The sequence below is a fragment of the Mus caroli genome, unplaced genomic scaffold (assembly GCF_978045245.1).
Source record: "Mus caroli unplaced genomic scaffold, Mus_caroli_1 scaffold_12, whole genome shotgun sequence".
In the NCBI taxonomy this organism is placed as follows: domain Eukaryota; kingdom Metazoa; phylum Chordata; class Mammalia; order Rodentia; family Muridae; genus Mus; species Mus caroli.
In genome coordinates, this window is record NW_028227267.1 from 37,979,979 (window position 1) to 38,052,067 (window position 72,089).

The window sequence follows — 72,089 nt, forward strand, 5'->3', positions numbered from 1 at the left end:
CGCTTTACAATGGCCCAGATGATCTAGTTCAATCTTGCAAGACACAATAATCTAGTCTAGTATGGTGGCACTTGCCTTTAATGCCAGGAGAGGCACAGGCAGACAGAATGCTATGAAATCAATGCAGTCTAAACAGTTGGTGGAAATTATGTTTTTTTTGTTTTTTATTTTTTATACAGGATCAAGTCAAATAAGTTCCCGAGGCTTGGAGGTTTTAGGTTTACCTTTTAAGGGGACTTTGTACTTGTAGGAAGGGATAATGCAAATATTCACAGATAAATTGTGGAACCCGGGCCTTCATTCAGCTCCAAGGCAAGTGCATCCAGGGGACTAATGGATAATCTGCTTTGGGGATCCTGACTAGGCTAACAGAAGATTATTAAATGTAGTTATTATAAGGGAATTGTCCCACCAGTTCATATACAGTAAGATGCAGAGCCCACATTTGGACAGGTTGTTTGGCACCATGTATTGCCATGCATGATGTGGGTACATGGTGTCAGGAGACACAGAAGAAGGCCTCATTTCCCTTGAAACTGGAGTTACTACCATCTCACACCATTGCTTGAAATCCCAGCACTTGGGAGAGGAGGTCAGAATCAGGAGTTCAGGAGCATCCTTGACTATATAAGAAATTTTAAGTTACCTTCATTCCTCTAAGAACTTCATTGAGTTTCCATCTGTTGCTATGAATTGTAATGCTAAATCCTGTTCCTAGGAAGGTCTGGAACTAGGAGAGTATTCTCCTATCAAAAGCTTTTGTTGTGCAAATATTTTTGCTTAATTTAAAGCCATTGGTTAAATAAAATTTGGCTACTGGTATTTACTGGACGGATTAGACATATTTGAGTTTCTAGTTATGTGGTTGTGGGTGTAGAAGTGAAAGATAAGAGGAGAAACTAGAAAAAAGAGAGAAGGCACCATGGGGGACCTGTACCACGAGCACATATGGAGGAAAAACCGCAAGTATTTGGGGTGCACCACTAGAAAGGTAGCCAGGTGAGATGTTAGAAAAGCAGATTAGGGGTCACCCGACCCACAGTAATTGTCTCTATTTTTGTTTTTTTTAAGACAGTGTTCCCTGTATATCCCTGGCTGTCCTGGAACTCACTTTGTAGATCAGGCTGGCCTCAAACTCAGAAATCCTCCTGCCTCTGTCTCGCAAGTGCTGGGAGTAAAAGTGTACACCACCACCTCATAGTAATTATCAAAGCCAAATGATATAACAATAGTCTGAGTCATTTCTTTAGAAGCAAGTCAGATTGAGCTTCCATTGGTTCTACTAAAACTTTGTCTCAAAACAGAAGGTGATGGGGAAAGAGAAGAGCATTGGCTGGAGGGGAGAGGAGAGAAGACCATGGAGAAAATGGTGAAAGACATACTTGAATAGAAAGTCTTCAAGAGTCAAAGGATGTGCATTTTTTCATTGAATTATTTATTTCCATCTGATCACAGCCCCTCCCTCTCTTCCCAGTCAGACTCAATGTCCCACTCCTCCCCCCCCCCAATTCCCTATTCCCTTCTCCCCAGAGAAAACGACCCGCTTTTTTTCCCATCCTGGCACATCAAGATGCATCAGAAATAAGTGCATCCTCTCTCACTGAGCACAGACAGGGCAGCCCAGCTAGGGGAAAGAGATCTAAAGGCAGGTAACAGAGTCTAAATCCGTGTCAGCACCCACTCCAGTTGTTAGTCGCCCACATGAAGACCAAGCTACATATCTGTTTCATTAAGTAAGGGTCCTAGTTCAAACTCCTACATGGTGTTGGCTCATGGTTCAGTCTCTGTGAACCCCCAAGGGTTCATATTAGTTGACTCTGTAGGTCCTCTTGTGGCTTCCTAACCCTTCTGGCTACTACAACACTTCCACCAACACTTCCACAAGACTCTCTGACCACAGCCTAATGTTCGGCAGTGGGCCTCTGCATTTTTACATTTAAAGGGTGATGGAGAGAGCATGCAATTAGAGGGACTGCCCACAACAGGTCAAAATGGAAACCTCTCAGCAGCCTGCAGCAGCTACTTGTAAAAAAGATGGTGTCTGTGGTCTTGAGAAGTAGGAGACACATTCTTCCTGGGTACCTGCCATTTGAAATAAGGGACTGCTTGATGTAGGCTGTGATAGAAACATCTCAATAGCCTGTGGAAGCTCTTCATACTAAAACATAATTCCCCTTTATCTTAACCTTACCCTGTACAATCATTGTATAGAATTCATTGTGCATGACTGCTTTTCAGCTGGCCTTGATATGTATACTTATTTTATTATATCTGAATTTCCTATTTCTTTCTTCTTCTGCTCAGTTGTAGTCTGTGAAACTCGATGTTTCTTGATGTAATGATTTTAAACTATGAAAACCTGAGATATAAGGGCTCAGTACAGCACAGTTGAAAATTTCCCAGGTGTATGCTGTGTGTACTCATTTTGGAAACAATGTAATAATAACTGTGTAATGGTAGTACCAGATTAATGCATAACTTTCAAAGACAGTTTGAAGAAATTATTAGAAAATGAAATAGAGACAACATTGGGACCCGAGAAATGTAAAAGTCATTGACGTTATGAAATTAGTTTCACACAACATTTGAGAGTAGTCCTGAATAGTAAAGTATAGAATATGTCATAAAGTATGTCAGTCAAAATAAGTTAAAACATTGGGACTCTTACAAGGGTTATTGTGTGCAATGTACAGAATCAGAAAGCTAGCAGAAGTACTGAGTTAAGGGTTAAGGACCTCTGACCCATTCAGTGCTTTAGTAGAGGTTTTCCCTTCAGAGCCATACCCTGCAAAGCAGGGGTTGGATCTCCAGTACACACCAGCTACTCAAATGGATACCATGTTTCCTTTTGTAAAGAAATGGAAGAGTCCGTTCAGCCACCATCTGGGAAGGCTCTATCTCATTTTCAGAGCCATTGCAATTGCAAGATTTTAACTTAGCCCCAGCTCCATTGTCTTATGCCAGTATTCTCTGCATTGTCCACTTTCCTGTGGTAGTGTCAGTGATGAGCTCTGCACTATGATTTGTCCCTGTTACCTGGTGTTGCTGCTCACAAAACCTGCTTCTCTGATCCAAAGAGAAACTTCAAATCACATCCTAAACTGCTTTGGCCTTGAAAGGAAATCGGTGCTTCTACTTTTTTACAACAAAGAAAACATATCTCAAGAAAAACTTTCTATAGATATGATCCATCCCACTAATATAGCACACAAAGAAGGACAAAAGTCCATATTAGGGGATGGAGAGATAGCTCTTCATTTGAGAATATGTTTCTCAAAAGACCCACATGTCATCTAACATTCCTCTGTCATTTTAGTTCCAGGTGAAACCCAATAACTTCTTCTGGCCTTTGGGGAGTGGCATGCAAGTGTTGCACAGACCTACAGAAGGCAAATCATGCGTGAATATAAAAGAAAACCAAATAACAAACAGAATCGCCACTGGGGGGAACAAAAACCAAGGGAGAAAACTCACAAAGCACATGGGCCTGGATTTGGTCTCAGCTTTTAAAAAACATCTGGGTACTGAATACTGAACTACACACTGTGCTTGTGTTAAAACCATAAAATGGAACCAAATGTATTGTCAAGCACAAAATTCACTCTCATAATAATGAAAAATAACAAAATCACCAAAAAATAATAAATCCCTATCTCAAAAGTTCCTAAAATTGAATCTCTCTAGTAGTAGTTACCACTGATAGAACATTTGAAGGAAAGCAGAAGCATACATGTCTGTGTTTTCTGACAGCTTTTATATTACCTTAGAATATGTTTTTATTTCCTGAAAGACATTTCAGAAATACTGATATATTTCCCATTAATTTGTTCAACACAATCATACACAGTATTTTAGCAGCAGCTAAATGTTTGACATGAAAGGATACAATATGGGTAATTTTTCCACCTTCAAGTTGGAATCCACAGAGTTGGACACACTAGACACACTGAATGTACAAACTATTACTTTTGTAGCTCAGTCTGGCTGGGAAGTCATTATGGAACCCAAGCCCCTTACTTAGATCCACCTGTGTCTGATAGGTGTGAGATTTCAGTAGGATGATACCACATCTGAATAAAGAAGTTTCTTAAGAGTGAAGAGTTAGAGATCACTGTTTTATTCATAAGAAAACATCCAATTTACTCAATAGTAACTAAAAGTGGGCAGTCAATATGTACAGTGTATAGCCTTATCAAAAAAGTAAATCAATTACAAAATAAAACAACAGCAAAGAAACAAACAAAAAATAAACTTTAAATGAAACAAAAGAGAAACAAAATAACAAAAGTAATCAAAGCTCAAACCAAAATCTAAAAACAACAATTGTGCTAAAGAGCCTTCTTTGGCTGTTATTTTGCAGCACAGACTTATAGCCCATGGCTGTCCTTGGAAACACAGTAGAAAATACGTTACTTCTGGTAACAATCTTTACAAGAGAAATTTAAGTAGGTCTCCTTTTTTGGAGTATGGGTTTGAAAAACAAGGACACCCAAGACTAAGTAGAAAACATGTTGTAGACTTTGGCTCAAAGTCTTTGCGATCTTGTAGATAGATTTTGTAAATTTCCTTGACGACCTATCAGGACAAGAAAAATTTACACTCTCAGAATCTTCCTGTTTTCCCAGCAGCTCTTGATGTGTCTCAGCACGTGTCTGAATCCCTCTACATGCTCACTCTTGCTGAGCCAGAGCACAGATGAAATTAAGGTTTATTCATTGCAAGAAAACAAAAGTAAAGGAAGAAAATGCTGCAGATGATAGCCATGATTACTGGGGATGAGATGAAATATTTGCTTTGCACATGCAGATATCCCCCTATAGAAGTTATCTTCAAAGGAGACCTTGTCCTGGTCTGTTCCATGTTCCAGTTTCTGCTGGAGTATTTCACACCTAGGGAAGGAAGGAAGAACAACCTGATTAGGATTTGTCAATTCAGCTCTCCATCCCACACTAGATCTATTCATCTGGATAATCTACTATGACCTATCATTGTCTAAGGTCATTCCCTGCATCCCCAAGTGTCATAGAGCACCTGGGCTTGGAATTATTTCTCATCTTTTAAAAACTGCTAGAAACTGAGCTGAGAAATACACATTGTACTGGAGTTTAAAAGAAAAACACTATATTTCTCCAATAGTCCATGTATAATATATTGAATAATAACAATGTAGCAATGTCTGATACTGAGTTCAAGTGAGATGTGAACAACCTAGAAAACCATGTGGATGCCTTATGGGGAACCTGCCTAGAATTGAAGTGAAGGTTACGATTATTTCTCTAGTGCAGGACCCTGACAGTGTACCACTCATCAACCCTTGTATCTGGAAATAACCAGAGAAAACCTATAACATTAAAATCACAGGCACTGCATGTGTCCTAAAATCAGAAAGAATGTGCTAACTGAAAATATTCCCCAGGCTAGGAACTGAATTTTAAAAGTGATGTCCATGAAGGAACATAACAACACACCTGTACATCTGAGACTGTTGTAGAGCACTCTGTCAAATATGCAAATTATTTGTGTTCACACAACCCAAGCACAGTATACCTCAGTAACCTGTTTATTTTCCTAGCTAATGCTATTATAAAAATCTCCCAGGATATTTTGGAGTCATAAAAACAAATCTTGAATGGGATAGGTACATAATGAGCAAAGCATATAGACAGCTCAGTCAGTGAGAAGCTTTCCCCTCATAAACACAGACTCAGAATCAGGGTTCTTGGCATAGTATCCAATCTGTCTTAGCAAGTTCCAAAAGCTGTGTAGAGTAGGCTTCTCTGCCAGCAAAGGATCATGTGTTGGTGGTGGACTAGCCTCTCCTTCGCTGTTTCAGTTTTGTTCCAAAGTAAACAGTTCCCTCCATTAGAGGCTCCCTTTGCCATTGCTTGACTGACTTGGTGTCCAAAGGTATGATCCCAGAAAAATAGGAAGTCATTATAAATAGGAACCAATGGAACAATTTTCTCCCAATAATGTGACTGTGTCAAGGATATTTTGAGTAAAATGAGGCTAACTAGTTGAAGGTCAAATACTTGCATGGATTATCTAACACTGAGCAGTAGTTCATGAAAGGGCTGCATCACATAGTACAGTTTCACTCTTTAGCTGATGGACATCAGGATATCATCTTCTTCTGGACTACTCTGAGGACAATTACAGACCTCATGTGTCCTACAGACTCTGTGGATATCGACTCCTTGTTCTGGAATCAGTGGGTGAAAGGGGACTTCTTTTCTACTTTCTGAACCTCGCTTCTCAAACACCTGTTTTTATACTACCAGACCTGTCTGAACGTCCTCATTTCTCCCAACACCCATTGAGGCTGATTTTAACACTGAGAAAATGATTTTGTATAACAGCAATTGCAGAATCCCACACAGATAACATATTGTGAGTTTTTAGATTATCATGACCCTCAAGGGGCTCCTGAAACAGCTCTGTTTTGCACCACAGCTGTGGGAATTCTGCTGGATGCATGTACAGCTACGTGCAACTCAATCTCTCAATGATTAGAATCCAAGCCATATCATAAGGCAACGTTTTACTGAGTAGAGGTAGCAGGATAGGCAATGGTAGCAGGCAATGACGAAAAGAATGTGGAATGCTGAGAATACACAGTGAGCCACCTGATATTCCAGTCGGTCTTTTTAATTCTTCCAGAGCAGAAAAGGGACATAACACATGGATTTTATACACCAACTTCCTCCTCAACACTATGTACCATATTCCATTGATTTTCTCCAAAGGATTTCAATGAGGATCAGTAGTATTGCCCCTAGCCAGTTGAGAGTCTGACTTTAGATTTTGTGTCCTTTTTTTTTTTGTCTTGGAATCTAGGTAGAGATGCACACTAATTGGACTGCTGTATTTGATTTTTCATGGGTGCAGTCTGTAATGACAGGGGCTTTACTCATCATGCTTGGCCTCTAGAGACAGACATGGTTACATGTCTACACGAACACACACACAAACATACACACACACACACAGTTGTATATTCAAGCATCCATACCACAAACACTTGCAAAGGCATTTTGCCTTACGCAAACACACAACATAGAATAAACACACTGAGTCACAGCTGGTACACAAACACACACACACACATGCACACCAACACACACACCACATACCACACAAAGACTGACACAAACACACAAACATCAATGAAATTCTTGCTCTTATCTAGCATATTTTCTGTTGCATGAGCACGTAGTGGGACCTATGATGTGTATAAGGCTCTTAGACTCAAGGGGGCTTTGCAGCCCTGACCAGTACTTGTCTCCTCTTCAGGAACTTTTTCTATGCAAATACTTGCTGGTCCTAAAGGGAAATTACAAGCTCTACACAGATATCCTGGACAACACAGCACTAAATTGCCAAGTAAGAGATTTCTATGTATAGCCTCCAGTAAGCCCCATTTTGACTCATCAAGGCCCTCTAACTACACCTACACTGAGTCCTTTTGAGCATCCGAGGAAGACTGTGACTTTTGATCATTACTCAGGAACTTATGAACACATTACTTATTATATGATATTAAACCATCCTCAAAATCAGTCAGGAGAAATATAGTTAAATGACCTGCTGTGACATTTCTGAAATGCAGCACTCTGCACAACTCTGATTGAGAATGTATCCTGAAACAAAGCCATGCCCAAAATATAGTTAGCAAAACAATGTCAGCAGAGTGAGCACTGTAGGCTTCTATGTATGCCCATGGTTAAGTCAATAAGACAAGCCAGAATCTCCCAGGCAATAACTCTAAGCAGGAAAAATTAAGAAATGTAATACTAATTTTAAAAATAGTAGTATTGTTTAATGATTTGTTGATATAAATAAGAGACAGATCTCCACCTGGTAGTGGACAGATGAAAATTCTACTGGACATCGAACAACAGGAAGTATCAGGTTTATTGAGAGACATAGGCCCAAAGAACTAAGTTAAAGAATGACTACACAAAATCAGATGTCCTTAACTGGCCTTACAAAATACCCAAAAAGGTACAGATTTGCATAAGCATCCATAAACACACATACACATACACATACACACACACACACACACACACACACACACACACACACACACACCTAAAATCATAAGGGAGCAAAAACAATGAAGAATCTGTCGTGCTAGTGGAAAAAAAATTTAGACTATGCAGAGCAGATGCTTCAACTGAGAAACACAACTCTCGTATTCTTACTAGGGAAATAGAAAGATCAAGACAACATTCTTCTTGGACAGAATGAGGAGCATACAGAAAGAATTTTTTTCATGAAGCCTCAAAACTCTCACACCAACTGAGATTGTGAGAAGCCTTTCCTACATCCCTGCTCATCCAGCCAGCTCCAGACCACAAGGCCCAGGAAAGAAAACTCCAACAGCACTCAAAGAAAATAGGACTGACATGCTGCTACTCAGGCTCACTGAGTGTGAATCAAGATCTACAGGGGAAAGGGTTGGGGTGGGGGGCAAAAACTGCCAAACGGCAACAATGAAATCCACTTATTTCTCAATCCCACTAAGCTCTCATCCCTGCAAACTACTTCCTACCTGAAATCTCACATGCTCCCTACAAAATTTTGAAGGCCTTTACATCTTCCTGCAAAGCACTCTACTATTCTAAAGAAGAGCTCCAACACAGCACCCTTCAAACTCAATGTCATATAGAGTCGTGATGTGTAATCAACTTATCTCCCCTAGTGAACTGCAGATTCTGGCAGAAGAGAAAAATTTGCTTGTCAAACATGCAGTTTCTTGATAAAGGCTACCTCCACAAAAAGCCTGGTAGATGATCCCATAAATAAACAGTTGGAGGAGGCATAGGCAAGTGTCTGGTAAGTTGCTGGACTGTTCCATTGTACTTTCTATGTTTATGGTGAGCCATGACAGCAATCTGCCTCTGATACACATCACCCTACCTGCTGCTGCTTGGGACTGGTGACAAAAATGTTCTTGCTGGCCTCATCACAGATCCTTTTTCTTCACCAAAGGATGCTTCCTGTTCAGCCGGCCCCACCAGCAGCTTCCTGTTCTCATTCAGCACCATCCTTACTTTTTCCTTCAATTAATTGCAGTCACTCAGGAGGTAACTGTGCCTGAAGCTGATCCACAAAAAAAGAAACAAAAAATGGTCATTTCCAGCAAGCTTACATTTCTCTGCCACTCTTTTAGAACTAGGATTCCTACAAGAGTCCTGATCCCCGGACAGCCTCAGACTAGAATCCACACTATACCTATCAGTACCAAATCGAGGTAGGTCAAATCCAGAGATCAGCCGCATGCCACAAGTCTCAAAGGACTTAGGAAAACCATAACACCAATAGTGTTCCATGTACATTACTGAAGAGGAAATGTTCCTCATGGTTTCTTATATGTCTTGTTACCAGAAAACAATCAGCAGGGAAAGGGCAAAAACACTCTGAGGGAGAAGAGAAGACCAACAGGTATAAACTCTTTCCATTTTTGTCATGGATCCCAGAACTTTGAATCTGCTGTCAGAATCCTAAAGTTTCAGGGTTGCTTGATATTCCCAGCATGGTGGAAATGGTTTCTATGCAGAGGATCCTGAATTTGGAAGAATAAAGTTTGGAGTGTCTTGGACACTCTTCACACTTAAGAAAACTGAGTCCAAGAGGTACAAATTCAAGAACCTTGCCTCAAGGGAGGGCTCCTATTAAGGAACAGATAGTGGAGCTGGAGAGATGGCTCAGAGGTCCTGAGTTCAATTCCAAGGAACCACATGGTGGCTCATAGCCATCCGTAATGTGATCTGACCTCCTCTTCTGGAGTGTCTGAAGACAGCTACAATGTACTTACACATATAATAAATAATTTAAAAAAAAAAGAAACAGGTAGTATAGAACTAGAGCCCTTATTTTTGTTCAAAGTCCTAGAAGGCCACAAGCATTCCCTGCCTAGTGCTGCTCCTTACCTGTGTCAGGGACTCACATGTAGGAATAGTTATCTTCTATGAGTTCCTTGAACTTCTCTATCATATCACTTATTGACTGGGTCATTTTTTCCATATCCAACATTGTCTTCTCATGTTGTGATTTAATGATGGTGAATTCAATGTTCATCCTGCGGTAGAGCATGGCCCAAAGAGCAAATATCCTCTGAACTAAGCAATCAAGTTATCATGTGCAAAAAGGTTGTATCTGGACTACCCAAGCCAATTGTATGCCACATCCTTGTTCCTTCAAAGAAGGTCCTATTAGTACTGAGTAAACTTATTATCTTGCCCAGAGGACAGCACAGCTTGGGAACCAAATGAAGAATAATGACCCTCAAGAGCTCCTTGGGTGAGCCTGAAGTAATATACTAATTCTGTGAGGAGTTTCTAATAGACCTGTCAAGATATTGAATCCTTTATCCTCAGGCTGGTCCTCTTGTCTTAGAGCTTGGTGGGTCCCACTATCTAGTGAAAGAAACAGAGAAGTAATCTCTGGGTCAGCATCTTATATTTACATCACCCCACGCAGTTGAGGTTCTTCTCAAAGCAACCCCACAATTCTGGCTGTTGAAAGCAAGGGTCAAAGTCCGACTGTTTGACTATCCAGGAGTCTAGTTTGAAAAACCCACTGTCATCACGTCTGCTAACATCTTGACAGATGAAGACCCACAGAAGCTCATCAATAATTGTATGAGGAAACAAACATGAAGAAACAGATCAGTCTAGACATATTGGACACCCCCACATCCCAGGAAAGATTCTGAGGGAATGTTCTACATGGATGGGAACACCTCAATTAAACATGGAACCAGTTACACAGGGGCTTCGGGAGATATTGTAGCTGAAATTATTTGGCCTCAAGATATATAGACCAAGTCTATGGTGAAAGAAAACACCAGTCATCACTTACCAGGAATGTCAATATGCTTTACTTAATAAATATGTGGGAAGGAGGGCTCATCATTGCTGGCAGAAAGAACATTAAAAACACAGAGGAATTCTTGGCTCTCCTGGAAACTCTTTGAATTCCTCCATGATACTCTTGGTTTCAAGGCAAAGCACATCAACTTAATGACCCCCTTGAGGTCACAAGTAATCAGGTCACTGAGTTGGCATGCCAAAAATTGTTTGAGATCAGTGTATGCTGTGCATGGTGGCACATGCCTTTGATCCCAGCAATTGGGGGCAGATGCAGGCAGATTTCTAAGTTCTAGGCCAGACTGGTCTACAGAGTGAGTTCCAGGACAGCCAGGCAATACAGAGAAATCCTGTCTAGAAACAAACCAATCAAAAAACAAACAAACAAAAAACAGTGGAATCTACTGACATTCAGGTGACATACTGTGACCCACTGTAGCCTGAGAATCCATAGTGTAAACAAGGGGAAATAAGGGATGTAAAAATATCTAAAGCATAGCTGAAACCAAAGTTTGGTGGTGGACACCAGAGGGAAGGAACACTCTGCCAGGAAATACTGGCAAGTTTCTGGAAACAAACCTTCACCAGACTACCTGACTGGCATACACACTACTTTCTAAGTTGCTCATAACAAGGTAAGGTATAACTGGACTTAACAGCATGGCTCAATTCCTCCAAGCAATATGTCAGCTTAATAGTAAAATACATGTAAAGACAGATACTTCTGCTAGAAGTGGGAACATATGAGGGGCCAAACAGTAGTCAATTGTGGGAAACTGACTTCACTGATGTGTGTCCTGATGGGGGAGAGTAAGAGTCCATGCTTTTTTTTTTTTTTTTTTTTTTTTACTAAAACCTTCTATGCGTTTATCCACTAGTCTGAAACTTCTAAAAGAGTAGCTGAAAAGCTCCTCAAGGCACTTGACCAACAATTATAACACACCGTTTGAACTGTGGCAAACTATAGCAGAGCATTCATAGCCAAAAGCTGTCAATAAACAGTGAATGATTTAGGAATAGATGGGAATCTTCATGGTACGTGCAGACCTCAGAGTTCTGGTCTCATGAAAGTAAAGAAGAGTTCCTTAACGGAAACACTACGAATCTCTCTGAAGAGTTCAGGGAAAGGTGGCTGAGCCTCCTTCTTACTTTGGGCCTATTGTACCCAATACAGGGAGGAACTCATCCCTATACTATTTTATTGGAATGCCTGCCCCATAGCTTTCTAGGCTCAGATATCATCAGCTAGCCAAAATATAACTATTTCTTTTTCATTAGCCATGTTCTCCGGTTCTCCATAAAGGGTCTTCATACGACTGCCAGAGAAACAGAGTAGACTTTTGACTGCCCAACCATCTCCCCAGACACCTTTGGGCCTTGTTGTAGTGATATTCCATAACCAAAGGTGGTAGCCAAAGACAACACAATCAATGTGGAAAGCTTTTGCATGATTTCTACACTCTTACACCTCTGAGGATAGGTGGCATTTTACCATGCACTCAGCACACACAGGTCAAGAAGGCAGAAGGCACTGATGTCAATGCCAAAAGGAGCCCCTTCTGAAATTATGAATCCATTAAAATAGAGGTTTCACTGGACCCGAGGCCTTTCATCCCCTATCCATCCAATTGAGTGTTAGGTATCTTATGAATACAGGATCATATTCCAATCCCCAACAGACTCAGGCCTGGAACTGAGAACTTAAAAATGTAGATACTGGAGAAGTAAGAGCTAATGGGACCAGGAAGCAGCAATTCAATGTCCCTCTTGGCCTTTGTTCACAGATGCCTATTTTGTCTGGTTGTTTTGGAGATAGAGAGAATGTAAGATTTTAGCTTTTGAAGAAGGGACATAAATTTTACAGTATGATGTTGCCCCTGTAGTGACTTCTTCTATTGCCAAGTACAAGGGAATTTTCATTGCAAAGAAATGGGGTTGTGAATTAGAAAGTGTAATCTGCAAATTCATCTGGAATAACAAAAAACCTAGGATAGCAAAAACTCTTCTCAAGGATAAAAGAACCTCTGGTGGAATCACCATGCCGGACCTAAAGCTTTACTACAGAGCAATTGTGATAAAAACTGCATGGTACTGGTATATTGACAGACAAATAGACCAATGCAATAGAATTGAAGACCCAGAAATGAACCCACACACCTCTGGTCACTTGATCTTCGACAAGGGAGCTAAAAACATCCAGTGGAAGAAAGACAGCATTTTCAACAAATGGTGCTGGCACAACTGGTTGTTAACATGTAGAAGAATGCGAATCGATCCATTCCTATCTCCTTGTACTAAGGTCAAGTCTAAGTGGATCAAGGAACTTCACATAAAACCAGAGACACTGAAACTTATAGAGGAGAAAGTGGGGAAAAGTCTTGAAGATATGGGCACAGGGGAAAAATTCTTGAATAGAACAGCAATGGCTTGTGCTGTAAGATCGAGAATTGACAAGTGGGACCTCATGAAACTGCAAAGCTTCTGCAAGGCAAAAGACACCATCAATAAGACAAAAAAACCACCAACAGATTGGGAAAGGATCTTTACCTATCCTAAATCAGATAAGGGACTAATATCCAATATATATAAAGAACTCAAGAAGGTGGACTCCAGAAAGTCAAATAACCCCATTAAAAAATGGGGCTCAGAACTGAACAAAGAATTCTCATCTGAGGAACACCGAATGGCAGAGAAGCACCTGAAAAAAATGTTCAACATCCTTAATCATCAGGGAAATGCAAATCAAAACAACCCTGAGATTCCACCTCACACCAGTCAGAATGGGTAAGATGAAAAATTCAGGTGACAGCAGATGCTGGCGAGGATGTGGAGAAAGAGGAACACTCCTCCATTGTTGGTGGGATTGCAAGCTTGTACAACCACTCTGGAAATCAGTCTGGCGGTTCCTCAGAAAATTGGACATAGTACTACCGGAGGATCCAGCAATACCTCTCCTGGGCATATATCCAGAAGATGTCCCAACCGGTAAGAAGGACACATGCCCCACTATGTTCATAGCAGCCCTATTTATAATAGCCAGAAGCTGGAAAGAACCCAGATGTCCCTCAACAGAGGAATGGATACAGAAATTATGGTACATTTACACAATGGAGTACTACTCAGCTATTAAAAAGAAGGAATTTATGAAATTCCTAGCCAAATGGATGGACCTGGAGGGCATCATCTTGAGTGAGGTAACACAATCACAAAGGAACTCACACAATATGTATTCACTGATAAGTGGATATTAGTCCAAAACTTAGGATACCCAAGATATAAGATACAATTTGCTAAACGCATGAACCTCAAGAAGAATGAAGACCAAAGTGAGGACACTGTGCCCCTTCTTAGAATTAGGAACAAAACACCCATGGAAGGAGTTACAGAGACAAAGTTTGGAGCTGTGATGAAAGGATGGACCATCTAGAGACTGCCGTATCCAGGGATCCATCCCATAATCAGCTTCTAAACGCTGACACCATTGCATACACTAGCAAGATTTTGCTGAAAGGACCCAAATATAGCTGTCTCTTGTGAGACGATGCCAGGGCCTAGCAAACACAGAAGTGGATGCTCACAGTCAGCTATTGGATGTATCACAGGGCTCCCAATGGAGAAGCTAGAGAAAGTACCCAAGGAGCTAAAGGGATCTGCAACCCTATAGTTGGAACAACATGATGAACTAACCAGTACCCCGGAGCTCTTGTCTCTAGCTGCATATGTATCGAAAGATGGCCTAGTCGGCCATCACTGGAAAGAGAGGCCCATTGGATTTGCAAACTTTATATGCCCCAATATAGGGAATGCCAGGGCCAAAATAATGGGAATGGGTGGGTAAGGAAGTGGGGGGCGCTATGGGGGACTTTTGGGATAGCATTGGAAATGTAATTGAGGAAAATATGTAATAAAAAATATTAAAAATTTAAAAAAAGAGGACAATAAAATGGAATTTTCAATAGGAAAAAAAAGAAAAGAAATGGGGTTGTAAATCAGAGATTGTGTGAAATCACATGGCTCAATATATTCAAACAGTGTCTCCTCTCAAGGCAGTTGCACTCTAAAACATAGAATCCAACTTGTGTAAAAGTAAAGGTGCAGAAGTAGGTTTTTGGCCTCTGGGAAACAGAGACACCTGGGTAAATCGATTGTTTGTTCCATGAATGGACCCCAGAAGTAGATTTATATTGGAGAAGAATCTCCCTCATAAAAGGATCCTAACAAAGATGAGCTACCCATGCCATGGCACTAACAAACTCACCCCATTGAACACTGGACTTGTAGTGAAGCAGAGAGATAACTCTAGATTTGGAAGGAGATGTTGCCAAGAGGTATCCCCAGGGGCAAAAGAGAAACTCCAGGAAAGGGCACCTCAGAAACTGGTCAAGATGGGGCAAGCTGGTAGGCTATGGAATTTCCCAGTGACATCATCAGTAGTCACTTCCCAGACAATCTCTTGTATCCAAGAGAACCCTAAAATCTTCTGTGATGTCACCAGTGTTGTGGTAACCAGAGAGGCTTGTGGGGTACTCCTTCAGATCCTCATGGGTTCCCAAGGAGGCATGTTGTCCATGTTCCTCAGGGTATTTCAGAGAGAGAATAGAATACACACAGACACCAGAACAAGGCAGAAAGAGTCCAGCCGCCCGTCATGGTGGGAAAGGGCAAGAAACAACTGGTCATGGAGATGGCACAGTGAGTCCTGGGCAAGGTTTGGGGAGCTGCCGAGAGGATGTGGGCTTCAGCTGGTCCTTCCAGGAATAGGGATTATGATCTGGATCCTTCGTATTCCTCAGTGGTAGAACCAGAGTCAAGAGTGTCTGATGATTAGTTTTACAGACAGCCTGGTATTGAAAAGCCTGCAGTTGCTTTGCTGAGAGAACTTAATTTCCCCCTGAATGAAAAATTATGCAGAGCAAGCTCTGTGAGAATAGAAAAGTGTTGTTCTCAGGATAGAGTGTTCATGCACTTCATCTTAATATAGTTTCCTCTAGGTTACATGAGCATGTGATGCCAAGAACAGAGAGGGCTATTCCCCTGCCTATGAATCAAGGTCTCAGACACTTTGGTATGGAACACACGTGATGTGGACTGATTCACAGTCTGGGGTTCCTGTAGTAGTGTAGGAGCTCTCATCATGCATTTGAAGAAGACTAGAAAAGTGTTGGCTAGTGTGCTAAGAGGTACAGACTTTGTTGTCAGATATGAGCTGACAATGCCCTCCACTTATTCTTGCCTGGTACAGCTTAAGAATTTCAGGGCTAGGGCGATTACAAGAGGAAGTCAGGTATATGCTTAGTGATCATGGTTGTGAACAGGGACCTAGCTGAGGAGCCCAGCTTGAAGATACCTATGATGCACTATCAGGGATTCTTGGTGTCTCTAGGTTTTCCCCTTCCTCAGGCTTCTGTGTAGGACAAAGCATGGTTTCCCTTTCCCTGCCCTATTATCTCTACAAGGTTACTAGTGTTTTTCTACCTACAGGGTCTGTTGGGGAGCCATCATCCCAACCCCCCACCATCAATGAGCAGGAGAAGAGACTCGAGAAGTTGGAGAAGCTCAAAAGAGAGCTCCAGAACATAAAAAATGCCAGAGAAGAACTTCAGGGAATTCTGGCCAATTACACTATCAAGGATTTAAATGACAGGTAGTCTTTATGCCCAGTACTCTGCTGACTATCTTGGGCCATCCCTGTTAAGCCCAGATTCCCTCATACCACAGGTGGCTACAACTCCAGGCTGTCTGCATATCCAAATCAATTTTGCTGATTGGACTGTCGACACAGAACTTCAAGTTCAGATAGGAGTGAGATGGGGTCACACGCACTTTTCATTCCTCCAAAAGTAATTCAGAGGCTGTGGCATGAATTACAGTCTGGGGATGAAGGTAGTAATGTGTGAGCTCTCATCCTGCCATTTAAGAAGCTTACACAGGTGTTGGTTTGTGGGAGTTGCTAGGTAATGTTTGTTTATAGCCAATCCTTTCCATAATTGACCAGGCTATAATTTGGATCCAAATGGTCCAGTCAACAGCTGGAGCAGACTTTCCCACATACTGCCTCTCAGTATGACTGGATTGGCTGCAGTTCATCACTGTTTTTCTCAATTTTTGTTCATTATACTCTCAGATAAAGCCAATCATTTCATTTATTTGGCATTCTGATTGTAAGTGTGTGTGTATGTGTGTGTGTGTGTGTGTGTGTGTGTGTGTCTTGTGTCTGTCTGTTTGTGAGTGTGTGTGTGTAAAAGAGATAGAAACAGAGACTGACAGAGAGACAGAGACTGAGAGAGATACTGTGTGCATGTGATCTCGAGTGTGCTTTTGTGGATGTGTGTGTTCCTGTGTGTGTGTGTTCCTGTGTGTCTGTGTTCCTGTGTGTGCAGCTTAAGATCTAGAGAGTCTGTGTCAAGTAATATATCATTGAGTTTGTCCTGACTCCATTTCCAGGCAATAACAGTGAAGAAGCCAGGGAGGTTCATTTTGAGTAGCACAGGTCTTGACCTCTGTGCTCACCGTGAATGCACATTGGAATCTCCTGGTGTGTTATAAAGGCTTTTCCCTGTAGATATGATTATGTCCTTTGGGAATTTTTGTAGCAATAGAGTCAAGGATTGGCAATTCCTTGTCTAAAACCAGGAGGAGAATAATACAGGTTTAACGTGGACCCAGGCCTGTGACACAGATTCCTGGAAAGTTCTGGGAGAGTCAGTCTATTCTTTCAAACCCCTTCAGGGAGCTGAAGCAGATCAGCACCCTGCTTTTTCTTCCCTGGGCTTACTGGCCCAAGCTGAAGAGCAATAATTTTAATAAGCACCAAGTGGAAAAGGTAAGAAGGAGCTAGGTCCAGTGCCATATATGGGGTAGGCTAGTTCATGATTCAGCTTGAATTGAAATGATCCTTGTATCCTTAGTTCACGGGACAATTTGTTGCTTGGGCCATGCCCTCCCACAGGATCAACTTTGAGACATATATGCTTGAGATGCAACATGACCAGGTGATGACTGACCTGAAGAGAATGCCCCAGGACATCAGTGAGGCCTTGTCCAAGTGTAAGGAGTTGACTAAAGAAAATCAGTTCTACTGGTGAGTGACTAACAGGGTCATGACCCAAGAAATAGGCCCAGGATATGTCTGACAATCCTTGTCTTTGAACTAACATGGGGCTCAGGTTCTATACTCTTAGTCTCTAAACAGGAAGCCTGCCTCCTTCAAACAAGGCACTAAGATTTTAACATCTTAGACTCATTTTGACCAAGTGTGAAGAGTCTGGGAGCCCCTCAAGTCACTGTCCTTTCCAACTCAGTATCCTCAAGATCGAAAATGTTTCTAAGATGATGGAGATATCAATCAACCTTGGACCTTTTGAGCTCTGAAAGTAGATTCATAGATGGGGTTTCCAGGAGAAACATAGAAAGATAGTGTGATGCTTGGGTATCTTCACTCCTAGAGAATTTTGCCCTATACCTACAGGTGGTTTTTTAATACCACAGACTCATAAGCACATATAGACACCATGTTCTTTTCTGAAAGATACATGAGTCCCTGAAGATGTCAGGGTTTTCAAAGTACCTTGGGTCTTCTGGAAAGTGGCAGTCCTCTGGATTTGATCTCCCTCTATGGCCAATCTGGATACTTGTCTGGGGCTGTCTGGGGATCAGAGCCCATGATGAAGGAATGGTGCTTGGAGGAATGGGAGGAAGATGGATGGATGCTGCCTGGAATCACCATGTTTTTTTTTTTTTTTGTGGCTCAGCTTTAGGAACTGCCACCTCCTGATTGAATCTAAGCTCATCCAGCACAAAGTCAGGATGTTGAGGAGTGAGAACAGACAGCTGCTAAGGGATCAGACTGCATTGGAAGAATGCAACATAGCAACAAAAATACTATGTAAAGAAGGCAGCCAGAAGATCAAAGACCACTATACTAAGCAGCAGCAGGTAGGATGAATGAAGTATCATGGGCAGAATGCCCTAATGTGTAATCATAAACACAGTCCAGCCTATGTAACCATCCTGCACCTTATCCAGGCTCTCTCCTATGTCTCATCCAGTTTTATACTTCTGTGATCATTTCCAAGACTTTCTGCGTAGTTACCCTCTTTTGAAGAAATTGGATTTCTGCCATGCCCTCTCCTCCCCATCCCAGTCAGCCACCTCTAGCTTGCCACTCTAGGCAGAGGATATCCTGGACAGCTGACAGCAACCACTCAAGTCTCTACTGTATGGAGAGGTGCCTAAAAAGCCACTTCCTAAATTATCTAGGAACCAGGTCCTCTGTTCTGCTCTATGGCAACTCACCAAGAGGGGCTTGAGCCAGTCCTCTCCTAGGACAGAAGGGTAGGGTCCAATTTTATTGCTTTATAATTAAATTCTTTAGTAAGAAACAGAAAGTTATACAAAATATGTATTTTAAACATAGCAATTAGAGATCTTTGCCTATCTTGAACTAAATTAGCCCCCTAGAATTGCATGATGTGTCTTACTATCTTCACCAAGAGGATTCAGGGAACCCTACACTGCATCCCTCACCTGACAACGTTTTGCTTAGTATATCATGGCATGGCTTTGCTTTAGTACAGATTCCCCCTCATAGTTTTTCAGACTGCTACATTTCATAATATCCTTGCATGTCAATTCATGAGCCTCCTTTTGACTGACATTAGAGATGAATTTTATATCACATGAACAGCAATGTTATGAAAAGATCCTGGATAATAACTGCAACTAACTTTTTATTGATGCTACCAGGGTCTTCTGAGAAGTAGCCAAGGTAGGTTTAGAGAGCAGAATATATTTGAACTTTGAGCTTGCTGTAAGATGTTCTTGGAACTCTGTAATTAAGACCTTGAATCTTGTGTGCACCAGCTTGTATGTGCAGAACTTATACCATACTTGTAGGATCGGCCAGTATCTGAATGGAAAGAGTTCCTGAAGAAGAAATAAATACAGGCCAGGGCACACTGGGTTAACCTAAGAGCCTTTAACACACCTTAGGTATCATTAATTCCTCAAGTAACAGGAAATGTGCTGTAATATAGCAGTGTTTTCACTGGGGTGAGTGTGTGTGTGTGTGTGTGTGCATGTGTGTTTCTGTGCTTTTGCCCAGGGGTGTTTGACCACATGTGTTTTGAATTTGTGTAATGTTAGGTGCTTGTAAGTTCTTTTTAATACAAGTGTGTATTCATGTATTCTTTTTGTATGTGTGTGTGTGCATGTGTGTGTGTGTGTGTGTGTGTGTAGGGATGCACTTGTGTGTCTCTATACATATATGTATTTAATTGTATCTATATATATTCATATATTCACTTGTTCAGAAAACATCTTAATTGTTAATAGGCAAAATATTTAATGAGAAAAGTACTCAGTCAGTTCATATTGCCTTGGAAAAACATCAAATACAGCAGCCCATCATCATGCCTGTCCACCTAGCTCACTAGAACTAAAGAAGACAAAAAATGTATAAAGTCAGATTTTCAAGAGAATTGAGAGGGAAAAGAATTTAACTGTACTAAAATCATTTGTGGGAAAACAAAGGATTGTGGTAACTGGAAGTAAGGAGTAGGCTACTGAGTCAAATCAATGTGCCTGAGAGTCAAAAAGGCTGGCTAAGACTTTGTGTTCCTTGAGTTTCATGTGTTTTGCAAATTGTATCTTATATCTGGGGTATTCTAAATCTCTGGGCTAATACCCACTTATCAGTGAGTACATATCATGTAAGTTCTTTTGTGTTTGGGTCTCCTCACTCAGGATGCTGCCCAACAGGTCCATCCATTTGCCTAGGAATTTCATGAATTCATTCTTTTTAATAGCTGAGTAGTACTCCATTGTGTAAATGTACCACATTTTCTGTATCCATTCCTCTGTTGAGGGGCATCTGAGTCCTTTCCAGCTTCTGGCTATTATAAATAAGGCTGCTATGAACATAGTGGAACATGTGTACTTCTTACTGGGTGTAACATTTTCTGGGTATATGCCCAGGAGAGGTATTGCAGGATCCTCCAGTAGTACTATGTCCAATTATCTGAGGAACCGTCAGGCTGATTTCCAGAGTGCTTGTACAAGCTTGCAATCCCACCAACAATGGAGGAGTGTTCCTCTATTAGATACAATTTGCAAAACACATGAAACTCAAGAAGAATGAAGACCAAAGTGTGGACACTTTGATCCTTCTTAGAATTGGGGACAAAACACACATGTAAGGAGTTACAGAGACAAAGTTTGGAACTGAGACAAAAGGATGGACCATCTAGAGACTGCCACACCAGGGGATCCATCCCATAATCAGCCTCCAAACGCTGACACCCTTGCATACACTAGCAAGATTTTGCTGAAATGACCCTGATATAGCTGTCTCTTGAGAGGCTAAGCCGGGGCCTAGCAAACACAAAAGTGGATTCTCACTGTTAGATGGATCACAGGGCTCCTAATGGAGGAGCTAGAGAAAGTACCCAAGGAACTAAAGGGACCTGCAATCCTACAAGTGGAACAACAATATGAACTAACCAGTACCCCCAGGAGCTCGTGTCTCTAGCTGCATATGTATCAGAAGATGGCCTAGTTGTGGGAGTGGGTGTGTAGAGTTGAGGGGGTATGGGACAGTTTTGGGATAGCATTGGAAACGTAAATGAAGAAAATATCTCATAAAAAATAATAATACCAAAAAGAAAATACTTTGTGTTCCTTCTCTGTACTCAGTGAATAGTGACTGCCCACTGGAAGATCAGGGGACTTGTTGCATCTTATCAGCATCCCAGTTTGTTTTCCTCCTTCCTTGCTACCATTTTCTTTCCAACTTTGCCCATGCTTCACTCAGTTGTTCTTGACTTGGAGTTTGTTCAGGGTGTTATGATTTGAAAGAATGAGTGGCTTGGTGTTGATAATGTACTAATCTTAAGGTGCATACCTATGGTGAAATGCAAGAACAGGACTGCCTCAGACAGCCCCTTAGACTCATGATTGTCTACAGAACAAACACTGGTCTCTCTGTAGCACTCTGTGACTACTCTTATTCAACATCATTCACTCGGTGTTAAAATCATCCTCAAGGAGGCTGGGGAGAAATGAGGATACTCAGACATTGCTGGTGGATTCAAATGGGGTCACCCTGTGAGATGCCATGTCCAACTCTTAAAAACATTGTACTGCATTGCGCAGGGACCTGGCAATTCCAGAACAAGCAGTAGGTGTCCACAGAAAAATTAGGGCACCTCATGGTTTTAGGGATATTCCTCATAGCAGCCCTGACCTAGAAACTTTCCATAAGCCCATCAGTAAAGCAGTGAAAATTACACTGAGTCCAACCTTTCCATGGAGTATTGCCTAGTGGAATAACACATGCAACCATTTGACTGTGAACTATTCAGACTTATTTTCCTCAAAACATCTCTGGCAGAATCTCCTTACAGGGAAAGAAGTTTCACTTAGCATCCTGGATATGGAGATTTACTAGTTGCCTGGGCTCCTAGCTTATATCCAGACTCACACAGGATATTGTAAATGAAGGGCCTATTGGAAGATTCTGCTCACTTTGCAGCCACTGAGGAACAGTGAGAAGAGTCAGGAACAGGCTGGTCTACCTCCATCCAGTGTGCCTTTGCTGGGAAACAAACCTACTGTGCATAGCCTTGGGAACTTCCTAAGCAGCTTTGGCCACAAACCCATATTTCCATTTTCTGTTTATTAGGATAAAGCACATTATTGACTGAGCTGTCTATAGGCTATGCGTACTATGTTCTTATCCCAGTCAAGATTATTTTCTTTTAAGAAAAAAAAAAAAACATTTCTTTAACGTATGTGAGTACACTATTCCTCTCTTCAGAAACTCCAGAAGAGGTCTTCAGATCCTTCTGAAGACGGTTGTAAGCAACCATGTTTTTGCTGGGAATTCAACTCTGGAAGCCAAGAAGACCAGACACTGTTGCTAAATGCTGAGCTACATCTTCAGCCTTTTATTTTTCAATTAAATGTTTTTTTTTTTTTAATTCTGGCTCTGTACTATCCTGGGAGGTCTCTGTTTTTATCATTAGCTTGTAAAGTAAACATGTTTCTTCAATGAAATACACTTGTATGTGTGAATACAAGTGCTTGTATTCGTTCAGAAATGTAGGAATATGTGTGTCTGGATCTCTCTCTGTCTCTCTCATCTCTTTCTGTATCTCTGCCTAGGTCTGTGTGTGGGTGTGTCTTCTCTGTCTCTGTGTCTCTGTCTCTGTGTCTCTGTCTCTCTCTCTCTCTCTCTGTCTCTCTCTCTGTGTCTCTGTCTCTGTCTCTGTCTCTGTCTCTCTCTCTCTCTTTCTCTGTCTCTCTCTGTCTCTCAGTGGGTATGTGTGTGCAGGTTTGTCCTGGCCTGGCTGAAAAGATGCAGAGTCCTTTCGCTGTCTCTGAGATGAGGTACTAACACAGGATGGCAGTACCTAAGGAGCCATAAGCACAGCGGGGCTATTGATTTTTGGTTTTTTTTTTTTTCCTTCCTGTATATCCTTTTAGAGTTCAGTCCTTACCCTTGGAAAGATTTGCATGAAGCACACTCTTACTGATTACAGTATCCTTTCAATGTGCATGGATTTCCTGTGAGATGGTTTCTCTGCGGATTCCCACATATAGGGGTTCACAAGGAGAGCCAAGAAGGATTCTGCACTCCAGAAACAAGAAGTGCCTTCACTTCAACATATGCTAGGCTCCCTAGAAGGCCTCTGTTCAATGTTAGATTCAGATACTGATACACATTTATTTATCAATAGAAAGTATTTAGACTATTGGAGAAATGTGGTGTTTTACTTTAACTCCAGCACAGTTTCTAGTTCACAGTTCAGTGTCAAGCAATTTTTTACATTTGAGAAAAACATCCAGGCCCAGGTGCTCTCTGCCCCTTCTCCTGTAGGGATACAGGAAAGATCTCAGATGAAAGATCATACTGGATTGTCCTGCTGAGTAAAGCTGGGGTTTGCTGGATCGCTGACATGGCAAGATCTCAACAGGCTTTTTTCTCTTCCTCCCATAGGTCTGAAATATTCTGCAGAAGCTCAAACAGATCAGAGACCAGGTCAAGATCTTGCTCCGACACAACTGTTCACCAGGAGCACTGGGTGTGCAAAGCAAATTAACCACATCTAATCCTTGTAACCATGGCAACCTTGGGCTGCATTTTCTTCTATTTTGGTTAGCTATGGGTAATGAGGCCTTTATTTTGTCTAGCCTCTGTCCAGCAAGACTGCCTGTTTGGAAGGCTTCAGAGAAGTGCTGACATACATCAAGATCTGCTGGATATCCAGCAGGACTCTGACAATGCCAATTTTGGCTGATCCTGTTGGGTCATAAAGAATTATTTCATGGTGACCAGTCATTTGAATTTGAAAAACTTTGAGGTATCATCTGTAACATCTCTCATGTTAGCCTTGGAAGGACTAGTCCATCAGCAGAACACCCATCCCAATGAGGCACGCCTATATTCATCTTCAACAGATTATTACCATCAGTGACTTCCTTTGCACTATTTTACCAAGGCCAGCAACAGGCTGTGGGTCTGTGCTGAACATCTGCAGCAAGAGAATAATGCTTAGCTTAATTATTGTGTTTCGTTTTTGGTTAGAGTTTTGATTTCTTTGGGTCTTTGGTTTTCCTATGTTTTCATTTGAAGCTTCATTATATTTTTGTTAAAGTAATTAATTTGTGTTTTTGCTAAGTCTATATAGTGTATAAACTGACTCCCCACTTTAAGATGTTATTGAATAAAATTAGTGAATTATGAATAAAACATCATCCCTAATTATTTCTATCATAAGGACATTCTGCATTTATGTGTGGTTCATAAATAGTTCTGTAACACTAGAAGTTTCAGGAGGAATGGGACTCTTCAAGTATCATGTTGTTTAGGCTTCATAAGTAGTGCCCAGCCAGCCAGAGCTCCAGAGAAAATTGAGCTTTTGATGTGGATAATGTGTCAAACTATGTGGATCCCAATGTCAGGATGAAAAAAAGGATCCATGCTCTATCTTTATAGTCATAAATTTAGCTAAAGTTATAATGTACTCTCCTGTGGATGACCACGTCGAATAAACAAATGAGAAATACAACAGTATTTCTCTAATACATCTAAAAATCTCTCCATAGGAACATGGCCTGTGGTCATTTAGAACAGAATAGGGTTCTCCCTGCTAATGAGGTACCTAGAAGATGGTAGGGTTCAGTCAATAAGCTTCCCTTCCTGGACATTCCTTCCTCAGAAGGTACTTACCTTCTAGTCTAACCTCAAGACGTGTTATGCTTTCATTTCCATGAAAAACAATCAATAAACAGTTTAGAACAAAGGACTGTCTCTCTCAGCAAACCAACTGTGGGTTATACGGAGAAAAAGCCTTTGCCTACAGAGCCTTGCCATCTAAGTCTCCAACAGAAGGCCCCTCAATACTCATGGACTAGCCACCTCTGAGCCAACCCAGAATTCCCCACTCCCTGTTTTCCAGGCTAGTTCTCAGTCTGCTGACCTCCTCCATGCTCAGCTCCTCTGTGACTTCTAGCAGTACCTGCATGTCCAAGATTCTGAGAACCACTTGCCCTGGTCTCTTTGCAGGCCAGCAGGCTCAAACCTGCTGTGAACTCCCTGCAACCCAGCACTGTCTGTATGTCCAGGATTTCCTGGGTCCCTGTCCACAACTCCTAAACATAGGCCAATGGAATTCAGAACCTCCATTTTCAACTCTTGCCTGTGGTTTCCATTGTCAAATGGACTCCAAGGAGTCAGGGAACCCCAGCTTCCACCTCCCATGCCCAAAGGTACATTCTTCTACCCCCTAAGTTGTGTAATTGCATTTTCATCCAGGTCAATATCAGACAGTGGGCTTAGGATAAATACAATCTACCATGTCTGCATTTGGTCTGCCCAGTTGGTTTCCCACACCTGTGCCTCAGGGCAGATAGCAAAACCACACTAAGACAAGGAAGTAGTATAGAGATCGGATAACTGACTGAAGACTTTTGAAAGGCCATGTGGAAACCTACAATTGAAGAAGCTTTATAATACACAAACCCATATAAAGGAGGTTTAAATGAAAATACCCTATTATGCTCTGACAATTACTCCCCTGAACATAATATACTTCCCAATGAAAAGCCCAGGTCCAAGTTTGAGTTATCTTGTTTGGATTTGCTCATCACTGAGTCTCATACACACTCCCCAATCATTAAAGACTGCTGCCATTGCTCTTCCTTCCTTTTTGGAAGTCAATGGTAAGACCACATTGCTGAAGAAGATGGTATCTGGCACAGCCATCAATTCAGGGCAGAAAGCAAAACCACACTACGACAAGGAAGTAGTATAGAGGTGGGATAATGACTGAAGACTTTTGAAAGGCCATGAGGAAACCTATAATTGAGGAAGCTTTATAATTCACAAACCCATATAAAGGAGGTTTAAATGAAAATACCCTATTATGCTCTGACAATTCACCCCCTGAACACAATATACTACCCAATGAAAAGCACAGGGCCAAGTTTGGGGTACCTTGTTTAGGGTTGCTCATCATTGAGTCTCATACACACTCCCCAATCATTAAAGACTGCTGCCATTGCTCTCCCTTCCTTTCTGGAAGTCAATGGTAAGATCACATTGCTGAAGAAGATGGTATCTGGCACAGCCATCAATTCAGGCATCTATCGCATTATTTTCTGTATGTTGAGAACTTATCTATTACTCTTTAGCAGTTCCTTGGAGATATTTGACCCATTGCAACCCACCAAATGTCTATAGAAGAGGTAATCTCTTGGTAGCCTAGATTGCAACTCCCAGACCACCATCACCCTCCCAACATCTGTCCTAAGATCTGGCAATTGATATTCTAATTTCAGCTTCTCTAAATGGGCTAAACTGGAGAGGGAGCCCAGGGCCTCAGGCACACCAAGCAACAAACACTACAGGAAAATACACTATACTTCACCACAGCACACTGCACCACAGGGCACTACAGTATACTACACTAGAGAACCCCAGATCTCCTGTTTCCCTGAGATCAACTTTGGCTGTCTACTGTGGGAACATGTCTTCTTTATATATCTGCAGTGGATATAGGAAAATATGTTTTAACCAAGATCACTTTGGTGTTTGTCTAGCAAGAGTGTTGGCAATGTTAAAGATTTTCTAATTGGCATACAACTTTATCCTCTGTGAAGATTCAATACAAGAACACAATGTACAACTATCAAATCACTTATCATTTCTTTTCATTGGGAGCTTTCAACTCCCATTTTCATTTTGACCTAATGTTTTCTTGTTGGTTGGTATTGTGGTAGAAGCTGTTCCACACTCTTTAATTTTCTTCTCCTAGTTATAATGACCATTACCATACAACCCTGAAAATATTCATCTCATCAGATACCTTTAAAGTGGCTAAATACTCTTTTGCAAACAAATTATGGATTATGGAGAATCCGGGGGTTGAATTTTAAAGTACTTTCATCAAAAAAGTCAGAATATAAAACCTCTTGACTAGTTTCTGGTTTATTTTAAAGGAACAGCTTACCTGTAACATAGAAATGTTTTTCTTAAACAAGGACTTGCTGTAACCAAGTCTGTGAAGATTAGCTTTAATTGTCAGTTGGAAACAACCTGGAGTCAATCTCAGAGGAGAGTCTCAACAAGGGATTTTTCCATGGGTGGCCTGTGGGCATATCTTTGGGGTTGGTTCTCTTAGTCAAATTAAATGATATCAAAAACCACAGCCCACTCTCAGAGGCAATATTCCCTAGACAGGGAGGAGGCCCTGAAATGCATAAAGGTGGAGAATTGAGCTGAACACAAGTAAGCACTCAAGCGAGCTAGTGAGCATATCTGTGTTCATTTGTCTCTGCATTGGAAGGTCAGAGTGATGTGACCAGTACTCTCAAGCACCAGCTGTTACGACTTCCTGCAATGCTGGGCAGTCACATGAAACTGTAAGCTAAACAAATTGTTTCTCTCCTAAGATGCTTTTTCTGAAGCGTCTTTTCATTTGTCCACCCTGTCATATCTTCTCATTTGGAGGCTTGGAACTATTTTTGCTTTATTTCTCCATCAAATGTAATATGTTTCTAGGAATTGAACTTTCCCTTCTACAATGTTAAGTACTAGAATTAATTTCTTTGTTCTTATTGTAATTTGACATCTGTTATCTAACAATCCCCATCTCCTTCCTTCTACTCAGGTCTCTGCAAGAACTATCTCATCTACTCTGCAATCACACCATGCATCATACTTCCTTGATCTACTCCCCACCCTAACTATGCGCAAATCACATCATAAGCATAGCTCATCTTTTTTGGACCAATTAGATCCTAAGAATATATACAATGAGGGCAATATATGGAGGACAGTAAAAGACAGTTTAAGAGAGGAAGAGTCAAAAAAATGGCCCAGATAGTTAACACAGTCTGGAGGGAATAGGACAGAGAGGAACAGAACAGGACACTTAATGTTCTTTTCTTGTCTGGACATTTCACACATGTGTGTATCCCTCACAGTCAACATGTTCACATATACTATATATATCACACAAACACATGTACACACACACTAACACACATGTATCCTGAAACACACACACACAATTTTGGAAATTGAGGATGAGCTGTGCTGAGTCACATGCAGGTACTGACAGTTTTCCCTAAAAAAACAGCACACTCTTTCACATCAAATCACTGGGTCCATGGGGAACCGGTCCTAGTACATTGACTGTAACATAATTCTGCCTGTGAACAGGTTCTCAGAAATAGTAAGCTAAAGTGCTTTGTCAAAGGCTACTGGCCCATACAAAAACAACCCAAATCTGTAGTTTACAAATGGAGAGCAGGACTCTGTTGCGTTTTGGGGTGGATATATTTCTTTACATTCCCAAATTTTTCATTAATTCCCAACAAACAGTTGGAGCCTATTTGATATTGTAAGAAAAAACTCAGGGAAATAATATACACAATAACTAGGTGAGCTGTCAAAATAAACCATACAATGTTAAGTGGACCAAAGTGATAATATTAAAAAGTTTATTAAATGAAAAACAAAGTAATGGAGTACAATGAAGGCTTTAAAAAACCTCCACATGCCTTTGGCATCTTAAAAATATTTTTGCTATTTTATTATTTAGTTTAAAAGACTTGAAAGCAGATGAAATACATGAAAATTATTTGAAATCCCTGCCTAGCAAATGCACAGTTTGCCAGCAGCACTCAGAGGTGTTAGAAGAAAAGAGAAAGGAACCTCTCCTTGTGACATATGCATGGCATAATGGGAGGGGCTTCCATTCTCTACTTTATACTGGAAGGCACCCCAGAGGGCTGTGCAGCACTCACAAACAAGGCATTGTTATCTGGGAGGGAAGGGACCCTGGACTCTTCATTGGTTGGAGAACATCCCAGCTCTAGTTTTCTAGATACTCTGTGTGGACAGGCTAATGTCACTGAAGAACCTTGATTACATGTCCTTTGAACCACTCTCTCTTCCTTCCTATAGTCAGAGTCTTCCCAGCCTTCCAATAGTTCAGTGACTGTTAGAACATAAACATGTATTCTGGGCTTCCAGTGCTGAGTCTGCTCAAATATTCCCAGGAGTCTGCCTAATTTTTCTTTACCTCCAGCCTCTTCATAAACCTCCCTCACAGCAGCACAGCCAGGCTCCTACTCTGTCTCCAACCTTCCTCCTGGGACAATCCATTGCTCTGGGTACTACTGCTACTCACCAAAGGCACCTCTTCCTCCTGCTTGCTGTGGAAGCACAGGCAGGCTGTTCATTATTGAAGCCCTTGAGGGTATATTCAGTGTCTGTTTGGTCTTGAACTTCATCCTAGACCTGGGCTCTTGCTGCTTATGCTCAGGACTCCAGTGTGGGGACCAGGCCTATGCCACCTCACCAGGAAGTAGTGCCAAAGAAATCACAGTGCTCTGGTGCCACTGGGAGGAGCATAGGCAGTGCTAACAAGGATGGCAAGGATGAGCTCTTCCAGGGATGAGGGGCTGAACACAGGCTACTGCAGTCAGGGAGAGATGGTGGAAGCACCACCTCTGCTCCAGCACCTGCTGCTCTATTTGGAGCCCACAGCTGCTCTTAACCACTCCTGGCTGCACCCACCTCCCTGGCCAAGGGAAGAACTAGGCTGCTAGGTCAAGCAAAACAGAGATAATTAGAAGCAGAAGTGTGGACCATGCAGAGAAGCAGAACAAGTTAGGATTTTTAAATCCTGTAAATTTTATATGAGTGATGAAGCTAGTAGAAAAAAAAATAACTCCTTAAAAACAACAAAAGCTTCCATGAGACGTACTCATTGATAAGTGGATATTGGCCAGAAACTTAGAATACCCAAGATACAATTTGCAACAAACATAAACCTCAAGAAGAAGGAAGACCAAAGTGTGGATACTTCGTTCCTCCTTAGAATGGGGAATAAAATGCCCATGCAGGGAGTTACAGAGACAAAGTTGAGAGCAGAGACAGAAGGAAGGATCATCCAGAGACTGCCCCTCCTGGGACTCACCCCATAAACCATCACCAAACCCAGTCACTAGGCAGATGCCAACAAGAGCCTGCTGACAGGAGCCTGATATAGCTGTCTTCTGCGAGGCTCAGCCACTGCCAGGCAAATACAGTAGTGGATGCTCACAGTCATGCATTGGATGGAGCACAAGGTCCCCAGTGAAAGAGCCAGAGAAGTACCCAGGGAGCTTAAGGGGACTGAAGCCCAATAGGAGGAACATCAATATGAACTAACCAGTACCTTCAGAGCTCCTTGGAACTATACCAACAATCAAAGAAAACACATGGTAGAACTTGTGGCTCTAGCTATATATGTATTAGGGAATGGCCTAGTTAGTCATCAATCAGAGGATAGGCCCTTGGTCCTTTGAATTTTCTATGCCACAGTATGGAGGAATCCCAGGACCAGGAATGGGAGTGGGTGGGTTGGGTAGCAGGGGATTGGTGAGGGTGAGAGGAGATTTTCAGAGGGAAAACTATGAAATGTAAATAAAAAAATATCTAATTTAAAACAAAAAACATCAATAGCAACAGAAACAACAACTTAAGAAATGTGTGAATCTAGGGGGAATGTTTCTTAAAAAAATGGCATCTTCTAATGGAATTGAACATGTTTGCTATGTTATAGTCAAGTTGTTTCATTACCATTAGATTTATTAACTTCTCATCACTATGAAAAAGTAAGGATTTAAAATTATTATTAATGTTTTAATGTTTAATCAGTTATTTATTTATATTCAGATCTTAGCTTCACCCTCCTCCCTTCACAATCCCTCTTTCCAGTGGCCCCCTGCTGGCCACTCTTCCTGCCCTTCCCCTCAGAAAAGAGGAGGCCTCCTAGGAATAACAACCAGTCTTCTCATATCACGTTGCAGTCAGCCTAGGTGCATCTTCCCCTTTTCAGGCTAGATGAAGCATTGCAGTCAGGAGAAGGGGATGCCAAGGAAGGCAATACAGTCAGAGACAGTCTCTGCTCCCACTTTAGGAGTGCCACATGAAGACCAAGCTATGAAACTGTTACATATGTGGAGAGGACCTAGGTCCATCCCTTTCATAGTCTCTGGTTCACAGTTCAGTCTCTATGAGTTACAATGGGCTCAGATTAGTTGAATCTGTAGATTATCTTGTGGTGTCCTTGACCACTGTGGCTACTTCAACCCTTCCTCTGCCTCTTCCACAAATTCCCCAAGCCTCTTTATCTGTTTCCAGAGCTGCTGGGTGAAGTCTCTCTCTGATGATAGTTATGCTAGACCCCTGTCTGCAAGTATAGAAGAATATCGTTAATTATGTGGGGGTGGGGGTTCCCTCTCATGGCATGGGTCTCAACTGGGCTATTCATTATTTGGCCCTTTCCACAAATTCTACCTCATCTTTTATCTTGAACATCTTAAAAACAGGAAAAATTGTGTGTCTAACGTTTGGTGGCTGGGTTGTTGTTTCAGTCCCTCCATTGGAAGACTTGCCTGGTTACAGGAGATGGCCAGTTCAGACTCCACATCCCCCATTTCTAAGAGTCTTAGCTACAGCCACCCTCCAAGTTTCCTGGGGGTTTCCATTGTCCTAGGTTTCTAATTCTTCCTAGAGTGCCTCCCACCTTCAATCCAGGTACTGCTATGAAGAGAGGTGTGCAAGTGCCCTTGTAGTTTGGTGGAGCATCATTTACATATATGCCAAGGAATGGTTCAACTGGGTCCTGAGGTAGAAATATTTACAATTTTCAGAGAAACCATCAAGTTGATTTCCAATATAGTAGTACAAATTTGCACTCCCACCAGCAACTGTGTTCTCCTTGGCTCACAATTTCATCAGCATGAGATATCCCTTTGTTTTTTGACCTTAGCCATTCTGAGGGCTGTAAGATCTCAGAGTACTTTAGATTTGCATTTCCTTGATGATGATGACTTTGGCTGGAAATGCACGGCTTTTCAGGCACTGTCTATGCCAGGCTTCCCTATTTCAAAGACATCAAGCAACCAGGATAACTGAGACTGTTTAGGAAGCTGAATGAATCACACAAAGAGTAATAACAGATCGAGGACATGCACCAGGCTTGATGATACACTCAGTTCAATTTATCACATAACTGTCATGCTGCCTACACAGTTACTGTGATTTCTGACAAACAAATCAAAATTACCTCTTGGATTTTCCTGTGTACACAGAGCTGGCCCTGACATTTGTTCTACCTCACAGGGAAACAAGCCATGGAAACAGACAGGTATACTTAAGAAACTCCTGATTCCTGGTTGAGTCTGCTGCTTCCAAGATCTGCCACCCGAAGCAGATCTCCAAATGTTTCAAGGACGCTGTTTGCTCAACTCCTTGTTAATCTCCACCTTCTGGGGACCTAAAGAAGAGTAGTGGCTTTCAAGAATGGTGGAAATCTTAGCGCTTTCTCAGCCTTCCTGCATGGATTATCAACTCTAACAGGGTAAATGTAATAAAACAAAGTGAACGTTTTCTATTTTCATAATCCACATTAACATTTGGTGGGAAATCTCAGAAGAGTTCATGATCGCCAGGAGCACCTGGCCACATTCTCCCCATTGGCTCTTACTAGGTTCTCCCTTTTTTTTTTTTTTCTGTTGTCTTGTCTAATCTAAATAAACAGCCTTGGGTACTCAGATTCTGGATAGTTTGCCCTTCCCTTAAGACCTGTGTATGAGCTGTGTCTCCTCTTATGACTCTATGTATCAGGTTGAGTACTTAGTAGAGCTGTTTCTAACTCTCCATCACCTGATACCCACAGGAGCTTCTATCCCTCAAAGACAGGTGGTTCTCCAGAGCTTAGATAGTAGATATGACTGTGAACAACACTCTGACTCAGCTAAACAAACTTCATACCTAGTTGTACCAAGAGGTTCTTGAGGCTCCTCTGCAGCTTCCCCTTCCATTTGAATGGGGATGGCTTACAGATTCAGAGGTTCAATCCCAAATGATCAAGGTGGGAACATGGTGGCATCCAGGAGGGAATGGTACAGGAGAATCTGAGATTCCTACATCGTCATCTGAAGGCAGCTAATCGAACACTAATTTCCAGGTAGTAAGGGTTACTTAGGGTCTTGCCCACACCAACAGTGACACATCTACTCCAACAGGGCCACAGTGTCTATGAGTGCTATTCAGTGGATTGAGCATAGACAAACCATAACAAATATTGATGTAAAAATGCTCAATAAAATTCTCGAAAATAGAATCTAAGAACACATCACAATGTTCATTCATGTTGATCTACTAGGTACCATGCAAGGAATGCAGAAATGATTCAATTTGCAAAAAGTGTGGAACTATATATTTGAGGCTCATGGAATCACAAAATATTTGCAACCTGTCCAGATATTGAATCCTTTATCCTCAGGCTGGTCCTCTTGTCTAAGAGCTGTGGTGTCTACAACTATTCTACTGAGAGAAGCAGATAAGTTACCTCTGGGTCAGCATCTTATACTTACATCACCCCATGCAGTTAAGTTTCTTCTCAAAGAAACACCACAGCCCTGGCTGTTCAATGCATGGGTGAAGGGCCTTGGACTATCCTGGAGTCTGGTTTGAAAAACACATTGTCTTCAATTCTGCCACCATCTTGACAGATGATGACCCACAGAAGCTCATTAATAATTGCATGACAAAAGAAACATGAAGATACAGATCTGACTAGAACTAATGAACACCTCCACATCCCATGAAAGATTCTGAGGAATGCTCTACATGAATGGAACATCTTCATTAAACCTGGAACCAGGTACACAGGGTCTTCAGCAGATAATTACTCTATTGAGGACACAAGTAATCAGGGCACTGAGTTGGCTGGCCAAAAATTGTCCCGAAGAACAGTGGAAGCCTGGCATAGTGGCTCGAGCCTTTAATCTCAGCAATTGGGAGGCAGAGGCAGGCAGATTTCTAAGTAAGAGGCCAGCCTGGTCTACAGAGTAAGTTCCAGGACAGCCAGGCAATATAGAGAAACCCTGTCTGGAAAGAAACAAACAAATAAACAAACAAAGAACAGTGGATTCTACTGACATTCTGGTGACATACTGTGACCCACTGCTGACTGAGAATCTATAGTATAAACAAGGGGAGTGTAAAAATATCAAAAGGGTAGCTGAAACCAATGTTTGGTGGTGGACACCAGAGGGAAGGATCACTCTGCCAAGAAATACGGGCAGGTTTCTGGAAACAAACCTTCACCAGACTACAGGACTGGCATCCACACAATTTTCTAAGTTGCTCATAACAAGGTATGGTATAACTGGACTTAACAGCCTGGCTCAGTTCCTCTAAGCAATATGTCAGTTTTTCAGGAAAATACATGTAAAGACAGATACTTCTGCCAGAAGTGGGAACATATGAGGGGCCAAACTATGGTCAATTGTGGGAAACTAACATCACTGATATGTGTCCTGCTGGAGGATGATAAGAGTCCAAGCTTGTTTTTAATGAAAACTTCTATGAGCGTATCCACTAGTCTGAAACTTCTAAAAGAGTAGCTGAAAAGCTCTTCAAGGCACTTAACCAACAATTATACCACGCCCTTTCAATTGTGTCAAACTATAGCGGAGCATTCATAGCCAAAAGCTGTCAATAAACTCTGAATGATTTATGAATACATAGGAAACTTCATGGTGCATGCAGACCTCAGAGTTCTGGTCTCATGCAAGTAAAGGAGAGTTCCTTAACGGAAACACTACAAAACTCTCAGAAGAGTTCAGGGACAGGTGTATGGGCCTCCTTCTTACTTTGGGCCTATTGTACCCAATACAGTGAGGGATTCATCCCTATACTATTTTATTGTAATGCCTGCCCCATTGCTTTCCCAGCTCAGATATCATTAGCTAGCCAAAATATAACTATTTCTTTTTCATTATCCATGTTCTCTGGTTCCCCATAAAGGCTCTTCATATGACTAACAGAGAGACAGAGTGGACTTCCTAGTACCCCACCATCTCTCCAGACACCTTTGGGGCTTGTTGTAGTGATGTTCCATAATCAAAGGTGGTAGCCAAAGACGACACAATCAAATTGGAAAGCTTTTGCATGATTTCTCCACTCTTATACCTGCGAGGTTAGGTGGCATTTTACCATGCACTCAGCACAGCCAGGTCAAGAAGGCAGAAGGCACTGATATCAATGCCAAAGAGAGCCCCTTTTGAAATTATAGATCCATTCAAATTGAGGTTTCACTGGACACGAGGCCTTTTCATCCCCTATCCATCCAATTGAATCTTGGATATCTTATGAATACAGAATCATATTCAAACCCCCAACAGTCTCAGGCCTAGAACTGGGAACTTAAAAAGGTAGAAACTGGAGAAGTGAGAGCTAATGGGACTATGAGGAAGAAATTCAATGTCCCTGTAGGCCTTTGTTCACAGATATCTATTTTGTCTGGTTGTTTTGGAGATAGAGAGAATGTGGGATTTTAGCTTTTGAAGAAGGGACATAAACTTTACAATTTGATGTTGCCCCTGTACCTGACTTCTTCTATTGCCAAGTACAAGGGAGTTTTCATTGCAAAGAAATGGGGTTGTAAATCAGAGATTTTGTGAAAACCCATGGCTAACTACATTGAAACAATGTCTCCTCTCAAGGCAGTTGCACACTAAAATATATAACCCAACTCCTGTACAAGTAAAGGGGCAGGAGTAGGTTTTTGGCCTCTGGGAAACAGAGACACATGGGTAAATCAACTGTTTGTTACATGAATGGACCCCAGAAGTAGATTTATATTGGAGAAGAATCTCCCTCATAAAAGGATCCTAACAAAGATGAGCGACCCATGCCATGGCACTAACAAACTCTCCCCATTCAAAGCACTGGACTTGTAGTGAAGCAGAGAGAAATCTCTAGCTTTGGAAGGAGAAGTTGCCAAGAGGTATGCACAGGGGCAAAAGAGAGACTCCAGGAAAAAGCACCTCAGAAACTGGTCAAGATGGGGCAAGCTGGTAAACCAGTAGGCCATGGAAGTTCCAGATGACATCATCAGTAGTCACTTCCCTGGACAATCTCTTTTATCCAAGAGAACCCTAGAATCTTCTGTGATGTCACCACTGTTGTGGTAACCAGAGCAGCTTGTGGGGTATTCCTTCAGATCCTCATGGGTTCCCAAGGAGGCATGTTGTCCATGCTCCTCAGGGTCTTTGGGAGAGAGAATAGAATACACACAGACACCAGACCAAGGCAGAAAGAGTCCGGACGCCCGTCATGGTGGGAAAGGGCAAGAAACAACTGGTCATGGAGAAGGCACAGTGAGTCCTGGGCAAGGTTTGGGGAGCTACCTGGAGGATGTGGGCTTCAGCTGGTCCTTCCAGGAATAGGGATTATGATCTGGATCCTTCAGATTCCTCAATGGTAGAACCAGAGTCAAGAGTCTCTGATGATTAATTTTACAGACAGCCTGGTATTGACAAGCCTGCAGTTGCTTTGCTGGGAGATCTTAATTTCCCCCTGAATGGAAAATTACGCAAAGAGCAAACTATGTGAGAATAGAAAAGTGTTGTTCTCAGGACAGAGTGTTCATGTACTTCATCTTAATATAGTTTCCTCTAGGTTACATGAGCATGTGATTCCAAGAACAGAGAGGGCTATTCCCCTGCCTATGAATCAACGTCTCAGACACTTTGGTATTGAACACATATGATGTGGACTGATTCACAGTCTGGGGTTCCTATAGTAGTGTATGAGCTCTCATCATGCATTTAAAGAAGACTAGAAAAGTTTTGGCTAGTGTGCTAAGAGGTACGGATTTTGTTGTCAGATATGAGCTGACAATGCCCTCCATTTATTCTTGCCTGGCACAGCTTATGCATTTCAGGGCTAGGGTGATTACAATAGGAAGTCAGGCATATGTTTAGTGATGGTGGTTGTGAACAGGGACCTAGCTGAGGAGCCCAGCTTGAAGATACCTATGATGCACTATAAGGGATTCTCGGTGTCTCTAGATTTTCCCCTTTCTCAGGCTTCTGTGTGGGACAAAGCATGGTTTCCCTTTCCCTGCCCTATTATCTCTACAAGGTTACTAGTGTTTTTCTACCTACAGGGTCTGTTGGGGAGCCATCACCCCAACCCCCGACCATCAATGAGCAGGAGAAGAGACGCGAGAGTTTGGAGAAGCTCAAAAGAGAGCTCCAGAACATAAAAAATGCCAGAGACGAACTTCAGGGAATCCTGGCCAACTACACTAACAAGGATTTAAATGACAGGTAGTCTTTATGCCCAGATCTCTGCTGACTATCTTGGGCCATCCCTGTTAAGCCCAGATTCCCTCATACCACAGGTGGCTACAACTCCAGGCTGTCTGCATATCCAAATCAATTTTGCTGATTGGATTGTCGACACAGAACTTCAAGTTCAGATAGGAGTGATATGGGGTCACAGACATTTTGATTCCTCCAAAAGTTATTCAGAGCCTGTGGCATGAATCACAGTCTGGGGATGAAGGTAGTAATGTGTGCGCTCTCATCCTGCCATTGAAAAAGCTTACACAGGTGTTGGTTTGTGGGAGTTGCTAGGTAATGTTTGTTTATAGCCAATCCTTTCCATAATTGACCAGGCAGTAATTTGGGAACAATTGGTCCTCTCAACAGCTGGAGAGGCCTGTCCCACATACTGCCTCTCAGTATGACTGGGTTAGCTGCAGTTCATAATGGCTTTTCTCAAATTTTGTTCATTATACTCTCAGATAAAGCCAAATCAATTTATTTATTTGGCATTCTGATTGAGTGTAAGTGTGTGTGTGTGTGTGTGTGTGTGTGTGTGTGTGTGTGTGTAAGAGAGAGAGAGAGAGAGACAGAGACACAGACTCAGAGAGATACTGGGTGCATGTGAGCTTGTGTGTGTGTTTGTGGATGTGTGTGTTCCTGAGTGTGTGTGTGTTCCTGTGTGTGCAGCTTAAGATCTAGAGAGTCTGTTTCATGTGATATATCCTTAGGTTTTGCCTGACTCCATTTCCAGGCAATAGCAGTGAGGAAGCCAGGGAGGTTCATTTTGAGTAGCACAGGACTTGACCTCTGTGCTCAACATGGATGCACATTGGAATCTCCTGGTTTGTTATAAAGACTTTTCCCTGTAGATATGATTATGTCCTTTGGGAATTTATGTAGCAATAGAGCCAAGGATTGACTATTCCATGTCGAAACCAGGAGGACAATCATACAGATTTAGCGTGGACCCAGGCCTTTGACACAGATTCCTGGAAAGTTCTGGGAGAGTCAGTCTATTCTTTCAAACCCCTTCAGGGAGCTGAAGCAGATCAGCACCCTGCCTTTTCTTCCCTGGGCTTAGTGGCCCAAGGTGAAGAGTAATAAGTTTAATAAGCACCAAGTTGAACAGGTAACAAGGAGCTAGGTCCAGTGGCATATATGTGGTGGGGAAGTGCATGATTCACCTTGAATTGAAATGATCCTTGTATCCTTAGTTCACGGGACAATTTGTTGCTTGGGCCATGCCCTCCCACAGGATCAACTTTGAGACATATATGCTTGAGATGCAACATGACCAGGTGATGACTGACCTGAAGAGAATGCCCAGGGACATCAGTGAGGCCTTAACCAAGTGCAAGGAGTTGACTAAAGAAAATCAGTTCTACTGGTGAGTGACTAACAGGGTCATGACCCAAGAAATAGGCCCAGGATATGTCTGACAATCCTTGTCTTTGAACTAACGTGGGGGCTTAGGTCCTATACTCTTAGTCTCTAAACAGGAAGTCTGCCTCCTTCAAACAAGGCACTAAGATTTTAACATCTTAGACTCATTTTGACCAAGGGTGAAGAGTCTGGGAGCCCCTCAAGCCACTGTCCTTTCCAACTAAGTATCCTCAAGATCGAAACGTTTCCACCATGATGGAGATATCAATCAATCTTGGGCCTCGTGGGCTCTGAAAGTAGATTCATAGATGGGGTTTCCAGGAGAAACATAGAAAGATAGTGTGATGCTTGGGTCTCTTCACTCCTAGAGAATTTTTCCCTATACCTACAGGTGGTTTTTTAATACCACAGACTCATAAGCACATATAGACCCCATGTTCTTTTCTAATAGATACATGAGTCCCTGTTCGTGTCAGGGTTTTCAAAAGTACCTTGGGTTTTCTGGAAAGTGGCAGTCCTCTGGATTTGATCTCCCTCTATGGCCAATCTGGATACTTGTCTGTGGCTGTCTGGGGATCAGGGCCCATGATGAAGGAATGGTGCTTGGAGGAATGGGAGGAAGATGGATGGATGCTGCCTGGAATCACCAGGTTTTGTTTGTGGCTCAGCTTTAGGAACTGCCACCTCCTGATTGAATCTAAGCTCATCCAGCACAAAGTCAGGATGTTGAGGAGTGAGAACAGACAGCTGCTAAGGGAGCAGATTGCATTGGCAGAATACAACATAGCAACAAAAATACTATGTAAAGAGGGCAGCCAGAAGATCAAAGACCACTATACTACGCAGCAGCAGGTAGGATGAATGAAGCATCATGGGCAGAATGCCCTAATGTGTAATCATAAACACAGTCCAGCCTATGTAACCATCCTGCACCTTATCCAGGCTCTCTCCTATGTCTCATCCAGTTTTACACTTCTGTGATCATTTCCAAGACTTTCTGTGGAGTTACCCTCTTTTGAAGAAATTGGATTTCAGCCATGCCCTCTCTTCCCAATACCAGTCGGCCACCTCTAGCTTGCCACTCTAGGCAGAGGAGATCCTGGACCCCTGAATGCAACATCTTTAGGCTCTATGGTATGGAGAGGTGCCTCAGGATGCCACTTCCTGAATTATCTAGGAACCAGGCCCTCTGTTCTGCTCTATGGCAACTCATCCAGAGGGGTTTGAGACTGTCCTCTCCTAGGACAGAAGGGCAGGCTCCAATTTTATTGTGTATGTATATGTGTGTGCATGTGTCTCATGGCTTGGCTGAAAAGATGCAGCGTCCTTTACATGTCTCTGAGATGAAGTACTCGTACAGGATGGCCGTATCTAAGGAGCCATACACATAGCAGGGCTATTGGGTTTTGTTTTTGTTTTTTTTTTTTTTTCCTTCATGAGTATCCCCTTTAGAGTTCAATGCTTACCCTTGGGAAGAATTCCATGAAGTACACTCTTGCTGATTACAGTATCTTTCAGTGTGCATGAATTTCCTGTGAGATGGTTTCTCTGGGGATTCCCAGATATAGGGGTTCACAAAGAGAGCCAAGGAAGGATTCAGCACTCCAGAAATAATAAGAGCCTTCACTTCAAAGTTTGCTAGGCTCCCTAGATTGCCTCTGTTCAATAATAGATTCAGACCCTGATATACACTTATTTTACAATATAAAAAATATTTAGACTATTGGCGAAATTGTTTTACTTTAATTCCAGCACAGTGTGTAGTTCACAATTCAGTGTCAAGCAATATTATACATTTGAAAAAAACATCCAGGCCCAGGTGCTCTCTGACCCTTCTCCTATGGAGATACAGGAAAGATCTCAGATGAAAGGTCATACTGGATTATCCTGATGAGTAAAGCTGATGTTTCCTGGATCGCTGACATGGCAAGATCTCACCAGGCTTTTTTCTCTTCCTCCCATAGGTCTGAAATATTCTGCAGAAGCTCAAACAGATCAGAGACCAGGTCAAGATCTTGCTCCGACACAACTGTTCACCAGGAGCACTGGATGTACAAAGCAAATTAACCACCATTGCATCTAATCCTTGTAACCATGGCAATCTTGGGCTGCATTTTCTTCTATTTTGGTTTGCTATGGGTAATGAGGCCTTTATTTTGTCTAGCCTCTGGTCCAGCAAGACTGCCTGTTTGGAAGGCTTCAGAGAAGTACTGAGATACATCAAGATCTGCTGGGCATACAGCAGGACTCTGAGAATGCCAATTTTGGCCGGTCCTGTTGGGTCATCAAGAATTATTTCATAGTGATCAGTCAAGTGAATTTGAAAAACTTTGAGGTAACATCTTTAACATCTCTCATGTTAGCCTTGAAGGACTAGTCCATCAGCAGAACACCCACCCCAATGAGGCACGCCTATATTCATCTTCAACAGATTATTACCATCAGTGACTGCTTTGCACTATTTTACCAAGGCCAGCAACAGGCTGTGGGTCTGTGCTGAACATCTGCAGCAAGAGAATGATGCTTAGCTTAATTATTTTGTTTGGTTTTTGGTTAGAGTTTTGATTTTTTTGGGTCTTTGGTTTTCCTGTGTTTTCATTTGAAGTTTCATTATATATTCATTATCTTTTTGTTACTATAACTAATTTGTATTTTTTGCTAAGTCTATATCTTTTATAAACTGACTCCCCACGTTAAGATGTTATTGAATAAAATTAGTGTATTGTTATGGATAAAACATCATCTCTAATTATTTCTATTATAAGGACATTTTGCATTTATGTGTGGTTCATACATAGTCCTGTAACACTAGAAGTTTCAGGCAGGAATGGGACTCTTCAAGTATTATGTTGTTTAGGCTTCATAAGTAGTGCCCAGCCAGCCAGAGCTCCACAGAAAATTGAGCTTTTGATGTGGATAATGTGTCAAACTATGTGGATCCCAATGTCAGGATGGAAAAAGTATCCATGCTCTATCTCTATAGTCAAAAATTTAGCTACAGTCATAATGTACTCTCCTGTGGATGACCACGTCGGACAAACAAATTAGAAACACAACAGTATTTCTCTAATACATCCCAGGAAACAAAAATATTCACTCTGAGTAATTAAAATCTTCTGAATTATAAATGAAGTGATTGGGATTAAAATGACCTTCAAAGGTCATTTCATAATTGAAGGTTTGATACCTACTTCATAGAACTGTTTTACAAAGGAGTAGTAGATATGGACTTGCTGGAGGAGTTGTGACAATGGAGGTTAGCATTGAGGTTTCAAAAGCTCATGCCAATCCCTACCTCTGTCTTTGTCCCTGTCTTTGTCACTATCTCTCTGTCTCTGTTGATCTCACTATGTTTCTCTCTCTTTTTCTCTATATCTCAGTCTACAATGTCTCTGTCTCTGCCTCAGTCTTTCTGTTTGTCTGTCAATCTGTATCTATCTATCTCTTTCCTCTGCCTCCTCTATATGTATCAGATGCAAGTTCATCTACTCTCTAGTTCCATGATGCCTGTATGCATGCCTGCCTGCCTACTGCCAAGTTCCCCACCTTGACAATCCTGAATCACCCTTTTATATTGTTGGCCAACCCCAATTGAATATTTTCTTTATACGTTATCCTGGTCAAGATGTGCCCTAGCAATAAAACAGTGAATAATAAAGCAAAAGAAAAACTTAATCAATGCAAAGATCAGCTACAAGATGGGAGAGGATCTTCACCAAGTGTACATATGACAGAGAGTTCATTTCTAGACAATCGGATGGTGTTTAAAACCAAACACCAGGAAACCTGCCTGTTAAATATTAAAACATTATAAATTTAAACATTTCAAAATGTTCTATGGCTGTACATGGTAGTGCACACCTGTAATCCCAGCAGTCAGAAGGCAGAGGCAAGAAGAACTGCATGAGCCTCTGGACAGCCTGGTCTATGTACTAGATTCTGGGACAGCAGGGGTAACTAGAGAGTCCCGGTCTCAAACACACTCCCTTTTAATGTTCTGTCGAACTGAACAGAATCTTCAAGGAAGAGAAAGAAATGGATCATAGATATGTATTTAAATATTTAATATCCTTCCTCATAGGAAAATGCAAATTAAAATAGTTTTAACCTTGTATCTTACTGCAGTCAGAATGGCTATTACCAGTAGACTAAGGACCACAACTGTTGGCATGAGTGTGGGGTAAGAGAACATATATTCACCTGTACAGTCATTACGAAAAACAGGAGAAATGTTCTGCAAAACATTGCTAGAGATAGATCTTCCATATGAACCAGCTGTACTATTTGTGGTGGTTTAAATGAGAAGAACCCTTATAGGCTCATACATTTGAATAGTTGGTCAACAGGGTATAGCACTATTTGATGATATTTGGATCTGTGGCCTTCTGTGGAGGTGGGCTTTGAAGTTTCAAAAGCCCAGCTCAGGGCCAGTATCCCTGCTTCCTTCAGATCCAGATACAGAACTCTCAGCTACTTCTCCAACACCATGTCTGCATCTGCATGATACTGTCAAGAAAAAAAATGTACTAAAGTTCTGAAATGGTAAGCAGGCCCCCATTTAAATGCTCTCCTTAAAGGGACCTATCATGGTCCTGTTGTCTCTTTCTAGCAAGAGAACACAGACTCAGACACTATTCCAGCGCATATAGCCAAAGGCATGATCCTAAGACAGAGACCGGGGTGTGCTCATGTTCCTTACTGATTTATTCACAATAGGCAGGACATCAAAACAACCCAGACGTAAATATAACTGATGGAAGATAATGAATATATGGTTCATATACACAATGGTAATGAACTGTGACAATATAAATGACATTTACAGGTTAATGGATGGAGACATGAATAATCTTTCTGAGTGATATAACCCAGACCCAAAAAGACAAATACCATATGATGTGTCTTATGAGGATGGTAACTTTGAATATCTAGAGATGTGTATTTAAACTGCAGTATCCATAGAAGGTAATGCACTAGTGTTGGGTTATAGGAGGATATTTCAAGAAAATAATAGAACACATAATTTGTGAAGGAGAAAAAAGGAAAACAGTAGGACAGAGTGAGGTAAATATCTTGGGAGATTGCAGAGGACTTTGGTGGCTTGAATATGCTTGATTATGGGAGTGGTACTTTTAGGTGTTGTGGCCTTGTTAGAAACAGTTTGTCAGTGTGGAGGGTGAGCTTTGAGATCCTCCTACTAAACACCAGTTAGACAGTCTTCTTGGTGCCCTCAGAATAAGATGTAGAGCTCTTAGCTTCTTCTCCAAAGTAATGTCTGCCTAGATGCTGCCATGCTTTCTGCCTTGAAATCAATGGACTGAGCCTCTGAACCTATAAGCCAGTGCCAATGAAAAGTGGCCTTGGTCCTGGTGTCTCCTCACATCAATAAAACTCAAAGACCTGGGGCAGTAGACCACCATGTCCATAATTTGGTAAGGTTGAGTGGGTTGGAAGTCCCAGACCCACAGTAGATGGCAAAAGTGTCACCTGCTTCCTACCAGGCCTCTTTCATGGGACCAAAACCTCTACATAGGAACATGGCCTGTGGTCATTTAGAACAGAATAGGGTTCCCCCTACTAATGAGGTACCTAGAAGATGGTAGGGTTCAGTCAATAAGCTTCCCTTCCCGGACATTCCTTCCTCAGAAGGTACTTAACTTCTAGTCTAACCTCAAGACATGTTATGCTTTCATTTCCATGAAAAACAATCAATAAACAGTTTAGAACCAAGGACTGTCTCTCTCATCAAATCAACTGTGGGTTATACGAAGAAAAAGCCTTTGCCTACAGAGCCATACCATCTAAGTCTCCAACAGAAGGCCCCTTAATTCTCCTAGACTAGTCACTTCTGAGCTAATACAGAATTTCCCATTCCCTGTTTTCAGGGCTAGTTCTCAGCCTGCTGGCCTCCTACATGCTCAGCTCCTCTGTGACTTCTAGCAGTACCTGCATGTCCAAGATTCTGAGAACCCCTTGGCCTGGTCTCCTTGCAGGCCAGCAGGCTCTAACCTGCTATAAACTCCCTGCAACTCAGCACTGTCTGGATGTCCAGGATTTCCTGGGTCCATGTCCCCAGACTCCTTAACATAGGCCCATGGAATTCAGAACCTCCATTCTCTACTCTTGCCTGTGGTTTTCAATGTCAAATGGACTCCAAGGTGTCAGGGAACCCCAGCTTCAATCTCCCATGCCCAAGGCTACATTCTTCCACACCCTAAGTAGTGTAATTGCATTTCAATCAAGGTCAATACCAGACAGTGGGCTTAAGATACATACAATCTACCATGTCTGCATTTGGTCTGCCCAGTTGGTTTCCCACACCTGTGCTGCAGACCAGAAAGCAAAACAACACTAAGACAAGGAAGTAGTATGGAGGTGGGATAACTGACTGCAGACTTTTGAAAGGCCACCTGTAAGCCTACAATTTAAGAAGCTTTATAATACACAAACCCATATAAAGGAGGTTTAAATGAAAATACCCTATTATGCTCTGACAATTCCTCCCCTGAACATAATATACTACCCAATGAAAAGCCCAGGGCCAGGTTTGCTTTATCTTGTTTGGAGTTGCTCATCACTGAGTCTCATACACACTCCCCAATCATTAAAGACTGCTTCCATTGCTCTTCCTCCCTTTCTGGAAGTCAATGGTCAGACCATATTGCTGAAGAAGATGGTATCTGGCACAGCCATCAATTCAGGCATCTATCTCATTATTTTCTTGAGAACATATCTATTACTCTTTAGCAGTTACTTGGAGATATTTGGCCCATTGCAACCCACCAAATGTCTATAGAAGAGATAATCCCTTGGTAGCTGAGATTGCAAATCCCAGTCCACCATCACCCTCCTAAAATCTGGCAACTGATATTCTAATTTCAGCTTTTCTAAGTGGGCTAAACTGGAGAGGGAGCCCAGGGCCTCAGGCACACCAAGCAGCAAACACTACAGGACAATACACTACACTTCACCACAGCACACCGCACCACACCACACTATAGTATACTACACTAGATAACCCCAGTCCTCCTGTTTCTCTGAGATCAACTTTGGCTGTCCAGTGTGGGAACATGTCTTCTTTATATATCTGCACTGGATATAGGAAAATATGTTTTAACCAAGATCACTTTGGTGTTTGTCTAGCAAGTTTGTTGGCAATGTTAAAGAATTTCAATTGACATGCAACTTTATCCTTTGTGAAGATTCAATATAAGAATACAATGTACAACTATCAAATTATTTATCATTTCTTTTCATTGGGAGCTTTCAACTCCCATTTTCATTTTGACCTAATGTTTTCTTGTTGGTTGGTATTGTGGTAGAAGCTGTTCCACACTCTTTAATTTTCTTCTCCTAGGTATAATGACCATTACCATACAACCCTGAAAATATTCATCTCATCAGATAGATTTAAAGTGGCTAAATACTCTTTTGCAAACAAATTATGGATTATGGAGAATCTGGGGGTTGGGTTTTAAAATACTTTCTCCAAAATAGTCAGAATATAAAACCTCTTACCTAGTTTCTGGTTTATTTCGAAGGAACAGCTCACCTGTAGTATAGAAATATTTTTCTTAAACAAGGACTTGCTGTAACCAAGTTTGGGAGGGTTAGCTTTAATTGTCAGTTGGAAACAACCTGGAGTGAATCTGGGAGGAGAGTCTCAACAAGGGATATTTCCCTGGTGGCCTGTGGGCATATCTTTGGGGTTAGTTCTCCTAGTCAAATTAATTGATATCAAAAACCACAGCCCACTCTCAGAGGCAATATTCTCTAGACAAGGAACAGGCCCCAAATGCATAAAGGTGGAGAATTGAGCTGAACACAAGTAAGCACTCAAGCGAGCTAGTGCGCATATCTGTGTTCATTTCTCTCTGAATTGGAAGGTCAGAGTGATGTGACCAGTACTCTCAAGCACCAGCTGTCACGACTTCCTTCAATGCTGGGCAGTCACATGAAACTGTAAGCTAAACAAACTGTTTCTCTCCTAAGATGCTTTTTCTGAAGCGTCTTTTCATTTGTCCACCCTGTCAGATCTTCTCATTTGGAGGCTTGGAACTCTTTTTACTTTATTTCTCCATCAAATGCAACATGTTTCTGGGAACTGAACTTTCCCTTCTACAATGTTAAGTACTAGAATTGATTTCTTTGTTCTTATTGTAATTTGACATTTGTTATCTAACAATCCCCATCTCCTTCCTTCTACACAGGTCTCTACATGAACTATCTCATCTACTCTATTTCTATAGAAGATGTAATCCCTTGGTAGCTGAGATTGCAACTCCCAGTCCACCATCACCCTCCTAAAATCTGCCAACTGATATTCTAACTTCAGCTTCTCTAAGTGGGCTAAACTGGAGAGGGAGCCCAGGGCCTCATGTATACCAACCAGCAAACACTACACGAGTATACACTACACTTCACCACAACACACTACCCCTCTCCACACTACAGTATACTACACTAGAGAACCCCAGTCCTCCTGTTTCTCTGAGATCAACTTTCTTTCTTAGCACTTGCTCAGCCTTCCTGCATGGATTATCTGCCCAAACAAGGTGAATGTAATAAAACAAAGGGAACATTTTCTACTTTCATAATCCACATTAAAATTTGCTGTGAACTCTCTGCAGTTCATGACCACCAGGAACACCTGGCCTCCATTCTCCCCATTGCCACTTACTGGGTTCCCTCTCCATTTTTTCTGTTCTCTTTTCTAATCTGAGGATACAGCCTTGGATACTCATTTTTTGGGTACTTTGTCCTTTCCTTCAGACCTCTGTATTTGCTGTTTCTCCCCTTAGGACTCTGTGTATCAGGCTGAGTACTTATAGAGCTGTTTCTAACTCTGCATCAGCCGATACCCACAAGAGCTTCTGGCCCTCAGACAGGTGGTTCTCCAAAGCTTTAGATAAGAGGTGTGACTCTGAATAACACCCTGACTCCTGCAGACGGATGGCTGCTGAACAAACTCCATGACTAGTTGTACTAGGAGGGTTTTGGGACTCCTCCAAGTCTGGCTGCACTGCAGCTTCTCCTACAATTCAATGGGGATGCCTTACAGGTTAAGAGGATCAGTCAAGTACTAACAAGGTGGCCACATGGACACATCCAGAAAGGCATGGTACAGGAGAAGCTGAAATTCCTACTTGTTCATGTGAAGGCTGCTAATAGAACATTAATGTCCAGGCAGCTAGGGTGAGGATCTTGACCACACCCTATACTCCAACTTGGCCACACCTTCTTATATTGCCACTCAGTGGGCTGAGCGTATAAAAACCATAACAAATATTGATGCAAAAATACTCAATAACTTCTTGGAAACTGAATCTAATAACACATGCAAATGATCATTCACCATGATCCAATAGGCATCATGCATAGGATGTAAGAATGATTCAATGTTTTGGAATTCATCAAAGTAATATACTATGTAATAAATTTAAGAAAGTATTACTTGATCATCTCTTTAGATGCTGTATCATCCCACAGATGCAGGAATGATTCAATATATGGAAATCCATCAATGTAATCCACTATATAAAATAACTTAAAATATATTGGATAATCTCATCAGATGCTGAAAAAGTGTTTGACAAAATACAATACAACTTCAAGTTCAATGCACTGGAGGGATCAGAAATCACGGTCTATATCTGAATATAATAAGAGCAACATAGAGCAATCCAGTTGCCAACATCAAAATATATGGATAAAAATTTGAAGCCGTCCCCTTAAAATCAGAGACAAGGAAAGACTTCCCCCTCTTCCTCTATGTATTCAACATAGTTCTTGACATTTTACCCAGAGCAATCAGGCAAAAAAAAGCAGATCAAAGTGATACAAATTGGGAGGGAGGAATTCAAGACATTACAATTTGAGGAGTATGGGATATTACACATAAGTGAGCCCAAAAAAAATCCAGGAGAGAACTCCAACAGATGATAAACCACTTCAGCAAAGTCAATGGATATAAAATTAACTCAAACAATCCAGGAACTTTCCTCTACTCAAAGGGTAATTAGGTTGAGGAAGAAATTTTAAAAAACAACATACTTCACAATAGTCACAAACAATATCTTGGTGTGACTCTAACAAATCAAGGGAAAGATCTGAATGACAAGAACATTAAGTCTCTGAACAAAGAAATCAAAGAAGACCATAGAATATGGAAAGATCTCCCATGGTCATTAATGAGCAGGATTAATATAGTAAAAAAGGTCCATCTCGCCAAAATAATCTACGGATTCAATGCAATCCCCATCACAATTCTAACTCATTTCCTCACAGAGATAGAAAAAGCAATTCTCAAATTTATCTGGAATAACAGAAACCACAGTATAGCAAAAACTATTCTTAACAATAAAAGAATGGCTGGGGAAATCACCATCCCTGATGTCAAAATATACCACAGGGCAATAGTGATAAAAATGGCATGGTACTGGTATAGACAGACAAGTAGACCGATGGAATGGAATTGAAGACCTAGAAATGGACCTACACTCATATGGTACTTGATCTTTGTCAAAGGAGCCAAAACCATCCAGTGGATAAAAGACAGCATTTTCAACAATTGGTGCTTGTTCAGTCTGCATATAGAAGAATGCAAATTGATCTATTCTTATCTCCTTGTACAAAGCTCAAGTCCAAGTCACTCAAGGACCTCCACATAAAACAAGATACACTGGATCTAATACAAGAGAGAGCAGTAGAGAACCTCAAACATATTGGCAAAGGGGAAATGTTGCTGTACAGGACACCAATGGCTCATGCTGTAAGATAAAAAACACTGTCAAATGGGACCCCATAAAATTGAAAAGCTTTGTCAGGCAAAGGATGCTGTCTAAAGGACAAAATTGCACACACATATTGGGAAAACATCTGTACCAACCCTACGTCTGATAGAGGGCTAATATCCAAAAAATACCAAGAACTCAAGAAGTTACACTCCAGAGATCTTAATAACCCTATTAAAGAATGGGGTACAGAGCTAAACAGAAAATTCTCAACTGAGGAATCTTGAATGGTTGAGATGTACTTAAAGAAATGTTCAATATCTTTAGTCATCAGGGAAATGCAAATCAAAATGACCCTAAAATTCCACTTCACAGCACTCAGATGGGCAAAGAACAAAAGTCAGCTGACAGGGGATTCTGGCAAGAATGTGAAAAAAGAAGAACATTCCTCCATTCCTGCTGGGACAGCAAGTTGGAAAAACCACTTTGGAGATCAATCTGGCAATTCCTGAGAAAGTTGGAAATAGTTCTACCTCAAATACAGGTATACCACCATGGTACATAGACCCAAAAGATTCTCCAATATATTAAAAGGACACATGCACCACTACTTTCATAGCAACCTTATAATGACCAGATGCGAAAACAACCCAGATGTCCCTCAACAGAGGAATGTATACAGAAAATATGGTACATTGTACAGAAGTACTACTCAGCTTTAAAAACATTACTTCATGAAAGTCAAAGGCCAATGTTTGGAAGTTGAAATATCATCCTGAGTGTGGTATCCTAGTCACAAAAGGATATAGATGGTATGTAGTTATTGATAAGTGGAAATTGTTCAAAAAATGCATGGAATCCTCACGATGCAACTAACAGACTATGGGAAACCGAAGAAGAAGGAAGATCACACCAAAGTGTGAATGCTACAGTTCTACTCAGAAGGGGGAAGAAAAGAATGTTTGGAAGAAGGAGGAGAGAAGGATCTGGGAGGGAGAGAAGAGTAGGAGGTAAAGGGGGTTCTGGTTCAGACATGGGAGGAGACCGGGAAGAAATACAGAGTGAAAGTCATTTGAAAGGAGGTCTGTAGCCACTGGGGAGGGGGAACTGTGTGTAACCACTATAAAGTCTCAGATGCCAGGGACCCAAGAGATTCCCAGAACCCAACATGAAGGACATTAGCCGAATACCAAACAAAGAAGAAGTAGGAACTATACAGACCATATTTATTGGATAAGCATGGAAACCTTCGTAGGATGTAGCCACCCAACCATCTCAAAAGTATTAATCCAGAATTCCTTCTCTCAAAAGTAAATGCAGGGATAAAGAGAGGAGCAGAGCTTGAAGGAAAGGCCATCTAGAGACTGCCCCAACTTGGGATCCATTCCATCTGGAGACACCAAACCCAGTCACTATTGCTGATGTCAAGAAATCTGATGCTGTCAGGAGCCTGGCAAGTTTCTCTCTCTCTCTTCTCTCTCTCCTTTTTTTTCCCCCCCACAGGTGCAGGAACATTTTTGTTGCTTTTCCCTAAACACAGTGTAACATTGATAGATAACATTTGTATCAAGTTAGGATTATGGGTAATCAGGAGACGATTCAGTATATCAGTATTTAGCAATGGTCCTCAACCTTCCTAATGCTGCAGCAAATCTTTTATGTACTTCTTCATGTTTTGGTGATACTCCCGCCCCCATACCATGTAATTATTGAAATGCTACTTCATAACTGCAACTTTGTTATTTGGTCTCTCTTGAAATGCTATGCATGCAGCCAAACATGAGACCGAGCAAGGGGACCCAGATTGTGAATTTAGGACAAGGACTGAAGGAACAGAAGGGAATTGCAACTCCATAAGGAGAACAACAAATTCAACCAAACAGAGCCTCGCAAAAATCACATGCACTAAACCACTAAGCACATACTACATGAGGGGATGTCCAGAGTTCCAGCTGGATACGTAGCAGAAGAATACCTTATCTGGCATCAATGGGAGGGAATGGCCTTGGTCCTGTACAGGCATGATGATCCAGGGTTGGGCAATGCTAGGGCACTGAGGCAGGAGTGTGGGGAAGAGGGGGTATAGGAGCACCCTCATACATAAAGGCAACGCTAGAAGTGGAGGGGATGGGGTTTTTGGAGGGGGAACTGAGAAGGAGGATAACATTTGGAATCGAAATACATAAGAAAATCAATAAAGAAAAAGTAAAAATAAAGTTATAAAAATCACAAATGGGGCAACCCTGGAGAAGGACAACCTACAAAAGAGACCAGGATCTACAGATACAAGCCTCACCAAAAGAACTTAGAAAAGAGAATTACAGGCAAAGGAAATACCATAAATGATATTACAAAGTCACTCAAAGAAAATGCAAAGAGTAAAAAACTCCTAACTCAAAACATCTAGCAAATACAGGACACAATAAAAAGAACAAAACTAAGAATAATAGAAAAAGAAGTGGGTGAGAATTAACAATTCAAAGACCCAGAAAACATCTTCAACAATATCATTTTTAAAAGTCCTTAACCTAAAGACAGAGATGGCCTTAAGTTTGCAAGAAACCTACAACACACCAAATCGATTTGACCAATACAGAAAATCATCCTGTCACATATTAAACAAAAGTATAAATGTACAGAATAAAAAAAGAAAATATTACAAGCTCTAAGGGAAAAAAAAGTCAAATAACATACAAAGGAAGACCTATGAGAATTACATCAGACTTGTCACCAGAAATGATAATATCTAGAAGATCTTGGACAAATGTCTTGCAAACTCTAAGAGAATACAAATGCCAGCCCTGGCTACTATACCCAGAAAACTCTTTATGACCATAGTTGGAGAAACTAAGATATAATGCAACAAAAACAAATTCAAACAATATCTTTCCACTACTCCAGCACTACAGAGGATACTAGAAGCAAAATTCAAACAGAATAAGTGTAAACATACCCAAGAAAACACAACAAATGAATAATCTCACAAGAGACCCAAAGAAAAGGAAAAGCATGCTGTCACCATTCCCTGCCCTATTATCTCTATGAGTTTGATAGTGTTTATCAACCTACATGGTCTGTTGGAAAGGCATCACCCCAACCCTCCACCACCAATAAGCAGGATCAGAGAATCAAGAGGATGGAGAAGCTCAAAGGGATCAAAAATGAGAGAGACGAACTCCAGGGAATCCTAGCCAATTACACTAACAAGGATTTGAACAACAGGTAGTCATTATGCCCAGTTCTTTGCTGACTGTCTTGGGCCCTCTCTGTTAACCTCAGTTTACCTCATATCACAGGAGGCTAAAACACCAGGCTGTCCACACATCCAAATTCATTTTGCTGAATGGATTTTCGACACAGAACTTCAAGTTCAGATAGGAGTGAAATGGGACTCAGGCAATTTGATTTCTCCAAAGGTAAATCAGAGCCTGTGGTATGAATTACAGTCTGGGCTTTAGGGTTGTAGTGTGTGAGCCCTAATCCTGCAATGTAAGAATCCTATACAGGTATAAGTTTTGGGGAGATGCAAAGTACACTGTGTTTATGGCCAATCATGTTTGCAGTTGACCTGGAAATAATTTGTGTTCAACTGGTAATGTCAACAGCTGGAGGGGCCTGGTCCCACATACTATCTCTCAGTATAACTGGATTGGCCATAGTTCATCACTGCTTTTATCACATTCTATTCACTATACTATCAGATAATGTGTGTTCATTTGGCATTCGGATTGTGTTTGATTATGGGGGGGGGTCAGTGTGTGTGTGTGTGTGTGTGTGTGTGTGTGTGTGTGTGTGTGTGTGTGTGTGTGTATGTGTTCCACTTAAGAGCTGGAGTGTCTGTGTGGTATGCTGGGGCCTGAGATTTTGCTTGACACAGTTTCCAGCCAAAAATAGTGAAGACAGAGGGAGCCTCACTTTGAGCAGCACAGCATATGAGCTCTGTGCTCACCTTAGGTGCACACTGGAAATGTAGTATCCTGTAGATACTGATTATGTCCTTTGGGAGTTTATGTAGCAATAGAAGCAAGGATTGACAATTCCTTGTCTACAAACAGATATGTAGGTGGACCCAGGACTACAGCACAGGTTCCTGGAAAGTTCTTGGAGTGCTAGTCTATTCTTTCATGCCCCTTCGGGGAGATAAAGTAGGTCAAATCCCTGCCTTTACTTCCCTGCCTCTACTGACCCCAGGCAAAGAGTAATAAGTTTAATAAGCTCCAAGTGGAACTGGTAACATGGAGCAATGTCGTGGTATATATGTGTTGGGGTAGTCCATGATTCAGCTTGAATTAACATGATCCTTGTATCCATAGTTCATGGGATTATTTGCTCCTTGGGCCATGCCCTCCCACAGAATCAAAATTAGGACATTCATGCTCAACATGCAACATGATCAGGTGATGACTGACCTGAAGAGAATGCCTCAGGACATTAGTGAAGCCTTGTACAAGTACAAGGAGTTGACTAAAGAAAATCAATTCTACTGGTGAGTGACTAACAGGATCATGATCCATGTACTAGGCACAGGATATGTCTGCCCATCCTTGTCTTTGAACCAAAGTAGGGGCTCAGTTTATATACTGTTTGCCTCTAAACCAGAAGATCTCAGAAAATGGAAAGATCTCCCATGCTCATGGATTGGCAGGATCAACACTGTAAAAATGGCTATCTTGCCAAAAGCAATCTACAGATTCAATGCAATCCCCATCAAAATTCCAAATCAATTCTTCAACCAATTAGAAAGAGCAATCTGCAAATTCATCTGGAATAACAAAAAACCTAGGATAGCAAAAACTCTTCTCAAGGATAAAAGAACCTCTGGTGGAATCACCATGCCTGACATAAAGCTTTACTACAGAGCAATTGTGATAAAAACTGCATGGTACTGGTATAGTGACAGACAAGTAGTCCAATGGAATAAAATTGAAGACCCAGAAATGAACCCACACACCTCTGGTCACTTGATCTTTGACAAGGGAGCTAAAACCATCCAGTGGAAGAAAGACAGCATTTTCAACAAATTATGCTGGCACAACTGGTTGTTATCATGTAGAAGAATGTGAATTGATCCATTTCTATCTCCTTGTACTAAGGTCAGATCTAAGTGGATCAAGGAACTCCACATAAAACCAGAAACACTGAAACTTATAGAGAAGAAAGTGGGGAAATGCCTTGAAGATATGGGCACAGGGGAAAAATTCCTGAATAGAACAGCAATGGCTTTTGCTGTAAGATCGTGAATTGACAAATGGAACCTCATGAAACTTTAAGCTTCTGCAAGGCAAAAGACACCGCCAATAAGACAAAAAGGCCACCAACAGATTGGGAAAGGATCTTTACCTCTCCTAAATCAGATAGGGGACTAATATCCAATATATATAAAGAACTCAAGATGGTGGACTCCAGAAAATCAAATAACCCCTTTAAAAAATGGGGCTCAGAACCAAACAAAGAATTCTCACCTGAGGAATACTGAATGGCAGAGAAGCACCTTAAAAAATGGTCATTTGCTTCTTAGGGGTCATGTGAGACAGGCAGGACAAAATTTACAAGTATTAGATCCCAGTGGAATTGCCAAATGAATGGTTATCATTGCCTTTGGGGGGGGGGGATTTTATGTTTTCTCTCCCCTTTCCCTGCATTGCAAGATGGTCTCTTCACCCTGCCTAGATCTTGACTCACACTGAAAGAGCCTGAGCAGGTACTTGTCAGTCCTGTTTTCTGTCAGTGTTGCTGAGTTCTTTCCTAGAGCTTATATTCTGGAGCTGACTGGATCAACAGGGATGTGAAATAGGCTTCTCTCAGGCTGAGTGTCAGTGTGAAAGATGTGAGTCTTCAAAAATGAAATTTCACTAATGCTCTCAACCTAGTCTAAGAGTGTGCCCCCTAAAAATTTTTATTCCCCAGTGATGGATAGCAGAGTCCTGTGTCTCACATTAAACATAAGTCTTTCATAGTCTCCATTCAACTGTTTCTCTACCATCCATTGCTATCTCCTCATAGTTTTCGACTCACTTATGATTTTTGGTAAAGAAAGGGAGGGAGGGAGGGAGGGAGGGAGGGAGGGAGGGAGGGAGGGAGGGAGGGAGGGAGGGAGGGAGGGAGGGAGGGGAATGGGGAGAGGGAGAGGGAAAGGGGCGGGGGAGGAGGAGGGGGAGGGGGAGGAGGAGAGGGAGAGAGAGAGAGAGAGAGAGAGAGAGAGAGAGAGAGAGAGAGAGAGAGAGAGAGAGAGAGAGAGAGAGAGAGAGAAACCATGTTGCCAACATTTAAAAGTGAATAAAAACATAGATAGTCCAGCCCACCTTTTCCAAATCTTATCATGTGACCTCAGAGTCCCCTTCCCAGTCCTTCCCTCATTCACTACAACTTCCAGACCCAGGGTTTGGAGGGCCTCCCATGTGAAAAAAAAAGGGGGTACCACGAAGCATGGTACCCTTGGAACCCAAGCATGATATGGAGCACAAAAGGGGAGCTCAAAAACAGCCAGCTGAAGACATGAGACAAAACAGGGCTCCAAGGATCTCAATGTTCCTATTGAAAGAACACTTAGGAACCTAAAACACCAGCCTATCATTCTATGATGGGAGTGTAGGGCTCTTGGAGGACAAGGGGCAGGAATCCAGGCACCCCGGAGTCACGAAAGATGGTTCTGTGGCCTGGTGGGAAAGCATTGGTGTTGGTTGAGGGACCACAGAATCCAACTTACCTGGATTCTCATGGCTCTCCATCTACTGGTCCTCAGACTCCAGTGGCCCTGGGGATCAAGCTTCTTCCTGAAGCTCCACTTCTGGGCCTCTCTTCTGCTGCGAAGCCTTCACACAGCACTCTTTCTCTTGCATGCATCGTGGATGCTGGCAGGGGTCGCAGCAGATACTCAGACACTGGAGTCAGGAGGTCAGGAGACCAGGCCAGATATAACCTTTGTGGCCAGTTCTAATCCAGCCACATGCCCTGGTCCCCCTCCCAGTTGGTCACGGCTAGCTTTCCTTTCTAGGTATAGGAGTTCCTGGACCCCTGAAAACAACCCCTTCCAGCTCTATGGTATGGAAAGGTACCTCGGGATGTCACTTCCAGAATTATCTAGGAACCAAGTCCTCCGATCTTCTCTATGGCAGCTAACTCAGAGCACCTCTGGCCCCATCTACTCCTAGGACAGAAGGACAGTCTCCAGTTTTATTGTTTTCTAATTAAAGTCTTTAGTAATAAAAAGTTAAATATGTAAGCATTTAAAAATAAAAATTAGACTCCTTTGCCTTCCTTGCACTAAGATAACCCCCTGAAAATTAATGGAGTGTCTTACTGGCTTCACCAAGTGGATTCTTGGAATAATACAGTGCATCCCTCTGCTGACATTGTTTTTGCTGAGTGTATCATGGAAATGACTTCTCTTCTCATGTCTTCCACCTCATTATTTTGCAGAGTGCCTCATTTCAGAAAAAAAAAAAAAACAAAAAAAAAAACAAGGCATGTTAAGTCACTAATATCATTCATTTTGGCCCACATTAGGAATGATGAGTGTGTGTGTGTGTGTGTGTGTGTGTGTGTGTGTGTGTGTGTGTATTTGTGCACACGCGCGCGCGTGCATGCGCGCGCACACGTGCTATTGCACGCCTGTGTGTTTAAATTGGGATTTTTTAAATTTACATTTTAAATATTATCCCGTTTCCTGGTATCCCCTCATTAAAAAAAAACCTCCCCCAATTCCCTTTCCCCTCCCCTTCTTACCAACTCACCCACTCCTGGTTCCTGGCCCTGACATTATATCACATGAACTGTAATGTGTTGAATTGCAGCTACTGGATAATATCTATGGCTAACTGTTTTTATTGGTGTTACAAGAGTCTTATGAGAACTAGCCAAGTTAGGTTTAGAGAGCAGAATATATTTCAACTTGGAGCTTGCTGGAGGATGTTTTGAAAGCCTTTTTTAGAAGCTTGAATCTTGTGTGGCCCCACTTGTGTGTGCAGAGGATCCACTTGTCTGTTTTATACCATACTTGGAGAAGCAGCAAATATCTGCATGGAAAAAGTTCCTGACAAGGAAATCAGGACAGGCCCAGACAGCACAGGCTGGGTTAATTTAAGAATCTACTACACAGCTCAGGTCCCAATACTAGGTCAATTGTCAGGAAATGTGCTGTAATATATGTAATATAGCAGTGTTTTCATTGGTGTGTTTGTGTGTGTGTGTGTGAGTGTGTGTGTGTATGTGTGTGTGTTTTTGCCCAGGTGTTTGTGAACATGTTTATGTGTCATATTTGTGTAATGGTAGGTACCTGTTGTAGGTGCTAGTACATAGTACTGTTCATTCATGTATTCTTTTCTTTTATGTGTGTGTGCATGTATATGTGAAGGCATGTATTCATGTGTCTCTGTACACATATGTATGTATGTGTTTGTATATATTCACATAATCACTTGGTGAGCAAACATCTTAAACTATATAATAGAGGACAACTTAAAAGAGAAAAGTACTCTGTCAGTTCATTTTGCATTGGGGAAACAGCTCTTCATCATGCCTCTCCACCTAGATCACTAGAACAAATGGAGACAAACATGGTGTAAAGTCAGATTTTGAAGGGTTTGTAGAGGGAAAAGTGCTTATCTGCATTGAAATCATTTGTAAGAAAAGAAAGGAAGGTGGAACCTGGAATTAGTGATGAGTCTGCTGTGTTAAACCCATTTGGCTGAGAGTCAAAAAGGCTGGCTAAGCCTTTGTGTTCCTTCTCTGTACTTGGTGAATAGTAACAGCACACTGGAAAACCAGGGGGATTCTTGCATATTCTTGGCATCCTAGTTTGTTTTCCTGTTTGCCTGCTACCATTTTCTTTCCAACTTTGCCTATGCTTCACTAAGTCTCCCTTCCTTGGAGTTTGTTCAAGGTGTTATGATTTGAAAGACTGAGTTGCTTGGGGTTGAGACTGTCCCAAGCCAAAGGGCCATAAGTATGGTGAAACGTAAGAACAGGGCTGCCTCAGAGAGCCCCTTAGGCTCATGGGCTCATGATATTCAGAAGCACAAACACTATGTTGTGTCTGTAGCCCTCTGTAATTCCTGTTATTAAAAACAGCTTTAAAGGTTCACCAGCTCAGGACAGGTATTCTTGCTTCCTGGAGTTCCAGATACAGAACTCCCACACCATGTCTGCCCATAGGATGCCATGCTTTTGCCAAGACAAAAATGTACTAAAATTTTGAAAATATAAGCCCAGTTTCAACCTCCCACATCCAAGGCTACATTTTCCTACTGTCTAAGTAGTGTATCTGCATTTTCATCCAGGTCAATACCAGACAGAGGGATTATGGTAAATATAGTCTAACATCTCTGCATTTGGTCTGCCCAGTGGTTTTTCCACACCTTTACTGCAGGGAAAAAGCAAAACTGCACTAAGACAAGGAGGTAGTATGGAGGTGAGATAACTGACTGAAGACTTTTGAAAGGCTACATGGAAACCAACCATTGTAGAACCGTTATAATATACAAATAAATATAAACAATGTTTAAATAAAATTACTCTATTATGCTCTGACAGTGCCTCCGCTAAATCCCATAAACTATCAAATGAAAAACCCAGGGGCAGCTTTTGGTTATTTTGTTTTGGGTTGTTCATCATGGAAGTCTAGTACCCACTCAGGAAACATTAAAGGCTATTGTGATTGCTCTTGGATACTTTCTAGAAGTCAGTGGTAAGACCACAATGCTGAAGAAGATGGTAATTGGCACATCCATCAGGTCAGACATCTATCACATTAGTTTGTGTGTGTGTGTGTGTATGGATGTTTGTGTGTGTGATGTGTGTTGTGAACATACCAATTTCTCTTTAGCAGTTACTTGGAGATATTTGGCCAATTGCTGCCCACCAGAGTACTTCTACAGAAGAGCTAATCCATTGGTAGCTGAGTTTGCAACTCACTGCCTACCATGACCCTCTCAACATCTGTCCCAAGATCTGTCACCTGCTGTTCTGATTTCAGCTTTTCTAAGTGGGCATTACTAGAGAGAGAGAGCCCAGGGTCTTGGGCACACTAAACATTAAGCATTACATTAAACTACACTTCACTACACTACACTACACTACACTACACTAGCCAACCCCAGTCTTCCTGTTTCTCTAAGATCAACTTTTGACTTTCCACTGAGGGAACATGTCTTCTTTATATTTCTATACTGGATTCAGAAAACTATGTTTTAAGCAAAATCACTTTTGGCTTTGTCTAGCAGGCTGGTTGGCAATATTAAGGTTTTTCAACTGGCATGCAAATTTATGTTTTTTTGAAGCTTCATTACAAGAACACAATGTAAAACTATCAAATCATTTAACATTTCTTTTCCTTGGGAGCTTTGAACTCCCATTTCTGACTGACCTAATGTTTTCTTCTTGGTTTGTTTTTTGGTAGAAACAGCTTCTGACTCTTTAATTTTATTCGGACAGGTATAATGTCCATTACCATATGAACCTTAAGATACTGAACTTACGAGATAGCTTTAAAGTTGTGAAATACTCTTTTGCACAAAAAATTGTGGATTGTGGAGAACACAGGAACTGGTGTTAAGATACTTTTCAAAAATAGTTAAATATAAAAGTTCTTAATTAGAACCTTCTCTATTTTTAAGGACCAGCTTACCTGAGCAGAGATGTATAGGCCTCTCAACCTGGTACTTGGGATGCTAGGGCAAGAGTTCATGGCCAGCATGGACAACATGGCAGGACTCAGCCTCATTAAACTGAAAAAGAGAAAGCGCCTGACTACCTGATACAAAAATGACCTTTATAGCCTTAAATACATAGAGAGTAGAATATAAATGTTTTTCTTAAACAAATACTTTTTCTAACCATAAACTTGCTGTCTGTGAGGGTTAACTTTAATTGTCAATTACATCCAACCAGGGGTCATCTCGGAGGAGAGTCTCATCAAGGGATTATCCATGGGTGGCCTATGGGCATATCTTTAGGGTTAGTTCTCTTAGTCAAATTAATTGATGTAAAAAAACCACAGCCCACTGTCAGAGGCACTATTGCCTAGGCAGGGAGGGGGTCCTGAACTGCATAAAGGTGGAGAATTGAGCTGAACACAAGAGAGCACTCAAGTGAGCTAGTGAGCATATATGTGTTCCTTTCTCTCTGCTTTGGATTGTCTGTGTGATGAGACCAGTAATGTCAACCACCAGCTGTTATTCCTGCAATGATGAACAGTCACATAAAACTGTAAGCTAGAAGAACTGCTTCTTCCCTGAGACATTTTTGGCTTGGATATTTCATCACAGCAAGAGAAATGAAACTACCACCTCTAATGAGCCTTTTCATTTGTCCACCCTTTCACATTTTTCCATTTAGAGACTTTGAACTATTTACTTAAGTTCTCCATAAAATATATAGTATGTTTCTGGGGAGTGAACATTCCCTTCTACAGTGTTATGTACTAGAGTATATTTCTAGAGTATATTGTTGTTTGAAATCTCTTATCTATCAGTATCCATCTCCTTCCTTCTAAACAAATCTCTGCAACAACCATCTCATCAACTCTAAAATCACACCACACATCATACATCCTTGCTCTGCTTCCCGCACAACCTATGCACTATCCATACCATAAGCATAGCTTATGTCTTTTGGCCAAATTAGATCCTAAGAGGATACACAGTGGGGTGATACATGGAGGAGAGAAAAATACATTTAAAGAAAGGAAGACCTGGAAAGATAACCCAGACTGTAAATATTCTCTGCAAGTAATAGGACAGAAAGTAATAGAACAGGAAGCTTGATGTTCTTATCTGACCTAGATATGCCACAAATGTGTGTATCCCTCCATGTTAAAATGTTCATGTGTGCTACATATATCAGGCACACACACACACACACACACACACACACACACACAAACACACACACACACATTTTTATAAAAATTCTTTATCTAACAACCACTGAAGAATATCTTGCCCTGTACCTGACTTTCCATTCTTCAGAGAACGATGATGTGTAAGCAGAACCAGAAGTTAGAAATGCATAAGGCATTCAGTACTTAATGAAAGGCTCTGGTTCTGGGTAACCACCTAGGCTGCTCCTACCATTTCTCCTTGCATGCCATCTGTTCCTCACTGTCATGGTGACTTTCTTCTACTCTGTACAGCTATAGTCCTTTCATCTCCTCATACTTGGAAGACCTACTGAGATTTTTTGAAAGTTTTGTCTTTTTTGTGTCATAATCAAAGGAATGTAGACTAGAATAAAGCCAGTGTTGCAGTAAATCTCTCCAACCCAAATATATCCTGGCAAGGATCAATACAATATGATTACATGCAGTGCACCTAGATTGGGCAGACCTACCACTACACTAACATCTTTCAGAGCTTAAGATACCCCTTAGAACTTGCAGTTTCTCCAGACCATGTGCTTCTGCTCCAATTTTCTCCTTCTTCCTCCTCCTCTGTGTCCTCTCCCTCTTCCATTTTCTCCTTCTTCTCCCCCTCCACCTTCCCTTTTACCTGCCAAATCATCAGCTCTCCTCTATTTTACAAATTAAAATGGGAATAAGGTTTACAGGAAATCACCTGAGTGCTGACTCATTCCTTGTTCACAACCACTCACAGGAGAACAGAATTAATATCTTATATAATTAGCCCCAGGGCTGTCCACAAAAATCCTGTGATGGGATCATCTCCAGTTTCCTCTCTATTATTCCTGCTAGGAATAACAAGGGGCAATGCCCTTGAGCTTCAGTGAATGTCAACCCTGGTTATGCATGCTGACCACTGGAGGTGTCTTTCTACTAAAAGCTCACCCCTATACTCTACAGTCTTTGACTCTAAACAGCAGGAATGGGATCAGTCATAGGTGTCTTCCAGGAAGCTCTAATGGTTATTCTAATACTCAGGCACTGCTCTAAGCCACAATGTTACCTTCTCCCTCATTAGAGCAGTTTTCACTAATCCCAAGAAATAGAGATTTGGTGCAAACTAATAAGAGGTCATCAGGACTTTGAGACAGTTGGTCTGGGGAGGAAAGGGAAACATCAGAAATTTTGCATCTGAGGCCCCTTCAGGAGGTGTTCATGTTTTTAAAAAGCCCTTGCACAAACAGGAAAGATGCAAGTCTGGTACATTCTACAGGAAACAAACAGATTTCATGTGAGTGAAGGCTGACATCATTATCCGTGAAATAAATATCAGCAAATGTTTTAAGAATAGCCATTTGAAAAGTCCCATGTTAATTTTCTGGAGCTATCATTACAAAGTACCACAAAGTGGATGCCTTAATCAATAGAGGATTTTTATCCTCGATTCTAAAATTCAGGAGTTCAAAACTATGGTGACTTAATTTCTTTTCCTGTTGCTGTGATATAATATCCATAGACAAGGGCTAGCTTTCTGTACTGCCCAGGCAATTTGCAGGACTGCTCTCCTGAATGCTTCAGCTGGTGAGGAGCAGGGCCAACTGTGACACTTGTATGGCCCCACATCTTGCTCCACTACCTGGCACAGGGTTGGGAATTTGGGGACAACCTCTCTCCCATGCCCATGCCACAGCTCAGCTGCCAAGTGACAGAATCATGTCTGCTGTACTCACATTCTTGGGGCTGGGTCACTGTTGCTCCTGCAACCTGGCCCAGATCTAGTGTGCAGCCCAGGTGATATGCTGGGTGTGCTGCTCTAACAGCTATACTTTGTGAGGGATGGGTAAGCTGTCACTCTCTCTTTTCCCTCAGGCTTCATTCCTGTCTAACTAAGGTGGCAAAGGGTAAGGGCAGGAAAGGCATCTCCCCTGCATTCTGGCTTCCTCACTGCAGAAGCGTGGCAGGACCAGCTATCCTGTGGTGAAACAGGGGAAGATCAAGAGATGTGGCATTAGTGTGTGTGTGTGTGTGTGTGTGTGTGTGTGTGTGTGTGTGTGTGTATGTGTGTGTGTGAAGTTGTAATCTCTCAGCACAGTGACTTACTGCCTGACTGCCTGATGTCATATTCTCTAGCCATGATGGCCACAGACACATTTTCTGAAATTTTAAGTTCCAAATATGCATTTAATGGTTAAATTCTTTTGCAAATTTACTGGATTAAGAACTACCTAGTGGGCCAGGTGTGGTGGCACATGCCTTTAATCCCAGCACTCAGGGACAGGGGGGTGGGGGGCAGAGGCAGTCGGATTTCTGAGTTCAAAGCCAGCCTGCTCTACAAAGTGAGTTCCAGGACAGCCAGGGCTATACAGAAAATCCCTGTCTCAAAAAACAAACAAACAAGAACTACCTAGTATCGGAATGAGGTTAAAAACTACAGATATATGTACAAGGACATTTCCAAAGAGGATTAACTGGGTACAAAAGACCCACCCTGCAGTTTGGTGGCACAGTTTTATGTCCTTAAATCCCAGACATGTAATTGAAGAAATATTATTAAAATGGAAGAACTTAGAGATATTAATTTTCCTTGTAGAACAGTTTTGACATGTGCTAGAGATACTGTTGTGTTGTTCTTTCCTGGAAATTTTCTACTTTTTTTCTTTTTTGATTTCTTCTTTGATGTATCATTATCTAGCACTGAGTTGTTCAATTACAATGAGTTTTGTACTTATTAGAGATTTCTTTGCTGTTGGTTTTAAATGTTACTGTACTGTGTTGCAATAGGATATGTAGACTTATTTCAATTTTGCTCATATTTCTTTTGTGGCCCACAAACTTGTCTATTTTAGAGAAGAGTCCCTGGATTGTTGAGTACAATGTTTATTCTTTGGTACTTGGGTAGAATATTCTGCACCTATCTGTCCATTTGATGTGTAATATTTAATTCTCATGTTTCTTTATCTTTTGTCTTGATGACCTGTGTTCTGGAGAGTAGCATACTGCAAAATAGCTCACTACTATTCAATTGGTATTAATTTGCAGTAACCATAGAAAACAAAAATGTAAATGGAGACTATGGGAGTAGAATAGGCTATTAGGATACAGGTGATAAGGTGATATGAAATGGAAAGTGGACAAAACAGGGAGAGGCTTAATTTGAGAAGGATGAAGGGGATAATACAGAAGGAGAGGGAATTTGTGGGAAAAACTAACACTAAATTAATATGACTTAAGCGGTCATATTAATTTACAGATACGAAAAATTGTATAACACACATACACACTCACACACAGTAACACGGGGAGAGAGAGAGAGAGAGACAGACAGAGAGAGAGAGAGAGAGAGAGAGAGAGAGAGAGAGAGAGAGAGAGAGAGAGAGAGAGAGAGAGAGAGAGAATTATGCTACTGGGATAAAAAGTCTTCCCCAGAGCCATAGGCTATCGAACAAAAAATCCCAATATAAGGCATGGAATACATCCTTTGGCTGTGTTAGTCAGAAGGCTCTAAGAGTCTCTTAATGAATCATAGACTATTGATTTTTGTGAGGCCAGAGAGCTAGGGGCTGAGGGAAGCAGGCCTGGAGCAAGAGGCAGTTGAGGCATGTCCAAACCCTGGAAATTTCATCCTCAGAGTGGCAGCAATAGAATACATTTTAGACTTTCAGACGGATTATCTGAAAAGGTGTAACTGCAAATCATGTGGCAAAAGAGCTTTTCAGAGGATTCTACTGGTTGTAGTGTATAACTGTTGTCATTCATTTCTCCAAGTTGTAGGGCTGGACAAGATCACTATAAGAAATAAGTGTTTATGGACAATAAGAACTTCTATCATGCTCCAAGCTGAGAACCTAAGAAACTTCATTATTTGCAGCTAATGTGTAGACTTGGGGATGAACAAAGCTTTGAGTTCATTAGGCTCAATAGCCATTTCAGAGAGAAAGGAGCAATACCATACTCAGGTCTGTGCTGCTGTGTGTAGTACATGTCAGGAAAAGGGGGAGGGGTGCTATGTGCTCCAGGACAAAGCATTGAGAACACTTAGGTTGCAAGAATTTGTATTCTATACTATATTGGTTATGCTATATTATATTATATTTATGCTACAAAATTATTAATGTACATCAAGAAGATATTCATCTTCTTAGGAGTTGAAAGACCTGAGCAGAGATTAGATGATGTTGCTGGTAAGCAGGGGTAGTTTATTTCCACATAGAGGTGTATGGGCTTCCCCTCTTGCTGAGGTTGCACCTGGCAGTGCTTCAGAGAAGGCAGAAGCTCATCCAGAGCTGCTCAGAATTCAGGAGAAAATGTCTAAGACTGTAAATTAATACTTGTCCTCACCAACCACCAAGAATATTTAATCGATGTGAGTTAAGTAAATTTAAAAGACTTTGAGCAAAATCCTGTAACATGTGTCATCCTTGGTCTTACAAAGTCTTAAACTACAAAGCCCCCAAAGAAACATGGCAATGCTTGCCTTGATAGCTATTACATCTGAAACTTTCTACCTTGTCTTCATGGCTGACCACTTGTTGTAATTCAGTACCACTAAACTGCCCCTGTTTATTTGGGTTTTGTTTTCTTACAGGCTTAGCTTTTTTGGTTGCATTAGTTTGAGGATTTGATATTTATTTTCTCTTTCTTTTTTCTGGTCACTATTTTGATATTTTGCTAAAGCTATATACACTGCATATACTGATCCAGCTGAGTAGAGAGAGGTTCTTTTTATGCCAGTTCCGAGTGAAATGTCTGCATTTTTATGAATTGAAAAACAAACCAACAATAAGGAAACAAGTTCAAAGCCTACACTCTCAAGCCCAGCATTTTTAGCCAGCTATGGTGTCACACTTCTGGAGCTCCAGAATTCACAGGCAGAGATGTTTTTCTGTACTCTCCAGGCATCATGGTCTAAATCATGAATTCCCAGTGCTTCACAAGGGTATATTTTGGGGTGTGTGGATGTCATGGCCTACTCTGTGAATAAGCACTTCATGATAGAAAATGGATTTATACTGTATCCTTTAGGTCATATATTTAGATACCCCTAAAATATGGTATATGGTATTCACATGTTCCTGTAATAGTCATGCTGACCACATTTGCCATGGCACTCTGGTCGAGTCAGCTTTTCAGGTAGGGATGCCTAAATAAAAGCTGCTCATGAAGCAAAAAGAGTTTCACAGAAACTTGCTCCTGGAGTCTGGCTTTCTCTTTAACCCATACATTAATTTTCCATTCCCACGTTAGTCTAGTGGATGGATCCACGTGCTCTCTTTATTATAAATGCCTTTTAAGATTGAATTCTGACATAGCTAAAGCCTTAGTGTTCCAACAGTCCTAGAACGTCCTTGAGCAAGAACATGGGCTTGAAATTCAGTAAGAATGTTGCTTATTCACTGACATTCAGAATAGCCTCTGGTACTACACTATCACTTAGAATAAAAGTCAAGTCGCTCCCATATACAGGAATTTACAATGGTTTAGGAAGTAGTTTAGGGCTGTGGTTTTAGAGTATTGCATTATTCATGAGATGGTTAGCTAGAATGGAACTCCCTAGTTAGAACCATGACTTGGGTGTGAAAGCCCTTGCCCTAGGAGTGAAAAGATCTCACACCAGGCTTCTAAGACTATAGCTGATCTTAGATAGGGCTGACTTTGTCTCAGTTATTTTATTGCCCAGTTCCTGCCAGTCTTTGTGTTTTCATTCCTCTGTTCTGTGTAAGAGTCATTAAGCATCCGGTTACCTCATTTGTACCTTGCGAGTATGTCACCCAACTTCGTTATTGTCTTCTGCATAAAAAGTCTGATGCTCGAATTGGCATTACATTCAGATTCCACAAGACCTCTCCTGTGTGCATCTGTTTGTCATTCATCCGACGCTTTGCCCACAGGTGACTAAAGACCCGTTCTGTGCAGACAAAGGGGCCCAGAGGGTCTGTGGCACACATTAATAAGAGTCACAACTGTATTGCTCTAAAGCTTCTTAGGAAATGAATATTCATTTGGGGTTCATAAGAAATCAGGACCCAGATATAGCTGTCTCTTGTGAGACTATGCCAGGGTCTAGCAAACACAGAAGTGGATGCTCACAGTCAGCTATTGGATGGATCACAGGGCCCCCAATGGAGGAGCTAGAGAAATTACCCAAGGAGCTAAAGAGAACTGCAACCCTATAAGTGAAACAACATTATGAACTAACCAGTACCCCCCAGAGATCGTGTCTATAGCTGCATATGTATCAGAAGATGGCCTAGTCGGCCATTAGAAGAAAGAGAGGTCCATTGGTCGTGCAAACTTTATGTGCCTCAGTACAGGGGAAAGTCAGGGCCAAGAAGTGGGAGTGGATGGGTGGGGTAGTGGATGGGGGAGCGAGTGGGGGACTTATGGGATAGCATTGGAAACGTAAATGAAATAAATACCTAATTAAAAAATAGAAATCAGGTAACCCAGAGCTATCTGCTTCTCATTACCTCAAAATATAGCATTGGTGATAACTGTAAAGCAGAAATACTGACCTTTAAGAAAAAGACCTCCCTACTACCCATGTGGAGATTTCCCATACATGTTGAGATAGGGCTTTCTTTTTAGGTAATATTAGTGTGACTACACATTTGATGCCTTTATGGTTTTTGTTTATTTGTTTGAATTTGGAGCATTGCTATTTTTTTTTAATATATGTATGTTTTACCTACTGCAAGCCGCACCTGGTACCAGCAAAACCTGCAAAAGCAAGCCAGCCAGGCATGAGGGGCAGACCCCCACAGGATCCCAGAGGGGGCTCTAGAAAACGCCTCTGGACCACATCTGTGCACCAAATGCATGCAATTCCTCCAGAGGCCAGAAGAGGGCATCGTGTTCAACCCAGAGACTCATTAATAGGATTGTTAGCTGCCCTCTGGGTCCTCTGTTGGATAGACAAATGCTCTTAATGGAGGAGACTTCTTTCCTGTATCTACACTATATTTCTTCTTTGTCCTTCAAGATTGTGTGGTTTTCAATTGAACAAGATCATCCAAAATCAAAGATAGAAGTTTATGGAGACCTATAGGTTCAGGTGCTTGAAGAAGGAATTCTAATTTTCCTAGGTTACCTGGCACCCATGCAGATCTGTTGTGGGTTCAAGATAATGACATAGAATTGTCAAGGCTTGAGCAGATCTGTCACCTCTCATGTAGGATAACCAGGCAGACTAGGCATGAAATGCCTACTTGATGAAATGCAGAATTGAGAAGTTCCTCAGTGGGTAGAAATGGAGGAAGGAATAACCATTTAAGGCCAGCTCACCAGTCTTGTGATAAAACTTCAAACTCTCCTGCATGTATCGAGCCTGAAATAGAGGTCACATGCCTATGGTGGAGAGCATGTCTGTGCAAGGCTAGGAAGGGAGAGAGATGGTTGATATTGATCTTAACCACACTAGATCTCAGAGTTTATTGAGGAAGTACTTCTTCCAGTGGATGCTTCATGCTTGTGAAGGTCTCCTGGAACAGATCTCATTTCTGAGACTAAATGTGAGTCAGAGACTTAATGTGTAAAGGAATTCATCCCCCGAATCCCCAAACTGGTGCTGTCAAACCAGGGCTTTAAAGCAGAAGCCTGAGAATGACTGGGGGATGTGTTAAGTTGCTCACTGTCTTTGGACACCTTCTCTTTCTAAGCTAACTCTGACACAGAAAGGGTCACCTGTAAATACACAGGAAACCAATCATTATCAAGTGATACGGGTCTTCTTGTCCATCTCTTAATTCTCTGGTGGGTCCTGAGCCTTATTTACTTGTAGGTCTTCAGTGTAGTGCTTGGCTGTTTTGGTAAATGCTACCTGTCAGATAGCTTACCTGATATCTAGTAATGCTATTTGAGCAGGTAGATAACAGCTTGACATCAGTCTTTAAATGACTAAACTGTCCTGAGCATGCAGTGTGGACTGAGACACTTCCTTTTCCTTTTCTTATAGATATTCCTAGTCTTGAAAGTATTCTGAAAGCCATTCTCAAGGACCAATCTTGTAGCATCCAAACTGACTACGGAGTATCAAATTGCCACTTGCCTTGTAGCTGTTGTAGCAGATGAATGAAGTTACAGGCCTGGAATGTAACTCAGGGAGCATGGACTTTTATTAGGTTCAATCATAGCACTGGGAGGTCAAAGAGAAGGAAAAATTACCCCATCTCATCCAGACTTGTTGGAGACAAAAAACTGTGATGCTCCATGGAGGCTTTTAAAGTCTGCCACCCTCCTCATAGATCCCTCCCAGACTCCATTTATTGCCCCTAATTGAGTAGATATATTCTCTGGGGAAAGTTTTCATAGTCGGGTTATAACCAGAAAATAAATACAAATATATAGATCATTAAATTCTGTGTCTGTGATGATTGGCTGATGAGATGGCTCAGTGGATAAAGGTAAGGCAACCAAGCATAGAGACCTGAGTTCCTTCCCTGTGATCCACATCATAGGAGAGAAAAAACTCTGTCAGTTGTCCTCTGACTTTCATGTAGGTGGGGGAACCAGGTCTTAGCCCACAGCATCTCAACTTTCCCACGGCTCGCTTACACTGAAAAATTTCCACCTGATACACACATGTAAGTATATGACTCTGTGCTCCATTTGAGAGATTCAGTACTTTTTTTATTTTTACTTTTGTTGTCCAGAAGCGAGAGAAACCAAGGAGGCCAGCATGGGACCATCACTTGAAACCCAGGTTAGGCATTATGGATACAGGGAACTGGTAACTGAGGTTCGAACATCATGAGGTCCAAACTGCTCTAAATGGTTTTCTATACATTCATGGCCAACTGTAGCTGATGCTGTTGTTTCACTGCTGTTTCTTTGTTGCTATTGTTTTGTTTTATTGTCTACCTCTGATTACCTCAAAGAGACAAAACCTGTGATGAAATTCCCAATAATTCCTCTGTCCTGTTGAATCCTCATTAGATGTTAGAGTCAGCTTTAGTGAGGATGCTGGCCTGGATGATGCACAGCAGCTCCGGGTTGCCTGTAATGCCATGATAATATCTTCCTCTGACAAAATAGCAGTTATCAGTGATACAGAGTGAAACGATTTACAGTGCTAGCACTCTTAGGTTTAAACAGACACCAGTTGGAAAGTACAAGGTACCCTAAGATGGAGGCATATGCCCCGGCTGACAACAGTAGGCTTTAAAACGATTATATTGACCTGGGAGTAGACAGTGGAATGTGAGGTGCATGCAGAGGCCTAGTACAGAGTGACTGACAGTTTTCCAGGTAGAAGGTATTCCCACTACTAGAAGGTCTTTGGATCTGTGGTCTAGGCAGCATATGGAGAGTAATGAAAGTCACTGTCTTGTGAATTTGCTACTGAGACAATTGCTTTCTATTCTGAATATACATAGTGGAGTTGGCTCAAGGTCAAGAAGAAACAGCCATTGCTGTAGTTCATTCCTCTGAAGAACATTCTCCTTCTCTTTTCAGCCCACATAGATTAATCATGTACCACCATGTTCCCTGGACCCTCACATGACAGGGATATGGTCCTACTTTCCTATTATGTGTACCAGAAGATCACTTTATAGTGGCCCAGATGATCTAGTTCAATCTTGCAAGACACAATAATCTAGCCTAGTATTGTGACACTTGCCTTTAATACCAGGAGAGGCAAGGGCAGATAGAATGCTATGAAATCAATGCAGTCTAAACAGTTGGTGGAGATTATGTTTTTTTATTCAGGATCAAGTCAAATAAATTCCTGAGGTTGGGAGGTTTTAGGTTTACCTGTTAAGGGAACTTTGTACTTGTAGGAGGGGATAATGAAAATATTCACAGATAAATTGTAGAACCCGGGCCATCCATCATTCAGCTACAAGTAAAGTGCATCCAGGGGAATAATTAAGAATCTGCTTTGGGGATTCTGACTAGGCTAACAAAAGTGTACTAAACGTAGTTATTATAAGGAAATTGTCCCACCAATTCATATACAGTAAGATGCATAGCCCACATTTGGACAGGTTTTTTGGCACCATGTATTTCCATGCATGATGTGGGTACATGGTGTCAGGAGACACAGAAGAAGGCCTCATATCCCTTGAAACTGGAGTTACTGACATCTCACACCATTGCTTGAAATCCAGCACTTGGGAGAGGGGGTCAGAATCAGGAGTTCAGGAGCATCCTTGACTACATAAGGAATTTTAAGTCACCTTCATTACTATAAGAACTTCATTGAGTTTCTTTTCCATCTGTTGCTACGTATTGTAATGCTAAATTCTTTTCCTAAGAAGGTCTGGGCCTAGGAGAGAACTGTCTTATAAAAAGATTTTGTTGTGAAAATATTGTTGCTTAATTTAAAACCACTGGTTAATTAAAATTGGCTACTGGTATTTACTGGAGACATTAGACATATGTGAGTTTTAGTTATCTGGTTGCTGGTGGAGAAGTGAAAGATAAGAGGAGAAACTAGAAAAAAAGAGAAAGGCACCATGGAAGACAGGTACCATGAGAACATATGGAAGAGAAACAGCAAGTATTTGGGGTCCACCCCTGGGGAGGTAGCCAGGTGAGCTGTCAGAAAAGCAGATTACGGGTCACCCCACAGTAATT

General features: G+C 41.5%; 1 protein-coding gene, 1 long non-coding RNA gene and 1 pseudogene across 2 annotated transcripts; 1 reads left to right on the plus strand and 2 right to left on the minus strand.

Moving 5' to 3' along the window:
* Positions 1–4,715: 4,715 nt before the first annotated feature.
* On the minus strand, positions 4,716–56,706 carry LOC147001783 (uncharacterized). The gene is made up of 4 exons (XR_015044732.1): positions 56,385–56,706; positions 9,939–10,087; positions 8,926–9,108; positions 4,716–4,889 (listed from the first exon to the last, which is right to left on the minus strand). It is a non-coding gene; the product is annotated as an uncharacterized LOC147001783 (long non-coding RNA).
* Positions 15,263–24,045, plus strand: LOC147001784 (disks large homolog 5-like). Its single transcript, XM_085829007.1, has 5 exons — positions 15,263–15,275; positions 16,359–16,521; positions 17,827–17,958; positions 18,629–18,812; positions 23,875–24,045. Exons 1-5 carry the CDS (start codon positions 15,263–15,265, stop codon positions 23,878–23,880), a joined length of 498 nt encoding a protein of 165 aa, XP_085685133.1. The 3' UTR covers positions 23,881–24,045.
* Positions 29,145–31,871, minus strand: LOC147001785 (diphosphoinositol polyphosphate phosphohydrolase NUDT4B pseudogene; annotated as a pseudogene).
* Positions 56,707–72,089: the final 15,383 nt, after the last annotated feature.

Bases quoted from the DNA above. Each gene is read 5' to 3' on its own strand.
- LOC147001784 (XM_085829007.1), top strand. The intron at 16,522-17,826 runs GTAGTCTTTATG...GCCCTCCCACAG, and splicing joins ATCAAGGATTTAAATGACAG to GATCAACTTTGAGACATATA. The intron at 17,959-18,628 runs GTGAGTGACTAA...TTTGTGGCTCAG, and splicing joins AAAGAAAATCAGTTCTACTG to CTTTAGGAACTGCCACCTCC.